The sequence below is a fragment of the Benincasa hispida genome, chromosome 2 (genome assembly GCF_027475165.1).
Source record: "Benincasa hispida cultivar pf3 chromosome 2, pf3_genome.v1.1, whole genome shotgun sequence".
Classification (NCBI taxonomy): domain Eukaryota; kingdom Viridiplantae; phylum Streptophyta; class Magnoliopsida; order Cucurbitales; family Cucurbitaceae; genus Benincasa; species Benincasa hispida.
The window spans coordinates 64,370,944-64,443,032 of NC_143479.1; the positions used below are offsets into that span (position 1 = coordinate 64,370,944).

The 72,089-nt window shown below is 33.6% G+C and overlaps 5 protein-coding genes and 1 non-coding gene across 9 annotated transcripts; 3 read left to right on the top strand and 3 right to left on the bottom strand.

The window, feature by feature from the left end:
* Positions 1-24,030: 24,030 nt before the first annotated feature.
* Positions 24,031-24,960, bottom strand: GAMMA-H2AX (gamma histone). Its single transcript, XM_039022693.2, has 2 exons — positions 24,628-24,960; positions 24,031-24,533 (listed from the first exon to the last, which is right to left on the bottom strand). The coding sequence occupies exons 1-2, from the start codon at positions 24,826-24,828 to the stop codon at positions 24,312-24,314; spliced, it is 423 nt and encodes a 140-aa protein (XP_038878621.1). The 5' UTR covers positions 24,829-24,960; the 3' UTR covers positions 24,031-24,311.
* Positions 24,961-33,760: 8,800 nt separating this feature from the next.
* On the top strand, positions 33,761-35,195 carry LOC120072178 (F-box protein At3g07870-like). The gene has a single exon (XM_039024586.2). The coding sequence runs from the start codon at positions 33,895-33,897 to the stop codon at positions 35,047-35,049; it is 1,155 nt and encodes a 384-aa protein (XP_038880514.1). The 5' UTR covers positions 33,761-33,894; the 3' UTR covers positions 35,050-35,195.
* A 2,601-nt stretch (positions 35,196-37,796) lies between these two features.
* LOC120071224 (translation initiation factor 3 subunit I) lies at positions 37,797-43,886 on the bottom strand. Of its 2 annotated transcripts, none has more exons than XM_039023356.2 (8): positions 43,474-43,886; positions 43,235-43,363; positions 43,037-43,123; positions 42,799-42,939; positions 42,176-42,232; positions 38,709-38,735; positions 38,324-38,419; positions 37,797-38,208 (listed from the first exon to the last, which is right to left on the bottom strand). In XM_039023356.2, the coding sequence occupies exons 1-8, from the start codon at positions 43,720-43,722 to the stop codon at positions 38,194-38,196; spliced, it is 801 nt and encodes a 266-aa protein (XP_038879284.1). In that variant the 5' UTR covers positions 43,723-43,886; the 3' UTR covers positions 37,797-38,193. The 2 variants fall into 2 exon arrangements, with proteins under 2 accessions (XP_038879284.1, XP_038879283.1); XM_039023355.2 differs by having other exon boundaries at positions 37,797-38,251.
* A 104-nt stretch (positions 43,887-43,990) lies between these two features.
* Positions 43,991-48,845, top strand: LOC120071223 (stress regulated protein). 2 transcript variants are annotated; one of them, XM_039023353.2, is made up of 7 exons: positions 43,991-44,197; positions 45,341-45,559; positions 46,179-46,265; positions 46,343-46,504; positions 46,587-46,613; positions 47,582-47,677; positions 48,573-48,845. In XM_039023353.2, exons 1-7 carry the CDS (start codon positions 43,991-43,993, stop codon positions 48,777-48,779), a joined length of 1,005 nt encoding a protein of 334 aa, XP_038879281.1. In that variant the 3' UTR covers positions 48,780-48,845. The 2 variants fall into 2 exon arrangements, with proteins under 2 accessions (XP_038879281.1, XP_038879282.1); XM_039023354.2 differs by having other exon boundaries at positions 46,358-46,504.
* A 1,122-nt stretch (positions 48,846-49,967) lies between these two features.
* Positions 49,968-50,039, top strand: TRNAP-UGG (transfer RNA proline (anticodon UGG)). Its single transcript has one exon. It is a non-coding gene; the product is annotated as a tRNA-Pro (tRNA).
* Positions 50,040-50,959: 920 nt separating this feature from the next.
* LOC120070848 (uncharacterized) lies at positions 50,960-57,276 on the bottom strand. Of its 2 annotated transcripts, none has more exons than XM_039022734.2 (3): positions 57,038-57,276; positions 54,474-54,618; positions 50,960-54,346 (listed from the first exon to the last, which is right to left on the bottom strand). In XM_039022734.2, exon 3 carries the CDS (start codon positions 54,226-54,228, stop codon positions 51,676-51,678), a length of 2,553 nt encoding a protein of 850 aa, XP_038878662.1. In that variant the 5' UTR covers positions 54,229-54,346; positions 54,474-54,618; positions 57,038-57,276; the 3' UTR covers positions 50,960-51,675. The 2 variants fall into 2 exon arrangements, with proteins under 2 accessions (XP_038878662.1, XP_038878663.1); XM_039022735.2 differs by having other exon boundaries at positions 56,949-57,276.
* Between the last annotated feature and the right edge of the window lie 14,813 nt (positions 57,277-72,089).

Here is a 72,089-nt window from a genome sequence, read left to right on the forward strand (position 1 = left end):
GCAGGTCATATCAATAATGTTACTAGGACAAGGCACCAAATCTTATCCATATACTACAGACCATTTAGGTTATCACTTAAACATGATCCACTTGTATGTCTCCACATACATGTTTAAGTTACATCATATAACCTTGGATTTTAGGTTAATGAATTATTGCACAAGTAATATAAAACTAATCAACCATTGATTCAACTAACATGAAACTACGAGGCTTTAGGACATATACCCCAACAGTAAAGTGATACAAATGATGGGATTCATGCGGAGAGATACAAGTCAAGGCATCCTATGCAATAAGTTTGCATAAGACCGGATCACGAAATAGTCACTTTTACTTTATAACGTTATTTACTGATGAGACTGATTATTTTAATTCGATGATCTAGGTTACTCGATCTTAATCCTGAGCTAACTATGAACTCATGTTTATTCGGGATTATCCTTTAATCTGTGTGGGTGAGAGTACCTCAACATTGTCGACTCGATAAGCCTTCCATTTTGGAGGTAAGACCGGATAGATAGTTGTGGACATAGTCCTACAAGATAGAATTCACTCCCACCCGATTTTAGAGATAGTAGATAGGTTGTTCTCTTACATGTTGACTCTAGGTCTTTAACAAGGGGCCCCAGCCTCTCATTTTCCCGAGAGGGACTTTGTTTGTTGGTTGCACCATAAACCAATTGTTCATTAGAGAATCAGTGGGACTTAAGGAGCAAGATGTAATTACAGGGGTAAAACAGTAATTTTGACCAACCTGTAATTACGAACAACCTATGAAAGATCGACTTACTAATCATAGTTAAATCAAGTTGACAGAAATATATCTACGGTGAGGAGAGTGCAACTACTGAGCTTTGATGGAGTGTCCCGATAGTTAACGAATGTTGGTTAATTGGGCTAATGAGATTAGTCGGTTATTCTCGGATTGTTGGAGGTCGTGATCTATAGGTCCATTACATCCCCTGTTAGCTCATATTAGACTAAACCTTAGGCCAGTATGATGAGAGAATTTGAAACGTTTAAATTCATTTTAGGAAATTGTCATTAATTGCAATTAATATAATTAACATTTAACTATGAATTATACAAATTGAAGAGTTTGAAGATATTAAAATATGATTTAAATATTACATACATGAATAGTGGAGTTTTATTAATTTAATATTTGGTATTAAATTAATTTAAATTAGTTTAAACATTTAATTAATTATTTGAATTAATTATATTTAAAAATCAAATTTTCAATTTATGAAATTCAAAATTCAAAATTAAATTTCATTTTATTTTTTAAATTTGAGAAATTTCAATTTTAAATGGAATAAATTGGATTAGTAGGAAATTTGGATTTTCCCACTAATTTGTACACTTCAATCCCCACTTAACTAAATGTGGTTTGGTGTCTTTTTGTGATTAGATTCATTTGCATGTAATTCATCTATAAATAGATGGTCTTTAATTTGGTTAAAAACTTCAGGAGAAATTGATATGTTGAGAAAAATTTGTTCTTTCTTTTTTCCATTCAAAAACTCTCCAATCCTCAAAATTTCCTCAAATCTCATTTCAGTTTGGATCCCACAATCTGTTCTATGGTTGTAGAATAGCGAGGAAGACTCTTTTGTTGGTCCACGAACGGTTCGTGATCAAAATTCACCAAGGACTTGGAGCATTTTTTAGCTCTACAAAGGTTGTGTTTCTTAAACCCTGATTTCATTTAATATGTACTTGCATGTTTTTTTATCTAAAATTAATGTAGTTAGAGTGTTTCAGATCCAAACTGCTTCCATGTGTTAAATGTTAACACCTACATGCACGAGAGTGAGAGATATGAGAGGAGAGTAGTCTGATGACAGTTGCATAGTTCTTCCCTCTTTTTGTTTTTTTTTTTTTTAACTTTTATATATATAACTCAAATCCTGAGATAAATCTAATAATATTAATATAGTTATAAATTGTTTATATTAGCCAGAATTTAAAATTAAATGGATATATAGCCAAAATGATTTAAGATAAATAATTCACAATTGCCTGGAACTCAAGATTTCACATAAACCGTATTGATAAGTCGTGTGAAGTATAGTTTTTTGAATGAAATATAGTTACACATATGTTGGACCTCATCAAAACAAAATAAACTAATTTTCAATGATTAGTGTGCCGAGAAGGTTGGGAAAAATGAGCTATTTATGCATTATTATTCAAATTGAATGTATTAGTAAGAATCAGAGAACCAGTAGAGAGTAACAAAATAATGATAAATTGGTATGTTAAAATCAAATTTGATAACGAAAAATAAATTTTAATTTAAATTCAGAGAAAAAATCAAGAATAGTTTGGTTTGCTCCTGCTAACTCACTATTAAAATACATCATATTTCCAGAAGTATTAGACGATACGGTGTCAACAACTACACATAATCATTCTGGGGAGATTTCAAAAAAAACTGACATGGTGACATCCACCACAAAACATCCTTGTCTTCAATCTTTCATATAAGATTTGAATCATTGAAACCATCCCAGTACAATATCAAACTAGATACAAAGAGATTGGAAGGCGAAAAAAGCTTACCGTTAAACATAATCAACAAATTGTTGAAATGATGAATCTGATGGAATATAACCCTCAACAATACGATAATCATGATAGTGTGAACTTTCATCCCATCTACCATCGAAAAGAATCCTTACTCGTTGTTGAGCCAAAGCAAAAACAGAAATATTAAAATAGTGACTACTTACTTGTTTGTAGAAAAGACTGGTTTTTTTTTAGATACTGATAAAACGAAGTGTATATCAAAAATTTTGAAATAATGTAATTATATAATAAGATGATAAGTGATAAACGTGATAAAAAAAACTAAAAAATGAGAAAATTTTAATGAAATATATTGTTTGTTTGATGAATATGTATAAAATAATGAATAAAATCATAGTCGGAATCAAATACATTAATATGAATTTAAAATAATAAAAATTTAATAAGATAACGTAAAGTTTAAATATCTAGTAAAAATTAAAAGTTGTTATATCAAATCAAATATGATATTAAACTGAATTCAAATTTACCAAAAAAATGTGTTATCTTTTTCTCTTGAATCCGATTGGTTGGAATCTCACAATTGATACACGCATAAACAATTACATTGTTTTTCTATTCAATATTGATACACACTTCCCATTCACATTTGTATTTCATTCAAAATTGATACACACTATAGCAATTACACTGTATCTGAAAATGTTGTTATCTATCTATACTAGAAGCAAATTCGATATTACAAAAATAGATGCCACATGAGCGACACATGTTTTGCCAAAATTCTTGTTATTTCTGATTTTTGACATAAATCTAAAGGACCCAAGTACATTTCTCCAATTGCAACTTCTTTTTTTAAAATGGCAAAAGGCTTTTCAATGAGAATATTATGTAAATAACTATCTAATGACGAAAAATATTATGTAAATTAAAAAAAATAATTAAGGGAAAATTAAAGTTTCAAAATGTATAAAAATATTTACTCGCGATTCCGAGAAACTTAGATCTTTTTCTGAAAATGCAAAATCAACTACAAATAATTTATTTTAATCTTTGTTGAATGAGAAATTTTGGACTAATCACAAGTTGTCACGTCATTTACTAAATTAATGACGACATTCTAAATCATTAAATTTGGGTCCAATTAGAAGTTGACATATGTCCCCAATTGAAGTTGAAGACAAATTTTGATGACGCCATGTGGTTTTATCATGACCGTTGAATCAGATAAGATTAATTTGGCCCAATTTGATATTATTATTTAGATCAAAATCCAACTAAGCTCAAAAATAGGTTGAATTTGACCCAAATGGTAAATCAGACCTAAATCCAATTAATTGGGCCCAAAGGTCATGCCCATAGACCAACCAAGCCCAAACCCATGGACTAACCAGGCTCAAGCCCATGAAGCCCATCAAAAGCCCTATAAATACAGGTACTCTTCTCATTTCAGGGGTCAACATTTTCTACATTCAGAGAACCCAGAGATAATTCATCAACAAGCAGAAGACTCCCAAAACTCTTGAAGTTGCAATCCTAGAAGACAGAAGACCCTTGAAAACACAAAGACTCTTCCAAGACTTCTACTTTAAGAACATTCGGTGCTCTTCTTCTTCAAGTCAAGCACAATCATCCAACCGAGAGAGAATCAGAGAATCAAGTATTAGAGATCGAACCACATTGCATCAAATCAACTTCAACATCAACACCAACTCAAGTTCAACTCTACGAACAAGATTCTCCCGAAGCCTCGTGCGGACACTAATCCTCCAAGAAGGTCAACAAGCCCGAAGGTCGATCACCGAACCCAAAGGCCGATCATTCAAGAAGATCAACAAGCTCAAAGGCAAATCTCCAAGAATATCAACAAGCCCAAAGGCCGGTCATCCAAGAAGATTGATGCGTTGTAAATGTAATGTGATTATGATGTGAAGTTGTGGTGATGTGTTATGCATTACACATGCAAGTTTTCCTAATAAGACCCAAGTATAAGCCTCACTAGGTTTCCTGGTAAGTCCAGGGTCGAACATAGAGACTATTGAGTAAATATGCGACAATAAATTTGATTCCTTTGCAGCGGCGAAAACAAATAAGTTGGATGGTGTTTTGATAAAGAATATTTCCTATGCGACAGATTCGAATAAAAAGTTGATGAAATCGAGAATTACAATAAGTATGCGATGAACGGGTTGAGAAGGGGTTTAGCTAATACTTCCTAAGATTGCATTCAAGTTATACGATCATGCTACACACAAACAACAGCATGTCATCTCTCAATGCAAATGCCATAATTCCTATTTCTAGGACGCATGCAATGTATACGATAATATCGATAGAACTTATGTCTAAGCCTCAATTCTTGTCTATGCGATGATGAATGATGCACACATACACAAGATGACCGCATACTATCATATCCTATTTCTAGGGTGCATGTGATGCGTAATAACAAACAGAACTTATGTCTAAGTTTCTATTTCTTGCTTATGCGGTTCTAATCTGACTCTCTCAAGCCTAGATTCTAATCTGACTCTCTCAAGTCTAGATTATATCTTTAGACTACTCTCTCAAGTATCTCTAAAGGGTGAATGACGCATACATAAGACAAGATGATCGCATAAAACGTAGATCTTAGGTCATGCTAGCTAAGTACTTCTCAACCCATTCGGAAATTTAGCTGCTCATGCGAAGTATGGAGAGATTAAACAGAAGTTGAAATGAGATTTCCATTATCTATAAATGAAATGCAGAATTCGGAATAGTAATGGAATGTAGTGATAAGAAGCCGGTAGCAATGTCTTACTTCTCGTGGCCTTTTACATTGTCTTTTTCACTCCAACTCTGTCCGGATGAATGTTCTTGCTTTGTAGCGCTTCCCGGCAGTCTTTCGAATGTTTGAGGAATGATCTCTCAGATTTTTCGCCTCTTAGCTCGTCTTCCGGGGGATGATTCTTTCGCCATCTGAGGCGTTAATTTGTGCTGAGTGAAATCTCTTTTCTGACCTTGACCAGGAATGCCCTATTTGATCTCTTCCTCTCCCATCGAGTTCACCCGCACTAGCACGTCACTCTTCCCAAACCAAAACAGCCTTTCCCAGATCTATGACAGTACTGCTACGTGCTGGCACTCAATTAGTCGCGCTGGCAGGCACGTCACTCGGCTCCTCGGCGAACTTCCACCGAAAGGTGGAGTTGGCGTCCAAAGGGTGGAAGAGTCCCACCCTAGGTTGTGGCAACTTTCTACTCCTCCTGAGCAGGTGACTGAGCTGATCGTAGGAGTGCTCCCCCGTTCCACGGGGGTTATCGAGGCGGGACATGGGAGCCTCAGCTCATGCATCGGTTTACCGAAATCACCTCCGCTATCCCACTTCGACCAGACGAAGGAGATATGAATTCCATTCTGGCTTGGCCCTCCTGTAGGCGCAAAGTTCATCATTCAGTGCTTTCGGACTTAGTCCTTCATCGCGGGTTTCCATGAGATGGGAAATGAAAACTATTAGCCCCACACGAGGTTTTTTTTTGGTATTTCAGCGGTTACTAATCTAGTATACGTATAGTATGCCTCCTTCGCCACTCCATTAGTGGCTCGGCTTCGTCGTAGTGACCAACACTACCTTTTTCTGATCATCATGGCTTTTTTTTCCCTTTGCCCTTTCCGATCTACGGTCCCTCGGAGCGAGGGGTCTCCTCTGCTGAGCCTTTTCTTATCTCCTTTGCAGAAAGCTCTGCAGGCCTCCTTTTCTTTTCAATCATGGAGGGGGCAAGCGGAAGATTGAATATGAATAAAAGAAGAATCTGTAGAAATTCGTATCCTGGACTTAAGGAAGGCAAAAAGTCCCCTATCCGCCTTGTTTTGTAAGTATGAATATGAACAGACTAACGGCTTTCTAACTTGTATATCCTCCCGCGATCTCCTCGTTAACAATGGTGGCCTTCGATATTTATAGAGCTCAAGGTGAAGCAGTCTTACTCTCTAATGATTGCGATGATGTGCGGTCATTAAATCTTCTACTTTGATGCACCAATTAATGGTCACCGAAAGTTGAGTGTACTTGCTACAGTGTGGCGTTAACGGCTTGTCAACTAAATTCGGATTCGACCGTCATCAGCTTTCTGTCCCATCATGATTTATTATGTTGTCACCTTGATGTGCAGTCTTTATGCGGCCACCTTCTTGAGCAACTTCTCAAGATCGCATACGACCGTATGACTTTGTAATCGCAATCTTTCAATGCGTGGACGCTTAATTCCTTGGATTGCAATTTTACTTGCGCCAACGTATTTTTCATGCACAAAATAAGTAAATTAGCTGCTTTTATACGATGGGTGCATGAGATCGCAATTTTCTAAATTTAACGTTTTTGGACATGATATTGTTTATTTTTACCGTCACATTCCCTCATTGTTTTACTTATTTGCGCTGTAATAACATACATTTCTACTAGTTATCAAAGATCAACAAGCCCAAAGGCCGATCATCCAAGAAGATCAACAAGCCTGAATGCCAAACATTCAAGAAGATCAACAACCCAAAGGCAGATCTCCAAGAAGATCAACAAGCCCAATGGCCGACCATCCAAGAAGATCAACAAGCCCAAAGGCTGATCATCCAAGAAGATCATCAAGCTCAAAATTCGATCATCCAAGAAGATCAATAAGCCCGAAGTCCGATCATCCAAGAAGACCAACAAACCCAAAGATCGATCATCCAAGAAGATCAACAAGCTCGAAGGTCGATCATCCAAGAAGATCAACAAGCCCGAAGATCGATCATCCAAGAAGATCAACAAGCCCGAATGCAGATCTCCAAGAAGATCAATAAGCCCAAAGGCCGATCATCCAAGAAGATCATCAAGCCCAAAAGTCGATCATCCAAAAATATCAACAAGCCCAAAGGTCGATCATCCAAAAAGATCAACAAGCCCAAAGGTCGATCGTTCAAGAAGATCAACTAGTTTAAAGATTATAGTTTATTTTGAGAGCATCAGAATACTATATATTAGAGATTGTATTCGCTTTCCACAAAATTAATACAAATACAAAGTTCAAGTTCCACAAAATAAATTTCTATTAAAATCTCGTGCGAACAAATTGGCACGCTCGATAGGACCTCTCTACCTCTCATCTCTCTCTCGTCATCCAAATCAACAAATCTACATATGGCACTAAAGAAAGTTTCTTCCAAAGCTACCATCGCAAGTGACACTTACATAATCTCTGTCATAATCTGGGAACAGTTGATGGATCTCCTAAAGGCGGGATCTTCATCAAAGAAAATCCCTTATTCGAAAACTATGCTTATTCTACTGATCCATCAGATAAAGAATCAAAACTTGATGTAGTGTCTGTCATGGTGACTGACCTATGATTGAGTTGGCCATGGCAGAGATGGAGAGAAAGATAAATCTCCTCATGAAAGTTGTAAAAGAGCAAGATCATGAAATCTCTACTTCAAAAGATCAAATACAAGCTCAAGAAACTGCTGAGTCAAGTCAATCTCCAACAACAAAAGCAAATGACAAAGGAAAGACTGTCTTGCAGGAAGACCAGCAGCAATAATCTACCTTTGTTGCCACCCTGTCAGTTCAACAACTGTAGGATATAAAGGGAGATTTCCTAGTCCCTGAAGGAGAAAATACAAGAATGAAGCCATGGGCACTGAAAATATCGTGGACAGTGCCACAATAGAATCTATGATCGTTCAGATGACCCCGCTGAAACTTTCCTCCAAAAAAAAAAGAAACAAATTCTGAAAGAAAGCATGATGGCGGCCAGAAGCGTCGCCCAACTCTCAAAGAAAGACATGACAAGGTTTATCCATTCCTTGACTCACATATTGCCGACATGTTGGAGCAATTAGTAGAGAAACAACTTATCAACTGTCAAAATGCAAGCGACCGGAACAAGCAAGAAAAGTAGATAATCCAAACAACTGCAAGTATGATCGGGTCGTTAATCACCCAGTTGAAAAGTGCTTCGTGCTGAAGGAACGAATTTTGAAGTTGGCTCGTGAAAAGAAGATTGAGCTAGATTTGGATGAAGTAGCTCAGAAAAATCACGCTACAGTAGCAGCGACTTCAAGTGTTCCAACACTGTCTATATCTCATGCTCAAAGACAAATCCTGATCCAGTTTGGAACCTTCGAGCCTATAGTTGTTCGGTTTCAACAAGAGATTCAAATAGAAAATTCCAAAAAGAAAGATGAGCTCATTGAAGATGACAACGAAGGGTGGATAGTTGTGACTCGTCAAAAAAAAAACAGCCAAATTCCACTCAAAAAGAGTCGCGTTCCTATCGAAGTAATAGAAGAAGGAACAAGACTCATAGAAATAAAGGCAAAAAGATGACATGGAAGCCTAAGCCTGCTGAGAAAGAAGACAAAGATTTTCCTCAATTCCGACAGCTGGCAACTTTGGCAGAATTTCTCCCAAGAAACTTTCTCAATAAGCATCCAGAAAAAGTATCAAAAGTTATTGCATGTCACACTGTCGGCATAGTGGAAGTCGACAACAATCATATAACTACTGAAGAAGTCAATGACTCAGAAGAAATGAAGCAAAGAACTTCTGTCTTCGATCATATTAAGCCTTCAAATGCTCGATCTTCAGTCTTTCAAAGAATGAGTATGGCCACGGTAGGAGAAGAAGACCAATGTCCAATGATTACTTATACTCGAACTTCAGCCTTCAAAAGGCAAAATATATCCACATCAAAAAAAGATTGACCTTCAACAACTGCTTTTGATCGTCCCAAGACAACAAGCGATCAACATAAAGGAAGGATGAAAATCTTGAAGGCAACGTTATATCATGAAGAAAACAACGACGAAAAGATTCACAGTTGTATCCCTTCACACATGAAGTGGAAATTTTCTGTTGACATAAGTACAGAACGTTCCTCAATAGTGAAGCCAAAACTCATCATATTGACAAATCTAACAAATGAAGAGGGTGATCAAAATCATGATGAAATAAGAGCTTCTAAAGTTTAAATGAAAAAACTCCTTATCGCAAGAGCCTAAACTGCATGGTGCTCCTGGCCCGCATGAGCTTAAATGGTGAACGGCCTAAAAAAAATCTCTTCATTGAACTACGTTATGACTTGATCCTTGTCATTGTAAAGGGTACGTAGGCAGCTTGAAAGAAACTTCAAGTTCAGTCCAGCAAAAAAAAAAATATTTGAACTGCATCATGACTTGATCCCTTTCTTCAAGGGTACAAAGGCAACTTAAAGAAATTTAAGTTCAATCCATAAAAAACGGTACCATAGTCACCCTACGTATGGTGCTACACAACAGATTGAAGATGTTCATCCCTATTGGGGCCAACACAACAAATTGAAGATGTTCATCTCTTTAAAGAGCTAATACAGTAAATCAAAAGCACACACTTTGAATGGCACTTCAATTCCTCTTTGGAGTCAAGTTCGGAGGCTTCACCGCTTCCTCTTTGAAGTCAAATTTGGATGTTTCATTTCTTCCTCTTTGAAGTTCAAGTTTGGTGCGACTTCCCTGCTTCCCTAAAAAAATGTTATTCCCTGCAGCTTCGCTTCTTCTCTAAAAGTTGTTGCAGTTCTGACTCCTCTACAAAGATGTTGGTGCTGCTATTTCTTTATCTCTAAGTTCGAGGATCAGACTGCTGCTTTGATGGTTACATCGCTGCTTCTCCATATCCGAATTTGATATTCGCATTGCTGCTTCCCTATCTCCAAGTTCGAGGGTTGCATTATTGCTTCTGCAACTCTAACTTTAGTGGTTGCATAAATGCCTCTCCATCTCATAATTCGATGGTTGCACTGTTGCTTATGTCTTCAAGTCCAAGGGCTAGATTGCATGCCCCTCCATCTTCAAGTTCAGAGGTTTCGTCAATATTCCTCCATTTTTCAGTTTAGAAGCTTCGTCGATTTCCTTCCATCTTCAAGTTCAAAGGCTTCTTCGATGCCCATCTACAAATTCAAGGGCTTCATTGATGCTCCTCTATCTTCAAATTCAGAGACTCCATCGATGCTTCCCCATCTTCAAGTTCAAAGGTTTCATCGATGCTCCATCTTCATGCTTAAGTTTAGAGGCTTTGCAATGCCATCTTCATACTCAAAGTCGCAAAGTCAAGCCTATTGCCAAAGATTCATCGATGCTTTATCGAACTCAATGTTTCGTCAAACTTAAATGCGGAGCATTTGCTGATGCTTTGTTAAACTCAAGCGCGAAGGCCTTGTTGATGTTTCTCCATCTTTAAGTTCAGAGGCTCTGTCGATGTTTCTCCTTCTTTAAGTTCAAGATCGATGTGCATGGCTCCGCTTCCATCTTCAAGTTCAAGATCAGTGTGTGTGGCTCCGCTCCATCTTCAATTCAAGGTTGATGTGCATGGCTCTGTTCCATCTTCAAGTTCATGGTCAGTGTGCATGGCTCGGCTCCATCTACAAAGTCATGATGCAACTTCGCTTCATCTCCAAAGTCCGGTGGGGCTCGCTTCATCTCCATAGTCTGGCGTAGCTCCGCTTCATCTCCAAAGTCTGGTGTGGCTCTCTTCATCTCCAAATTTTGGCGTGGCTCGCTTCATCCCTCAAAGTCTGGTGTGGCTCGCTTCATCTTCACAAGTCTGGCGTGGCTCGCTTCATCTTCACAAGTCTAGCATGGCTCGCTTCATCTTCACAAGTCTGGTGTGGCTGGCTTCATCTTCACAAGTTTGGTGTGGCTTCGCTTCATCTTTACAAGTTTGGCGTGGCTTCGCTTCATCTTCACAAGTCTGGCGTGGCTTCGCTTCATCTCTACAAGTCTGGTGTGGCTTCGCTTCATCTCCATAAGTTTGGCGCAGTTTCACTTCATCTCCACAATTCAAGTGCGGCTTCGCATCATCTCCACAAGTCAAGTACGGCTTCGCTTCATCTCCAAAAGTCAAGTGCGGCTTCGCATCATCTCCAAAATTTAAATGCGGCATCGCTTCATCTCCAAAATTCAAGTGCGGCTTTCGCTTGGAAGAAAAAAAGAAAGTTAAAAAAAAAAAAAAGTAGAAAAAATCAAAAGAAAGAAAAAGAAAAGGAAAAGAAAGAAAAAAAGAAAGGAAGTAAAAGGAAAGAAAGGGAAAAAAAAAGAAACAAATTTGAAAGGAAAAAAAAAAAAGAAGAAAGAAAGAAGAGATTAAAAAAAAACAAAGAAAAAAAACGTTAGAAGAAGAAAAGAAAAAGGAGACAAAGGAGAGTGTAAAAGAAGAAGAGGGGATGAGGATAATGGAGGGGTTTAGAGTCCTATTTATAGAGGTTCCTAGGTTCAGTAACAAATTAAGAAATCCAAATCAAATAAATATTTGATTTAAAATATTAGATTTCCAAATTTGATTCTATCCTAATCTCAAATTAAATTTTAAAAAATTAAATTAAACAAATTTCCTATTTAATTTAATTTTATTAGATCTTGTACTCAAATTTATCTTCAAAAGATTTAATTTGTTCGTCCGAGATTTCAATAGAAATTTATTTCATAGAACTTGAACTTTGTATTTGTATTAATTTTGTAGAAAGTAAGTACAATATTTTGATGCTTTCAAAATAAACTATAATCTTTAAGTTGATTGATCTTCTTGAACGATCGACCTTTGGGCTTGTTGATCTTCTTGGGTGATCGACCTTTGGGCTTGTTGATCTTGTTGGATGATTGGCCTTTGGGCTTGATGATCTTCTTGGATGATCGTCCTTGGGCTTGTTGATCTTCTTGGATGATCGACCTTTGGGATTGTTAATCTTCTTGGATGATCGACTTTTGCGCTTGATGATCTTCTGGGATGATCGGCCTTTAGGCTTGTTGATCTTCTTGGATGATCGGCCGTTGGACTTGTTGATCTTCTTGGATGATCAGCCTTTGGGCTTGTTAATCTTTTTGGATGATCGGCCTTCTGGCTTGTCGATCTTCTTGGAGGATTAGTGTTCTCACGAGGCTTCCAGAGAAACTTGTTTTGTGGAGTTGAACTTGAGTTGGTGTTGATGTTGATGTTGATTTGATGTGATATGGTTTGATCTCTAGTACTTGATCCTCTGATTAGCTCTCAGTCGAATGCGTACGCTTGATTTGAGGAAGCGAAGCGCGTAATGATTTTGGAGTTGAAGTCTTGGAAAAATGCTTGTATCTACAAAAGACTTCAGTCTTCAAGCGTGTTCAGAATGTTTGTATCTTCAAATGACTTCAGCCTTCAGAACACTTGTATCTTCAAAGAACTTTGGTCTTCAGAACTTTGATATGTCTTCTGATCTTCAGAGCTTTAGTGTCTTCTGATCTTCAGAGCTTTGATATGTCTTCTGATCTTCAGAGCTTTGATATGTCTTCTGATCTTCAGAACTTTAGTGTCTTCTGATCTTCAGAGCTTTGGGAGTTATGTTCTTCAGATCCTTGGAGCTTCAGACTTCAGATCTTCAGAGAGATTTAGCCTTGAATTTCCACCAACCCTCCTCTAAATGAATAGATGATGCCTCTATTTATAGAGGTTTTTCATGGGCCTTACATGGATTTGGGTCTAATTATTTTATTGGGCCAAAATTGGGTTTGGGCTAAAGGTGGGCTTGGGCCCATTTTTTGTTGGACCAAAATACTGGGTTTAAGCTTAATATTTAATTTAGCCCAAAATTTTACCATGGGTTTGAATTGGGTTGGCCCGAGTGACTTTAATTACTCGGTCCAACCCAACTTATAATTTTTTCAATAGGCTCAAGCTTTCATTGATGATGTGGCAACTCGTGATTCGCCAAAATTTCTCATTCAACAAATGCCCCTTTTCGAGATTTATGCACGTCTATATGATGTGAATCTCAAAAAAATAATTTGGAATCAAAGTATGATTTTGACTCTTCTAATTTAATGCATCATCATGATCAAGATATGAGAATTTAACTCAAAATTTTGATTTGAAATTTTGTTTGCTTGACACACTTTCGTCAAGTAAATAAAAGATGAATTTTAGTCCTTGACTCTCTTGCTCCCAAGTAAACTTTAATTTGAACTAAAGTAGAATTTATGTTTCACTTTAATTTCAAATTTAATTTAATATACCAAATTCTAATAATCTTTTTTTTTTTTTTTTAGATTTAGAATATACTCAATTCTTAAAGAGAATCTGAAGTAGAATTTGTGCTTTTGTCTTTCTCTTTCCTTCAACTTTGATTTGGTGGATGCTTAGAGTGTGCCTATATTTTGATTTGAGACAACACTTAGGTTATGCCAAGGTCTTGACATTGAGATGAAATTTTATTTGTACCCAAATCTTAGCTTGAATTTGGAATAGAATTTGCGGTGAAATCTAATATCAATCAATTTTGGTTTGAGATAAAAATTTGGAATATGCCCAAATTTTAATAAGAGACCAATTGAGACATTTTTTTAATCCATAATTTATTTTGATTGAAGATAAAAACTCAAGGTTGGATGATTTGAATTTGAAATAAAATTTGGAATATGATCAAATTTCAATTTTGGATAAATTTTAGATCTTCCCCGCAATTTGATTTGAAAATAGGGATGAGAGAACCTAAATTTAGATGAATTTGATATAAAATTTGGAAGATACCCAAATTTGGGATTTTATCCACTATTTAATCTTAAAGTTGAATAATTTGATTTTAAATAAAATTTGGAATATGGCTAAATTTTAATTTGAGAGAAGTTTTAGATCTTACCACAATTTGATTTAGATCTAAGGATATTAATTTAGATGAAATTGAAATAAAATTTGGAATATGCCTAAATTTGAATTTTAACAAAAATTGAAATCCAAAATTTGATTAGATAAAATTAAAATCTTAAACTAATTTTGACTTGAAGCTTGGATAATCTAGGACTTTGAACTTGATATTTGGATAAATACGGATTCGAATCTTATTCCGATCTAAATTATTATTATTATTATTATTATTATTTAGTGAAGTTGAATTTGGGCCTCGACAATAAAACCAACTTCTTTTTGTTAAATTGGATAAATCCAAAAAAAAAAATCAATTTAACCCAAAATTTATTAGATCTTCTCAAATGCTATGTGTTTAGTCCAATCTAAAATCTAAACTTCTTCTCCAAATTTGACTTTTAAAGCTTAACCACCTTTGATTATTCATCTATCAATTGAGTGAATCACCTCCATTGCATCTCTGAAAACTTCTTCAAGAGCATTTTATTATTTCTATTTTTTTTTTTATGTTTCTATTTTTGCTTTGCCGAGTTGATGGAAACAGAGCACTCTCTCATGATCGATCTTCTCTTTTTTTTTCTTTTTTTTTTTTCTACTCTCTCGTGATCGATCTTCTCTTTTTTTCTTTTTTCTTTTTTCTAATTTCTTCAGCATGCTTTCAACCTTTCTTTTTCCTCATCTTTTTTTAAGGCTTTTATGGTTGATCATCTCCTTCGGGACCCATCAGCATTACGTTGGACTTGATGTGTGGTCACCGACAACATCAGCTTTTACTTCTACTGGATTTTTTTTGTCGCCAGTTTCTCATGGTGCTGAGATGATGTGTGAGAGAGGAAGAGAACGAAGTCTTCTTTTTTTTCCTTTTTAATTTCTCCCTTTTACGAAAACCCTTTTTCTTTTCTTAATCTTTCATTCATTCTTCTTCCTTGTTTTCCTTTGCTTTCAACATTTTTTTCCTAAAAATTCTTTTACCACCATTGTTGACGTCACTGTTCTCTAGCACCGTGGAGATCGAAGCCACCCGTCACGGATGGTGACGGTGTGGATTCTGTTAGAAACGGTAGGACCCTCAGAACGACGAACAGTAAACCGTCAAGGCACGACGGTCAAGCGAAGAGCAAAACCTACAAAACAGAAACTCGTTATAGCCTGAGTCGCGGAGCTCGCTATCTTTAAGACGTTTCGCGGCTCTGCCCAAGTATGCAAGCAGGTCTGAAAATTGCCACGTCGTCCCCAGGATAAAACAGCCAAAAGAACCCGATCGAAAATGCACCGTTACTAATCGAAACACACACCCTTTTTAAACTCGTTGCTCAGAAAGCTAAGAGGGAGGAGGAGAGGGAGAGGAAAAGAAGTGATAAATGAAGAAATAATTTATACTTTTTCGAACTGCTGAAGGTCAAACTTTTTATAGGCCTTCCGCGATGAACTGTATGGAGCGAGAAGGGCTCTCCGCCACAGAACGTGTGCAGACGGAACAGAATGGGTGGACGAAAGCGAACATAATGGAACAGACTGCTTCCTCCTCTTTTTGGGTTAAAAAATAAGAAAATAATATAGATAGGATAAGGTTGTCAAATTTATCATGTCATTGCTTAGGAGCTTGTTTTAGTCCATAGAGATATTTGTCTAATTTACACACCTTATTTTCTTGATCATGGACAACAAAACCCTCAGGTTGTTCCATGTAAATCTCTTCTTCAAGTTGTTTTTATATCAATCTGATATACTACGAGGTTATAAAGGGCAGCGAGGGAGAACAGGACACGGATAGAGTTAATTCTAGTGACAGGGGAGAAAGTGTCAAAGAAATCTACGTTTTCTCTCTGTCTAAAGCCCTTCGCTACTAACCTGGCTTTAAATTTATCGACAGTCCCATCAGGTCTAAGTTTCCTCCTCAAGATCCATTTGCACCCTATTGCCTTACATCCTGGGTTAGATCTACTAAGTGCCAAGTCCTATTTGACTCAAGTGAGTCCATCTCATCATTTATGGCTTCTTGCCATAGGTTGGTATCTACTAAGGACAGGGCAGCTCTCAGATCTTTAAAGTCTTCTTCTACATTGTAGGTCAGGAAGTCATTTCCGAAATTTTTGGTGGTTCTAGCTCTTTCGCTTCTTCTAGGTTCTGGGTCAGTTTCCTCTCCATGGTTAGGCTAAGGTTATACTACTTGATCCAGAGCCCCCACTATTCATTAATTTAAAGGGATATCTATCTTCAAAGAAGTCGGCATCATTTGACTCAATGATCATTTGGTTCCCTAGATCATAGAACCTGTAGGCTTTACTATTTAAGGCATAACCTATAAAGACACACTTGTAAGCTCTACTAGCCAAATTTCTCCTTTTTGGGTTAGGAATCCTTACAAAGGCTAGACAACCCCAAGTTCTAAAGTAGGACAAGTTTGATTTCTTATTCTTAAGAATTTCGTAAGGCGAAGTTTTGTTTTTAGATTTTGGGATTCTATTTAGTACATAACACACGGTAAGGATGTTTTCACCCCACCAATAAGACGCGGCTTCTGAACTAAGTAAAATAACAACTATTAGCTCAGCTAAAGTTCTATTTTTCCTTTCGAATTTTCCGTTCATTTCAGGAGAATAAGGTGCGGTCTTTTCGTGTACTATTCCATGTGAGTTAAAAAAACTCGTTAAAACTATCCGAGTCGTACTCGGTTCCCCTATCACTACGAAGTCTTTTAACCTTTCTATTAAATTGATTCTCTATTTCAGAAACAAAAAGTTTGAAGGCATCAAAAGCATCACTTTTGTTTTTCAGCAAGTATACAAAAGTAAAATCAGAGCAGTCGTCAATAAAAAAATGAAATATCTTTTACTATTCCTAGTCAAGATGCCATCAAATTCACAAACATCAGAATAAATCAAATCTAGAGGCTCAGAATTCCTAAGTACAGATTTATGCGAAGTTTTAGTAATTTTAGCCTGACTACAATACTCGCATTTATCAAAATCATTCGTAGATAACTTAGGTATCATTTTCAGCCTAATCGTGTTACTAATTAAATTCTTATTCACATGACAGAGTCTAGCATGCCAAATATTCATAGAACACAATATATACACAGAAGATTTCATTTTATTAAGGTCTAAATTTAATTTGAACATTCCCTCAATTGCATACCTTTTCCCAACAAATACATTATTTTTGGTAAGGGTATATTGGTCTGCCGCTATAGTTTGAATAAACCCAGCTTTGTTAAGGAGATTGCCCGAAACCAAATTCTTTGTTATCTCCAGAGTGTGCAGAACATCCTTCAACATGAGGGTCTTCCCAGAGGTAAATTTCAATTCCACCTCGCTGGTTCTAGTAACTTTCGTGGAGTGGTGATCTCCCAATAGAATATTCTTATCCTTAGTTTCAGTATAAGTTTTAAATAGACTAAGGTTGTGACAGACATGGCGCGTAGCGCCAGTGTCTATCCACCACCCTTCACAACCACCGATCACATTTACTTCTGTGATCATGGCGACTAACGGTTCTTCTGTCAGGTTCGCCTGACCAGCAGGACGACGTTTGTTCCTACAGTTCCTAGCCATGTGCCAAGGTTTATTACAATTAAAGTAGAGGAACTGTACCGTTTCTCCTGAAGGGGGCTTCTATTTTTTTTTGTTGGTTCTGGTTGCTGGAGCACGGTTCTGACCTTTCCTCTTTGTCCCCTTAGATTTTTTGTCAGGTTTTACCACTGCAGAGGTGGATTTCCCAGGTACTACGTTCACCTCCTCCCTCTGGTCCTGCTTTGAACTTCCTCCTAGATTCTTAGCTGGGTTATAAGACTCTCCAATGAGAACTTCTTGGTCTTATGCCTCAAGGTGTTCTTAAAGTCCTTCCATAAAAGGGGTAGTTTATCAATAATAACAGCAACTTGGAATTGTTCGTCTAGAGGCATACCTTCAATAATTATCTCATGGGCTATCTTCTAGAGTTCATGGGATTGGGCCTCCATGGATTTGTCGTCCATCATCTGGAACTTGAGATAACGGCTAACAGCATATTTCTTCGAGCTGGCCTCCTCGGTGTCATACTTCTTTTGCAAGCATCCCAGACCTCCTTCGCTGTCTTTATTGTACTATAGTAGTCATACAGGTCATCATTCAAACCATTTAAAATGAAATTCTTACAGAGAAAGTCTTTCTCCTCCCAATCAGCAACTTCTTTTATCTATTGTTCAGTTGGTTCTTCTAAAGGGACGAGCGGCTTAGCTCTGGTACAGGTTTCGGAAACTTTCTTAATGGTGAGGAAGAACAACATCTTTTTCTTCCACCACTTGAAGTTCGCTCCTTCCAACCGAAATGGATGGTTGAGGTCAAATATCATAACGTCATTGTTGCTACAGAGGGCCATTGATGATGCGGTGGAATCATCTTAAAATTGTTGGAAATGGCAGGATCCTCAGAATGATGAATAGTAAACCGTCAAGGCACAGCGGTCAAGCGAAGAGCAAAACCTGCAAAACAGAAACTCGTTATAGGCTTAGTCGCGGAGCTCTCTATCTTTAAGATATTTCGCGGCTCTGCCCAAGTGTGCAAGTAGGTCTAAAAATTGTCACGTCATCCCCAGGATAAAACAGCCAAAAGAACCCGATCGAAAATGCATCGTTATCGATCGAAACACATACCATTTCTAAACTCACTGCTCGGAAAGCTGAGATGGAGAAGGAGAGGGAAAGGAAAATAAGTGATAGGTGAACAAATAATTTGTACTTTTTCGAACTACTGAAGGTTAGGTCTTTTATTGGCCTTCAGTGATGACCCATAGGGAGCGAGAAGGGCTTTCCGCCACAAAACGTGCGTGGAATGGACGAACGGAACGGAATGGACCGTTTTCTCCTCTTTTTCGGTTAAAAAATAAGAAAAAATAAATAATAATAATATAATAAAATAATATTTTTATTAAAATTAATCATCTTACGCGTGTCACATCGACTGAACGGAACCCACATTGATCTATCTTCTCACTCCCTCCAAAACATGAGTACCCCTTAGGACCCAAACCTAAAACTCAAGATTGGAGTACATAAAGAAGACTTCCAGCATCAAATTTTCTAATGTGGGATTCTTCAACCATTGTTTGGTTCCCTCCCTGTTTTGAAAGTTAAATTTTCACCCAACAATCCCCCACTTGGAAATTTAAACAAAAATAAAAAGAGAGAGGCAGATCTCCAAAAAGATCAACAAGCTAAAGGCCGATTGTCCAAGAAGATCAACAAGCCCGAAGGCCGATCATCCAAGAAGACCAACAAGCCTAAAAAACGATCATCCAAGAAGATCAACCAACCCGAGCGTCGATCATCCAATAAGATCAACAAGTCCAAAGGCAGATTTCCAAGAAGATCAACAAGCCCAAAGGTCGATCATCATCCAAGAAGATCAACAAGCGCAAAGGCCAATCATTCAAGAAGATCAACTAGCTTAAAAATTATAGTTTATTTTGAAAGCATCAAAATATTATGTATTAGAGATTGTACTCACATTCCACAAAATTAATACAAATACAAAGTTCAAGTTCCACGAAATAAATATCTATTGAAATCTCGCGCGAACAATCTTCAAGCCATCCTAAAATATAAATTGCAAATAATACATTGCAATTATACCTGACTCTTTTTTTTTTTTTTTTTTTTTTTTTTTTTTTTAGAATAGGAGAAACAAGTTAAGGAGAGTGGAAATGCTTTAAAATAAGGTAAGTATTGATTCATGTGGTGGATTGGGCAACCATAATTGCCGGAGAAAGATTTGAAGATCCAATTAAAAATGTAGTTCCAAGGGAATTTTTGGGGGCAGAGATTGGGTAGGCACCACAAGCACAAGCGAAGATTTTAGGGCATCCGACGATGGGAGGGTTGCAACGTATCAAGATCAAGAGTCGCTACGATTGTTTTCAAGATTATGCTATAATACTTGCCAAATTTGGCCATAAAAACAATAAGAAAGCAAAACTTTCCTTTTTTTTTTTAATCTTTATCAATTACCACCTTGAATAGAGAACCTCTTGAAAAACAAAACTTTCAAGACGAAATATAATTTCATTGTATCTGTAATGAGTGATAGACATTTTGGAATTAATCAAATTTCATTTCACATGGGTGAGAGTGCATTTGTTATTTTTCTAATCAAACTTCATCTTTGCTATTCTCCCAAATGTAACCTCAAACTTCCTATCAGCCACAATTTCTTAATAATCATGAGCAACCACAAAACGTGTCAAATTTTAAAATGGATCCTATAAGCGAATAATCTATCACTGATAGATTTCAAAAAGTAAATCTAAACTTTACTATATCTATTAACATTGTACCATTGTTATATTTTCAATTGCACCCAACAAATTCTAATAACTAAAGTAATCAAATCACATTTAAGAGAGAGGAAAAGAAAATAAATTAGGATAGAGTTTAAATCTAACCTCGTAAATAATCTAAATGAAAAAATAAAATAAAATAAATAGTTTTTTCAACTCGAGAAAAAAAATTAAATTTTTAGGACTTTTTTCAAATAAAGAAAAATGAACCAATTTATTTATAAATATAGCAAAATGTGGTCTATGAGTAATAGACGGTGATAAACATCTATCAATGACACTAATAGATTTCTATCACGGTCTATTACTAATAGATAATGACATTTTGCTATTCTTAATTATTCTTTTTTTTTATTAAATTGAAAATTAAATGATAAATAGTGTCTTCAAAACTAAAATTTAATAGATGGTATTTAAATTATGTGATTTGTTGTTGCACCCAGAAAAAGAACGATGTAGCGGTTCGACTCTATGTCGTGGAAAGAGTCAAAGACTTCTAGTGAAGTATCTAAGAGGAGAGCTTGAAAAGTGTTGACAAGATTAGATTTCTTAAATTTGATGTTGATGAGAAAAATAATCTTTTACATATGCTTAAAGAGAAAGAATTGATAACTAATAAAGATGTTGAAATTGTAAAAGAGTCCATAAAGAAATTGCACAAAAACTGGATAAATTTGTTAAATTGGGTAAACCTGGGCTATATGAATAAAATTTGTTCATCTACTTCTAAAAGCATTACTTTTGTTAAAGGAACCCTTGTATGTCTCAAGATGTTTGGCCTAATATGCCTAATTTTGTTGAATCTAAATTTGTGCCAAAAATACGAAAAGTTAAACATAGTCATGGGAATTCAAAATTGGTGCATAAATATATTCGTATTAGATCAAAATGTGTTCATGATGTGAAATTTATGAATAAGCATGAAAAAGCTAAAGCCTATGTTTGAAAAATCAAAATTTGTGTCTGCTTGTCCTTTTTGTGGAGTTAAAGATTATATTAGGTCAAATTGTTTCAAATTTCTTAAATAATGTTGTTTGTTATTCTTGTGCCAAAATTGATCATAAATTTTATACTTATTATTTTCCAAAAATGAATTGATAATAATTTGAAATGGGTTCCAAAATCCTTGCTTACTAATAATGAAGGACCCAAGAAATGGATAACAGAATTTTTAGTTGAGTTTTCTTTGTAGGTATATTATTCAAGAAGCATCTGATTGTTTGGACTTCAAATTGGAGAATTAATTCAAATTGAACCAACTTAAAATTTTGCTTGAATCCAATAAAAGAAATGACTTATTTTCTTACCCAACAAATTCTAAGAATTAAAGCAATCAAATCACATTTTTAAAAAATTAAACTAAATTAGGATAGAGCTTAAATCTGACCTCAAAATAAAATGAATTCATTTTTTCATATCCAAAGGAAAAAATTAAATTTTTAGGACTCTTTTTAAATAAAAAATGAGATAAATTATTTACAAATATAATAAAATGTCGCTGTCTATTAGTACTAGACCGAGATAAACATCTATCGGTGTCATTGATCGCAATCTATCACTGATAGATAGTGATATTTTGATATAATTATACTTTATTTATTCAATTGAAAATTAAACGATAAATAGTATTTCCAAAATTGCAATTCAAAAGATGGTGTTTAAATCATTGAACTAATCCGACTTTTTCCATTGCCATAACTTTATCCGGAATAAACTTGTAAACAACGATATATAAAATGAGATGCCCTCAACAAAACGATATAGGCCATCAGAGATAATTTCAGCTAAATTATAAGTTAGATTAAATGATTTAAAAAATATATTATGAAACTTTTAAAATTGGCTTTTAAGAATATTCAAACAACCAAATCTAGAGTCAAATGTATCAATTGTTGAACATCAAGCCCCTCATTTTAAAATTTTAACCAAATTTTTGTGATCACTAATATTTTCTTATAAAGATTTCATTTATTTCCTTTCATATTCCTAATTGAAAATCATTTTTTTCATTAAAATCTTAAATATAAATATATTTAGAAACATAAATATGCATCACATATACTCAAAGTATAGTTTTAAAAAAAAAATGTTTAAATATATGTTGCATCTATTATTTGGTATATAAGACAAATACATTACAAATATCATCTAATAACATAAACTTATCAAATAACTTGTTTTATTTCTAACAAATTCAAATATACATCGAATATATTTTTTTGACCTTATTTTACCAATTCTTGCTTTCTTGCTTTCATTTATAAGAACAATTTTCCAATTTTAAAAAAATAAATAAATAAATAATCTTTACTAACATCAATTTTAAAAAGATGCCACTTTTAGAAATTCACAAACGTAAAAAAACTTCCCTAAAATGTATTTTTTACATTAATATTATTATGTACATTTATATTTAAAAGAATGATAAGGGGTAATAAAGTAAATTAAACTTTGTCCCCAAAAAAATTTTTTAAAAAAATGAGGCTTGTGCATAAAATAATTTGTGTAAAAAAAAAAAAGCTTAGCCAATTGTGTAATACTGTGATTCACCTTATTGATTTAAGGCTATATGTATAAAATATACACACACTACCAACTTTCCATTCAAAATTTTGGAAAAATAACCTTTTCCTGTTTTTGTTTAGCAAAGATTGACCTAAATTGACTTTTACTATTGCCATCGTATACGCAACTTCAATCAGAAAAATATTAAAAATGACATTTAAATTCACTTCACAAACTAATACACTTTTTTTAAAACTCGTATAAATAATTTTTTTTATCCATCTTAGATTAATTGGCCACCAAGATTTGATTTAAAAAAAAAAAATTAAATCTTTTTTCTAAAATTAACAATTGTTTTAGGCATTTCTTCTCAAATTCTTATATCTTTTCAAATTTTCAAATTTTCTCTAAATTTAATTATCTTTACTAAATATTATATCAAATTATTAACTAATTTTTCAAATATTTTAGAGTAATTTCTGATTTTGACAATTATATGATTTTCCAAATTTTTAAATTAATTCAATATTTTAAATTTTGAGAATACCAAATTTTACAAAAATTTGAATAAGATTTGAGATATCTAAATAATTTAGACTTAACCATTTGACTTTCAACTCTTGTTTTTAAAAATTAAACATATTTCATCATCATTTTTTACCATGATGGCAAAATATAAACAAGAAAAATTTAAAAACAAAAGTAATGTCCATAATCTTAGTTTTAAAAACAAAAATAAAAAATAAAATAATTACTAAACAAAATCTTAATAATTAACTTTTCAAATTTCTCCTTGAAATGAGAAGAAAAAAGGAAACCATGTTTACCTCAAAAACAAGGTATAAGATCCTGTTATTAATTCTTCAATCTATAGGACTACCAAGAGTCTGGGTCATGATTCATAGTATCTTCTTCCAGCTTAATTATGTAAATGGAGAAATGATTTTAAACCATTGAAATTGTGCAACCAAATTCAAGAACCATAGATTGAAGATACATAGGAGGATTTCAAACAAAATTTGCATTCTTTCAACTAGAAACAGCCATTCCATTTAACTTCTAACTGTAAAAGGGAGTTGGTCATCATCATTCTTGAATCAAATCCACCAACAACCTCACATGGATATAAAATATATGCATCGAAACAAAGTCAAGATGACAAAGTACAGTAAGAGGAAGCAAATGCCACAGAAGCAAAACCCCATCTATTTCACAGATCACAAGAACTGTCATCTCGAGTAATGAAACAAACCCCAAAAAAGAAAACCAAAAGAAACCCTAAAATCTCTAAAATTCTTGTGATGCAGAACCAATATCACCCTTATCTTTACCAACCTTTTTGGGCAAAAGAGTCTGGTGAATGTTGGGCAAAACACCTCCATTAGCAATGGTTACAGATCCCAAAAGCTTACTCAATTCCTCATCGTTTCTCACTGCAAGCTGAATATGCCTCGGTACAATACGATTCTTTTTGTTGTCTCTAGCAGCATTACCAGCAAGCTCCAAAACCTAATTCCAAATGAAATCAAAATTAATAAAAATTAAAAATAAATCGAAGAGAATCGAAACAAAATTCCATCAGAATCACTGAGGATGTTGTTACCTCAGCGGCGAGATACTCGAGGACGGCAGATAAGTAGACCGGAGCTCCAGCGCCGACACGTTCGGCATACTTCCCGGCCTTGAGAAACCTAGCGATTCTACCGACGGGGAACTGGAGGCCGGCTTTGTGAGATCGGGAGACGGATTTGGTGGCTTTGGGTTTTCCTCTGCCGCCCTTGGTGGAACTGCCGGTGGAACTCATCGTTGAATCGGAGAAAAGTGATGGAATTTGAGAGAAAAGAGAGGAAAATCAGGAACCCTAATTTGGGATTTTCGAGAGAATTGGAACTTTAGCTATGAGTTTGATAGTGAGGGAGTAAGGGAAGAGTGAGGGCTTTGATATATATATATAAGAAGGGAGGAAGAGTTGTGATTGGCTGAGGGTGGGATCACGCGGATCGCCAGCGTGGTGATCTTTTTGAGACTCGCGGGAAAATTTTTTTGGAATTTTAATGAAAGAAAGTGACGCGGAAAAGTGGGATTTTGGGAGTGGGTCATTCTATTCATTTCGCGGTTTTTTTTTTCATGTCTTTTTTTTGTTTTTTAGATGTGAATGCTGACTTCAATTTGGTACTAATTTTAGGTAATGGTTAGAAATAGTAAAAAAAATTGCAACACTTCACATTAAGCACTCTTTTTTATTAATTGTTTTTTTTTAACATTTCTCGACGTCCACTCGATTGGATCGAGATTGAGTGATGTGAAGAGGATGTCCTCGTGTTACTTTTAGGACCAGTTACACATTTAAGGGTTGTTTAAGGTGCTGAGATGATATAGGATGTGGGGAGTTCTGATGTCTAAAGAGTTCTAATCGATATGAACGATTAAGTATGTTTAAGCACTGAGATGATATACGATATACGAAAAGAAAATGACAGTGATATACGAAACACGTTCTAAAAATAGACCCAAAAACAATTAAAATCCGTAAAATATGATAATGGGCCTCCAAATACTGAGATGATATAGGATGTGGGGATATATCATCTCATGTTGGGCCCCCAAACAGCGGTTAGGAAGCAATTGTTAGATTTCAATTCCCACATACAAATAAAGATGAACTCAATTAAGAAGATTAAATAAATAAAATCTAACCAATAAATTTTATAATTGGTTTCATATGGCACTACAAAGGGAATTTGGGTCATTGACGTGAGTTGAGTTGTTTGACCCACCAATTTGTGAAAGTTGTGTAAAATAACTCAACTTCACCTACTTCTACAAGGTTATTGAAGATTGCACCTTTATCAAGGAACTTCAACTTCTCCTACTTCTCTCTCTATCTCTCCAATGTATACAATAACTCCACCCAACATCCACCGTACATGACCAAATCTACAACAACCACCATCGTCGACTACTGTCAACTCACTCCAACGTTATGCTTCGACAGTCACCTCTAACAACTACCTTCAACGAAGACCACCTCCAGCAATCATCTCTAGTGACTACCTGCAATGTTCTATTCTATGGATTACCACCTCCCGTGGCCAACCACATGTTGATACTGCCATGAGTGCATCATATAAGGCTTTCAACTTTTTTGTTCGGCACCAAGGGTTCTACCAACTTGGCCAAGTCAGGGTCTAGTGCTGCTTTGATATAACTTGTTAAGGACAACATATCTCCAGATATCTACATAAATGTGTTGGGATGTATGACCTAAAGTCTCGTAGTTAATATGTTAATTGAAATAATGGTTTATTATTTTATATGCTATTATCCATTAAAGAAATATTCATTGTTATTTTATGAATTTTGAACAGCATGTGGTACACATACAGGTGGATCATGCTCAAGTAGTAACCTAAATGGTTTGTAGTATATGGATAAGGTTGGATGCATTATCCTGGTAACACTACGGATATGACCCACTTTGTAATTGTTTCAAAAGTTATAAAGTGTTACAAACGATTTGATCCTAATCGTTCTTGCGGAGACATATAAATGGAGGTATCCTATACAAATAGCTTGTATAAGACCTGACCCGCGAAATGATTAATCTCTCTTTATAACACTGTTGACTGAAGAAATTAACATTCCATAGGATGACCATAGGTAACTCGACCTCAATCCTAAGTGAGTTATGAATTATTGTCCATGAGAGCAGTCTTTTGATTTGTATGGGTGAAAGTGGCCTGATTCGATGATTCAATAAGCCTACCATTTGGAGATTTGTCTGAATAGGGAGCTAGAAACATAACTACACAAGATGAAACCCACTCATTCCCGTCGTTAGGGTAAATAGATGAATTACTCCCTTAAAGGTTGATTCCAGGTCTTGAACATTGAGCCTCATCCTCTCACTAGCCCGATAAGGATTAGTTTATAGTCATACTATAAATTGTTTGTTCATTAGAGGTATCAGTGATACTTAAGAAGTTAGATGTAACTACAAGGGGTAAAACGATAATTTAACCTAACTATAGTTATGAGCGATTCGTGAATGGTCGACTTACTGTTGCTTGGTTATATCCACTGATACATAAATATATATACAGTGCGAAGAGTGCAATCATGAGTCTTTAGTGAAATGACCTGCAGTTAATGAATGTCGATTGATTTAAATAAATAGTTTATTAATTAATCTTGTATCATTCAAGCTTATAATTCGTAGGTCTATAAGATTTTCTTGCTAGCTCACTAAGGACAAAACAATAATCAATTGATTTTGGATTAATTTAAATTTTTCAAAGTAAAAAGAGAATTAATTGTATAAGATGCAATTAATATAATGTATATAGATACACTATGAAATAAAAGTTGATTTTGATTGAGATCCAAAATTATACTTTAAAGTATGTGAGAGATAAATATTTGAATATGATTCATATTAAAAATATAGGTTATGTGAGAGGATGTTATTTTAATATGATTCAGGTTAAATTAAATATATGATATTTAATTAACTAATTAATTAATATTGATTTATTTAATTATATTAAATTTTGATTTAATATATAAATTTATTTAAATTTAAAACAATAACTCTCCAAGTTGGTGGAGGGGAGCTTAACTCCCTCTTCAACCAACTCACTCTCACATAAAAGAAAATGGAAAGATTTGTTTTTTTATTAATTTTTTTTCCAAGCATAGATCATAGACAGGCAAAAAGAAGAGTTATTTATGAGAAAAATTCTCTCTGTATATGTGATCTTCTTCCCCAAACATCTCACACACAAATCTCTCCCTATCAAATTAAGGAGTGTACACATCCTTGATTTTTGTCCGGAGAATAGCAAGGAAATCAAGTGGTGGTGTCTCACATTCGTGACTTGTTTGTTTGTGAGAGGCATTTTCCAGTTCGAAGGAGATCTTGCGTTCGTGTTGTTCCGTTTCGAGGAGAGGAATTACGAGAAGAAAAGTCTGTTGGGATTAGTTATTCTCATCCTTTTCTCCCTATAAACATGTAATTTATAAATATTTATCTTGTTCTTCTATAATTTCTCTATTATTTTCGTGTTTTTCAAATTGAATTGCATTGGCACATGCATTCACACACTTCTGTATGGAATTCCATTCCTTAAAAAATGGTATGATATTGTCCACTTCGGGCGTAAATCCTGATGCCTTTTATTCTTGGTTTCTCCCAAAAGTTCTCTTACAATTGGTGATAGTTATTCTCTCTTATATATCCATGATCATCTCCTTACCTAGCTAATGTGGAACTTTAATCTCATTCCCAACATGAACATGCATGCATAACAAACCATAACCTACAATTTGATATAAGATGTCATAAAAATCCCTAAACCCTTGATGACTTTTTTGTGTGCATATTGCACTCATATGTTCCACTAATGTGAAAGTATATGTAATTTTGTTGTTTATATGAAATAAGAGTATTTTGTCTACCTGAAGTACGATGGTTACATGTAAAAAATTGGAGAAAAAAAAAAAACCTTTTTGGTCATTGAATTTTGAAGAATATGTATATTTAGTCCCTCAAATTTTAAATTGGCCAATTTAGTCGGTGAGTTTTCAAGTATAGATTTAAAAGGTTTCTCTATTAAAAGAAATCATTAAATTTGATCATGTAAGTGATTAAATGTTGATGTGGCAAGATGAACTAGAAAAAATTTGTGTTTTTTAATCTTTCTCTCCCGCTGTTCGTCCTCGCTCTTTCTCTCTCATATTCTCTCTCCTCCCTCTCCCTTACTAAATTTTCATTAAAAGAACTGGAAAAAAAAATCTTTCATTCTCTCCTCCCTCATCTTGTCCGAACCCCCAGAAGAATGGAAAAGGATGGCCGTCTCTCTCTCTCATTCCTAATGGTTTGAATATGATAAAAACCCATTAGTTCCCTTTCCTCTCTACAGTTTCAAATATGGTCGTCTCTCCCAACCGAATACTCGTAGTTCTCAGTTGAATTTGGCATCAATGAGCAACTGGGGTCATGAGAAAATTGGTGGGAGAAAAGCGATCGTTAGAGCAAGTAGTTTGGGTGTTGGACTTTTTAAGGGGCTTTTAGTTTAGGTGCTAAAAATCTCACAGAAATCTTTGAAGGGGGGAAAATCTTCCTTCTGAAAAGCATGTGAAGCATTGGGAGAGTGAAACTTCAGGCAAAGCTAAAGAAAGATTAAGAGTTTCAAGCTTGGGCTTCTTTTTCCAGATTCTCCCTTTCAATCTCATCCTCGACCTCCCGCTTTGATTGGTTTTCCTATGGTGAGAGATGAGAGAGTATATGTAAAACAACAGATGGAAAGATTTTCTTCTTCTTTTCTTTTGAGTTTTATTTTTTTGAAAATTTAGCGAGGGAGAAGAGAGAATAAAGAGAAGAGAATGAGAGAAAGAAAGGGGACGAAGAGGGGGAGAGAGAGATTAAAAAAATAAGTTTTTTCAATCATCTTGCCACATCGACATTTAATCGTTTTTTATTCAAATTTAATGATTTTTCTAATAGATGGATCTTTTAAATCTATTCTTGAAATTTCGTGACTTAAATTGGTCAATTTAAAATTTGAGGGACTAAACGTACCTATTCCTTAAAACTCAATGACCAAAAAGGTATTTTTTTCCAATTAAAAAATATATGTGAAGATTTTAAGTTGATATCTCAATTGAGTGTTAAAAAATTGAGAAAACATGTGCAATTAAAGGGATGAACAAAAAGTTAAGAGAAAAAAAAACCATACCTTTTAAGATTAAAAAAACTGCACCAGATACTCATGATTTCATACACAAACTTTCTAATCCCACATACATATTAACTCCATTCTTCGTAATTCAAGTGAGCGTCCCAAATAGTCCCTACCAGATTAAATAGATTAAATTTTTTTAATAGTTCATTACTATGCAAGTTTTTTTTTTTTTTTTTTTTTTTTTTTTTTTTTATTTACGCTTTGGACTCTTATATGTCTTATTTGGAGTTATCAGGTTTATCAAAGTATTTATGCTTTTTGGCTAAGCATGATGGGTTTTAAAGGTTTAGGGGGAGCACTATACAATTGGTTTTTTGGAATTTTGAATTGGAATGAGTTTTTTCTTGTGGCCAAAACTGATTTTTCAACCTTTTTATAATTTTGAAATCTAGGTGGAGGCCAACAATAATAATTTTTACTCATGAACTTATCAAACAATATCAATTTTTACTCTTAACTTTCAATTATATCAAAATGTACTTAAAATTTAAATAAGTGTTGCAATATTAACTTGTAACATGAAAAAATGTTGCAATTTTTACCCCTTCGTGAATTTTCATTGATAACCGGTTAAAAAGTGACATTGATTATAAAAACAAAATAGTATAAAATTGATATGATTTCAACAAAAAGTGACATTGAAACTAAGCTTTGGTTGAAATTTCTTAGTGTTGACAATGATATTCAATACCTAATTCATACATTAACCAAACTTAACTTTGTGCCAAAAAGTTGATTTTTTTTTTTTTTATAGAAATAAGTGCTGAATTAAAAAAAGGGAGAAAATGTGTAACGCTTATCTGACTCTGGTGTATCATTTGTTAAATTCAACTTTTGGAGTAAAAAAATTGATACAACTTATTGATGGTAAAATCTGGACAAGGTAAATACACATCTAATCTTTGTGGCAACAAATGTGAATTTGTAATTTAGGAAAAAACGTAACCTACATGATGGAAAGACCTGCACATTGGTCTGGTACTTGCCACACAAGCTCCAATACTTAAGTTAGAAAGTGTATATGTATAGCAAGTAGGGAGTTTGAGTAATAGAATTGTCTTACTTCTACTGGAACTATCATGATGTATTTTTAAGTGTAGTTGACCTAGGACTTTTTCCTTGGGGATTTTGGGGTCATATTTGGCTTATCCTTCGACTAATTGGATTGAGTTGTCCATGGGGCGTGTCCTATTTGGCATTTTGTTAGGATCGGCCTCGGCCAAGTCGAACACCTTCTTTTAGTTCTATTTCAAGCCTAAAATGATCTCTTGGGTTAGGGCATGTGTGAAGCATGCCTATTAGGTAATTGATGAGGCCCAGGCGAGCACTATGGCTTAGGCTAAAGCCCAATCCAAAATCTTTTTATAGGTTCATTTTGGCCTTAAGTTGTCACTTTTTGACCCAAATCATGTTATATTTTTTTACTTTGTTATTTTTCTTTCTTTAGAAGTCAATTATGACCTTTGGTCCAAAGTCACCCATAACACAACTAAACATTGATATAACTTTTAGAGTAAGGATGATTGGTTCTCACCTGAGTGTCTACGAACATTTGGTAAGGAGTTTGTTGTTGGTATTGGTCTTACTGCCCCATCTCCCCTTATTGCCTCTCTTCTTCCTCATTGGTTCTCGCTTGTTGTTTAGCAATTGAAAACTTAATGTTGATGCACCCTAGTCTAATGAGAGAGGAAAGGGTAGTTTGGGATGGATTGCCTGGATCATAATGGAAGCATGACATTGGGTGGTTGTAAGTACATTTTAAATAGATGGAGCGTTAGCATGCTTGAACCTGAAGCATTGGTGGAAGGGTTGGTTGCCATTGAGAATGAGTGATCCAAATCGAACTTACCACTTGATGTCGAATCAGATGTGTTAGATGTTATCAAGCTTCTCAATAGGGAAGAGATGTCTTTTGCTGGAATTAGGGTCCTTGTTGAGGAAATTATTGAATTTTAAAAATGTTGCAAATATTTTGCATTTTTATCATTGTTAAATGAGAAATTTTGGATCAATCATAAATTATCACGCCATTTCTCAAATTAAATAGAAAATTACAAATGATTGAATTTGAGAATGATTAAAAGTTGACATGTGACCCAAATTGAAATAGAAGATATAAGTTGAAAAATCCTTATAATTTCATATGATTTCATCGTGACCGATTGGATCACATAGAATGATTTGATAATAATATTTAGGGCTAAAGTCCAATCGAATAAAAAAAAAACCTTAATTTGGTTCAATGGTCAACTTAAACCCGAATTCATTTAGTTGAGCCCAACGGAACTCAAGTCCATAAATGAGTTATCAGATGCTGAAATTTAAGATTGTAGAATTTAGAGAGAATTCTCCCAACAAGTTCTCGGAAGACATGGACATTAGGATTAAGTACTAAAGATTGAATCACATCCACATAAATCAACATAACAAATTCAACTCCACGAAACTCGTTTCTTGAGAAACATCATATGACTAGTCACAATCTAGAGGAGGACAGAGTGGCTTGTGCTAGAACGAATTTGGCATCCTCTTAAGGTTATTTTTTGATTTGGAAATATATTTTCCCTCCCATTTGTAATGAGACTTTAGAGTAGTGGATTTTTTTCTCTTGTCCTCGTGTTCTTGCTTAAAAAAATCATAGGTGTGTAAATTTTTTTTGACCGATTACAAAAACCACCCCTGAAGTAGGTGTGGTAGTTGCAATTACACTTTCAAACCTTCTATCGTAAAAATTGAGGTCTCAAATTTATACAAATATTAAAATTAGGCCTTCAAACTTGCATAATGTAAAATTTGGACTCCCATACATTTTTAATAACAAAATTCGTACCCTCAAACTTAAACATTTGTTAAAATTAGACCCTTAAACTTGTAAGAATAAATAAGGACAAAATGCATTTTTGGTCTATGAGGTATGAAGTTGATGTCTATTTAGTCCCTCAAGTTTTCAAATTAACATTTTAGTCCTTGAGGTTTAAGAAATAGTTCTAAATGGTCATTGAGATTACTTGAACCGTTAGCTGACTAATGATAAAATGATGTGGGTAGTAAAAGAATGAGTTGGCTAGTTGATTCGGTAAACTTTACTAACTTACCATTTTTTTTAAAGATATGGACTGTTTCCTCTTTTCTTCTTCTCCTATCATCTTCTTCAACTTTTTTTTTTGCAAACTTCCATTATATATTGTTGCTTCTTATCTATCTTAAATTAATCATCGACATTTTATGTCAGAGGAATGAACAAATCTGTTTTGGATTTCGGGAGAGTTCAATATGATTAATGATAAATAAAAGAAAAAGGAAAAAAATGGACAAGATTCGAACAAGGGTTCTTGAAAAATTGTGCATACAAAAAAAATGTAGGGACAAAAATGAAATCAACCGAGTTGAGTTCCAAGTTTGGGGCGTGTCAATTTGTAGAACTATAAAGTGGCAGCTTTCGTGGTGCTTCCCCAACCAATCTCAAATCCAAATCCAACCCAATTCAATCTTCAAAACCCGCTCCCATAAAGTTTACATTGTGAGTCTTTAAAATTAACTAAATTTTATCTTGGTCGAATTTTCAATCTTCGACTTATTTATAAAAAAAAACAACAATATTTTCCTAAATAGTTTATAAAATGACAATATCCTTTAAAATTTTCCCATGCAAGTTACCAATAGGCCAAAGTTGCATTTAAATAAATAAAAGAGATAGTATTATATAAAACAGAAACGGAACAAAGAGAAATACTTTTTCTAATTTCTTAAATTTAGTCATGTTTTTAGAAACATTTCTGAAATTTTAAAAACAAGAAATGAGAATAGTTATCAAATAAGTTCGTTTATTAAAAAATAAGAAACAAAAAATGAAAACGTTATCGGTACTAATCACATCATTTTATCATTGATCAATTAATAATCCAAATAGTCTTAGAGACCATTTAGAATAATTTCTAAAACCTCGGGTACTAAAGTGTTTATTTGACGGATAAATAATTTAGTTTCATTCCTAATCTTTTGTAATTTACAACCCCTAACCCAAAAAAAGAAAAAATAAAAAAATGTTGATCTGGCACTGCCCTAGGCAGCGAACAGCCATATATGGTTGAATTGGATTCATCGGCAACGTGTCTCCGTGCTCGGCGATGGAGAAGAAGCCGAAAAGTAAGATTAAGACCACAAATTCAGAGCTTCCACCTGATATCCTTCAGCTAATCTTCTCAAAACTCCCCTTCTTCAATTTGCCCACTTGCAGGCTCGTCTCTGCAACATGGAATAATCTAGTTTTATCTTGTAAGTTCGATCCTTCAATCTCCATTTCCAATCTCTTCTTTGCCCATTTTTATTCCTGTCGTGACCGTAATCTCCATTGTGTGGACTTGGATCCTCAACATTTGGAAGGAATGAGTACTGTTGCCTCATTCACTTTCCACCCTAATGTTTCTTCCGGTTCTTGTAAAATCTCGATTATCAATTCCTGTTCTGGACTCATTTCTCTTCTTATCACCAAAAGAAGAAGACGAGGACATAGACCTGGTGTTGTTTGTGTATTGAATCCCATGACTAATGAATATTTCAAACTTCCCACCTTCAGATCCAAAGGGGATAGCGTTAAAGACTATTTTTATGGATTAGGGTTTAGTCCTAGAACAAAGCAGTACAAATTAGCAAGAACCCATTATGTATGTCATGAATTCATTGTTGAGATTTTTGCATTTGGTACAAGTTGTGAATGGACCCCTGTTGGTTCAGTGCCTTATTTCCTCAATGAATACCACGGTGTTTACTTCAATGGAGGTCTCTATTGGGTTGGAGGTCAGCAGCTACCTAATGCTGGATTAAGTGATGTTATTTACCGTTTGGATTTAGAAGATGACAAATTTAAGCAAATTTCTTTTCCCTTAGATGGGGATGATGAGGGTGATTTTCCTTACATTGGAGTCTATAATGACACTCTTTATCTAACTCTTTGCTGTGGGGATTTCGAGTACCATGTGTGGAAGATGGAAGAAGATTTTTCGTGGATTAAAGAATTTGTTCTTGCTCTACCAGAAAATGTGCATCATTCTCTCCCTCGTCATCATCCTATAGGATATTGTCTCCAGCTTATCAAAGCCTGTGAAGATGGGAACATCTTGTGTCTTTGTGCTGGACTCTATTTGATATTGTATGACCCCAAAACTGAGACGACGGAGTTATTGACTGATCAAGATTTCGAAATTAAGAAACATATGTGGGTTTATCAGATTGACTCCTTCAATTTTAATTCTCTCCATAACATTTTGGCAGGAAAGTGTTGAATGATTTTGTTTTTGGAGAAAATTCATGTAATGAGTATTTATATATGGTACGTGTCCTGTGTAGTTTTGATTCATCAGTATACTGTATAATATATACTTCTACTTTATAATCTAGCAAGGTTTAAACCATGATAAGGTTATTTAAACTTTCCTCTATCTCTACCATGTGTGCATTAATTCATCTTATATTATTTGAGATTTTATTCCAAACTCCATCCGCTCAGATATACACTGCAGATCATTAGAGGGAAGGAGAAATAATGATGGGTTTCTTTTTGGGAATTGAGGAGATGGAGAAGATAGTGTCTTTGTTTAAAATATGAGTTCGATTTGTTTTGGTCACAGGTTTCATAGTTCATTGGGCTTGCTCTCTCTCTCTCTCTCTCTCTCTTTTTTTCCTAGTTCTGTTGCTTACCTTAATTAGAAAACTCAGTAGTTTAGAGTGTTTGAATTCAGTATGTTATTCTTTTAATACAAATAATTGTATCATTGCTAGTCATAAAAACTAGAAATTCTTCTCTGTCATGATTTTGATTAAGTTTCCATCCTCGCTTAAAGCTTTAACTAATCTCAGTATATAGGAGGGAGTGGTGCCACTTGCTCAGGGTGGATAAATAAGCATGGAGGGTAGAGTTTTACTTTTTAGTTTTGTTTCGCTCAAGCGCAATAATCTTATGGAGCTTAAGTGCAAAGCATAAAAAAGAAAAAGAAAAAGCACGGGCTCTTTTTGTGAGGTACACTACATATAACAATAATACACTAAGAACAGACAAAATAGTTGAAGTGCAAATAAGAAAAAAAGGCCTCTAAACGCAAGAAATTCTGCATTTATGCTTAGTAAATTTGATTTTCTAGTTAATAAAGAAGGAAAAATCCAAATTATTGATATTTTTGAGTTTTTCAAGTTACAAATTGTCCCTGGCTTCTCTTTTTTGACATATCATTCTTCTATCTTCTTCAACAGTTCTTCAAATGACTCTCAAAAGGTATTTGTAGATGACTTGGAAGTTGTCTCAAAGGTATAATTCATGGTATCCAGGAGAAGCCATTCTTTTGAATTTCAGAATCATGATGATGTAAGGTCCCAAATTACACAAACATATAGTGAAAGCCTAGAAGGGATAAAAAGAGAGAGGGTTGGTTTTTGTTAAAAGTTTGGCAAAGGTTTTGGGTAGAGAGATTCCCAACTCTCTAGAAATAGTTGGTGGTGTCTTTTTTGCTGTCCGCCATTCTCTTTGTTGTAAATCTAGGGTGTATTTGGAATACATTTTAAAGTGTTTAATTTAAAAAATAAGTTATTTTTAAAAAAATTGAAATGTTTAGTAACTACTCAAAATAGTTTTTTCAAGTGTATTTTAATTAGTTTTTATCAAAAGTGTTTAAAAAAATTGAACTTTTTTTAAAAATATATTTTTTTCTTAAGTCAATCTAAGTGGGTCATTTATAGTTTGCTCTCTAATTATTATCATTGATTGATATAAGAGTATGATAGGATTGCTATTAAGATAGAAATGCTATTATGACTATGATAGTAATTAGTTAAAGTGTTTGTTGGAAAAGTTTGGTTATATGCATCTTTGGTGGTCATTCTTTTCTCGGCGAAAAGAAAGAATTTTTTGTTTGCTTTTAATGGAGTTTACTTTTGGTTTCTTTGGGGCGAAAGGAATGGAAAACTCGAGCTTTTGTATTAGTGTCAACGAATATCACGTTTTTTCTTACTTTTTATATTAGTGATAATTTTAACATATTCGCATTTAAACTATTTCTCTAAGGATTTGACCCTTGAATATTTTTCAAGTATTTCTTACATTCATAGAGTGTATACTTGCATTAGATGATAACTTTCTCTTGTCATAATTATTTAGTCTTAAAAATTAAAGTTATTGGTTAAAATATACGAGATTATTGTGATAATTCGTGATAAAATGAAGAAACTAAGCTGAAATCAAGTCAATAACTTATTAAGATCATGTTGTATGAAAGAGGAGTACATGAGTGTTAAAAAGACATTTTTGTTCGAGTCTTGTAACTTTTGAGATTTTGTGCATAAATTACACAAAAGGCATGTGGATGATTAGGGTTTTTTCCTTTTTTTTTTTTAAAAAAATTCAAATAAAATTAATGATTAAGTAATTAATTTGATATCCCCAATATATTTAATAATATACTTATGTTAAATTACATCAATTTATTTCCTTCAACTTAATTAGGATTCTCATGAATAAAAAAGTAATCAAACATACAAAATATGTGTAAAACATTGTTTATCCAAACATAGATATTTAATATTCCAAACATTTAACTACCAATATTTAATATTCATTCAAACAAAATTCATGTTTAAATTTAGTTCATTTTCCCCCCTCAAACTTTGGTGGGTTACTTCCTCCTCAATAGTCTAGGGGTATAAAAGGGGAAAAGTGATTGACACTGAGTTGAATCAGGAAAAACATGGTAAAAACTATTAACTAATAACAAGATGATATAAAAGGACCTATGACTTTTCTATGCAGTAATAATGCTTGATTTCTTGAATGCTTCAATGATCTTCAAATTGATCGAGGTTAGGCCATGTTTACTAATCCATATTTAAAATTGATATAATCATAAAAAGCTTCTATTGATAGATCAATCATAATGGGTCATATTCGCAAACGTAATTAATATGTTTCTAATCATGTTTATTTAGAATTATGAATTTATCACTTACTCTCATCATTACTATTTGACTCTAACAATAACGATAATTGTAACAATCAATCTCATTTTTTATTACATATTTGTAAATAGACTCCACATGTGGGTAAGCAACAAAGGTAATCAAATGGAACTCATTTTTTAGATTACCTTTCATTATCATTTTGTAAGTTCATCAACAATGCTGGTTTGGCCCACTTTGCGTGCACCACCATCCAAGACAATTGCTTCACTCAACTACATTTGCTTGTTAACAAGATGAGTAGCGACGACATGGTTATTCAAATATCAAGAAAATCAGTTTTCACATCTCCATTCCCTGCAAACAGTTTTCAATTGCATCGATACAGAGCCCGATTGGTTTCCCAAGTGCCATGGCCTCTGCGAGTCTTGATCTTGTTTCACAATGCCGGGACATTATGAATGCCGTGTTCGTTGCAGCCCATTTTAAATGAATATCAGCTTCAGATTTTGAAAAGCCAAGCCATGTAAGAACACTCCCAAGCTGTTGTAAATAACACCATGAAATAGGGTAGTGGAAAATGGAAATGAAAAAGAGGAAGTTGCTTGATTTTACCTTGAGTATATCTGCTAGATGGCCATCAGAATTTCCAGCAACTAGAAGCTCAGCCACTAAACCTCCTAATGTTACACATGAAAACTGGTTCAATGTCTGAAACAATTGAGCAAAACAAAATCATCTTCAAAAATAATTCTTTTCCATCGTCATTGATGAATGAATATTTTTCTTTGAGTTACAGGCTGTAATGCAGTTTTTAGAAATTGCTTTCAGCAATATGTAAGCTTAAGATCATTAAAACTCATGAATTTTCAATGTTATATCTTTCTCAAAAGGTTGGATGAGTTAAAAGAACCTATTCCAATGAGTCAAAGCCCACAAAGAGAAAGTCAATGAAGGCTTTACTCAATAGCATGTAAAGTAAGATGTGTGAACTTTTCACCTTTGAGGAAATTCTGCCTTCATTTGCCTGCAATATACAGAACAGATTAAGGTTATATTCATAATGCATTTCGAGAAAAATTGAAGTGTTTGGCAACAGACTCAAAATAGTTTTTAAAGTATATTTTCAATATTTTTTTTTTGTCAAAAATGTTTAAATAAAAATGAATTTTTTAAAAAACAAATTTTTCTTAAACCAATCCAAACGGACCCTAAAACTTTTAAAATCAGGGTTGATATATTAAAAATAAACCACATCCCAATAAATTTATTACACGAGTTTTGAAAACATGAGATTCAATGGAAGCATATTTATATTTTATGTTTTCAGATATGTGCTTGTTAGCAAATTCAGAAATTGAATTTTAATTTAAACAATTGTTTAAAATGTGTTGGATACTATATATTTATAGATCATAAAACTAGTTGTAGTTACCAACTACTATTTAGTTGACAATAAAGATTTATCTTAAAAAATTTATATAATTATTATTCTGAAATATTATATAATTCATAATATATTACATAATATATATTATATTTTTTAAAAAGATAAGTTGGACTTATAACATGATATATTGTATTTCTAAAATGTTTTATCTTTATTTTTATGCATTTTGAAATTTAAAATTCAAAATTTGGATAAAATGAAAATATAAAAATTTATAATGTTCTTATCGGCTTTGAGAATTTCCATGCCATTAGAGAAAGGAAAAGAGGAAAGCAAAGGTGAATAGCTTTGAAAACTGACATTAGCAAAACTTATGAGAGAGTTGAATGGAGATATCTTAGGGAAGTAATGAGGACCTTGGATTTCACCCATTGTTGGATTTCTCGTCATGAAATGTGTCGAGTCAATCAACTTTGAGGTGCTTCTTAATGGAGTCCCTAGAAGGAGGTTTGGGCTTCTAGAGGCCTGAGACAAGGGGATCTCTCTCCCCATATCTTTTTCTTTTGTGTGCTGAAGGGCTCTGTGTGCGTCTTGACGGGGAAGTTGCTAACTCTTTCATTTCTGGTATTTAATTAAATAAAAGTTGTCCTATTGTATCTCATATGTCCTTTGCCGATGATAGTGTTTTTTTTTTCAAAGACTCGATGCAAGAGTGTTTTGCTATAAAGAAAATTTTGCAAGATTACAAACATTAATAGGAACAAATCAACATTCATTGCCAGTAGAAACGTCAGCCAAAATAGACTTCAAGAGATTAACTCCTGTCTCGAAATTAATTATGTGGAGTCCTTTGGGCTTTATCTTGGGCTTCCTTCCCTCAACAGACGAAACAAGAGTCAGATGTTCGGTGAGGTCAAGAACAAAGTGTGATGGGCGGTTTAGAACTGGAAAAGTAAAATGTCCTCGACAAGGGGAAAAGAAGTTTTGATCAAAGCTGTAGTCCAAGCTATTCCTAGTTATTACATGAGCTGTTTTAGGCTTCCTGAATGTTTGTGCGATAAGCTCAATGCTTTGTGTAGCTGGTTTTGGTGGGGTTCATCCGAGGAGAAGAAAATCCATTGGACAAGCTGACATCGCCTTGGTCAGAGCAAACAAGATGGTAGTATGGGATTCAGATATTTTAGCATCTTTAACCAAGCTATGTTGGCGAAGCATAGTTATAATATTGTGAGAAACCCAAACAGCTTATTATCGAGAATTTTAAAGGGTCATTACTATCCTAGTAATGACATTCTTAAGGCGGGGTTAGGTGCTAACCCAACCTTCACTTGGAGAAGCATTCACTGGGGGAGAGATTTGTTTCGCAGAGAGGTTACAGATGGAGAAAGGGAAACGACATATATTTTTATTACTTACGATCCTTGGATCCCAAACTCAAGTTCTTGTAGGGCGTGTGTCGTTAAAGAAGATTTCAGGCTGAAACGAGTGGTCGATCTTATTACTCCGGAAGGAGATTGGAATGTTGACCTGGTTAATGAGGTTTTTCTTCCCTATGATGCAAAGGACATCCTTAATATTCCTATGGGGTTTGTTCGTGTGAGGATAAGATCATTTGGAATTTGGATAAGAAAGGAAAGTTCACTTCAAAAGCACATATCATTTGGGAATTCAATTATTTGAGTCCATATCGGCCTCCTAATCATCCAAAGATAAGCTCGAAAATTTCTGGAAGGCGGTGTGGGACTTTGATGCTTTGCCAAAGATCAAGATCACCAGATAGAAAATTATTAACAATATCATTCCTACGTCTTGTAATCTTTCTAGAAAAGGAATTGTCACTAACATTTCTTATTCGTTTTGCAGGGCTTACAAGTAAACAACTTGCCACCTGTTTTTGGGAATTTAAGGTTTCTAAGAAGATTTGGAATATTTTCTTCCCCTCTAATGTTCGTCTGTTTTTTATGGGCAAGACTTTCTGAAATACTTGTGACTACTGGGAGTGCCTAAAGGAGATTAATCCTAAAGAGTAGATGGAAAAAATCCTGACTTTGTTATGGTGCATCTGGAACCAAAGGAATGTTATTCGCTTCAACCATGAATCTTTTGAAGATAGAGACATTATCTTGACTGTCGAAGCGTCTTTTGAAGCTTACTCGGGTAAGTCTCTCCCTGTTTCTCTTCCCACTCTGATCCCAATCAAGGGAATGGCGGTTGGAAAGCCCCTGAGGAGGGTTGCTGGAAGTTGAATGTTAATGCGACGTGGTCGGACTCTTTGCAATGTGGTGATTTAGGCTAGATTGTGCGTGATTATCTTGGAACTCCTATTTGGGTGGATTCAAGCATATCAATCATAATTGGGGGATCAAGGTGCTTGAGGTGAAAACAATGGTGGAAGGCTTGATCGAGGTCTACAGGCATTGGAAGGGGCAAAATCCTCTGATGGTGGTCGAATTAGTTTCTCTTGAGGTGGTAAATTATTGAACTGTCTGGACTCTCATTTGCCGAAAGTTGATATTTTTGTGAGGGAGGCCCTTAGCCTTGCAAAGTTTGTTAATATCTATAATTTTTGTAAGGTTCCTAGAGAGGAGAACAAAGTTGCTCACAATCTTGCTCCTTTGGCCTCCTCTTCTGGTTCCTCTTTGGTCTGGAAAGACACCTTTCCAGCATCTGTTCATCCCCTTACCCTGAAGAGGTGTGATTTGTTTGGGATTGGTTTGTATTGTTTGTTTCAAAAAAATAAAAGAATAAAAATTTGTTTTTAGAATTTGTACTATTTGGATCAGAAACAAAATTTAAGTTATCTACCAAAACATATTTACTGAACTAGTGAATTTGAAAACATAAAACAAAATCCAGATTTTCTACCAAACAAGTCCTTAAATGTTGGGCTTCACCTCAATCCGTCATTTGAAAAAAAATGTTGTGACATTTTTTTTTTAAAAAAATTGATATTTAATTATTTTATTTTATCTTCTTGTGTAAAGGAAAGGGAAACATGGGACTAGACTGCACCTATTCATTGCTCAAACAATTATTTGGTATTGTTTCTATGACCAGAAAACCATTAGAAATCTCACCCTGTTATGAAAATTTCTGATATCAGCATTTTCCCCCAAAATCTTAACTGAATCAATCTGCATGGAGGGATAAAAGTAAAGCCATAAGAATTTCTATAGTTGTTGATTAGAATGAACATTAGTTTGCTTCAAACTTTTTTAATAAACCTTCATGGGATTGTATTGAATTATAAAATCCCACATGCTAAATCAATCAGGTAGAAAGAGCATAACAAATTGCAAAAATCAGCTCTTAACAGGCATTCATAATGTATCATATTTCTTTGAAACAGTAAAGCAAAAACCAAAAATTGTCTTAAGAAGATTTTCTAAGAAGCCTTATAGATCAAATATAGAAAGAAAGATCCAAGAACTCCATGGAGAAACCCAGTTTCAATCTTGATGAAAACAGCTGATATAGACAGAGTGAAAAGGATCTTACTTCCCCAAGAAATTCAAAGCCAACAAATGAAACTTTTCCTTGAAACAGTAAGGCAAAAACCAAAAGGTGTCTTAAGCAGATTTTCTAAAGAAGCCTTATAGATCAATCAAATGTATAAAGACAAACCCAGGGACTCCATGAAGAAACCCAGTTTGAATCTTGATGAAAACAGCTGATATAGGCAGAGTGAAGAGTATCTTACTTCCCCAAGAAATTCAAAACCAACAAATGAAACTTTTCCTTCAGCAAATCTGTTTTGGTTCAGAGCTTGAATGCTTGGCACCTCATATTCTTTTGGAAGAACACCCATCAAATAGCCAACAAGAAAGTGGCCAGCTTCATGCTGCAAGCATAATGCCAACTTCCAATTACATATATACAAACTCGGTGACAATAGTAAAAACATCTATGAAAGAATCAGAAAATTTAGCTCACTTTACTTGTGCACAAATGAAGTGTTCTTCTTCTTCACAACGAGAAGAATGTCTACCATCAGCAACTAAACTCTGTAGCTTTTCAGCAGAGATCTGTAAAAGAACAAACAGAGAGTGTAGTTCTTGAAGCAGAAATGAAGAGTCATCAATAACACCAAAATCTTCAGAAACGAAAACTCGCATAACAAGAAGCAAGGAATGTACCTTCTCAAGTAAAGATATCTGAAGACATTGTTGAATTGAATCCAGAATCGAAACCACCAATGGTTGAAGGGCTAAAATGTCCTTCCTATTGAGCTCCGGTTCGTCCATTTCTGAACGTCTCTTGATTATCTACGCCATTTTCAATCAGATTTCGAAGATAAGAATTACTAATCAATGGATGTTTTGACAGAAGAATCTCTCAAACTCGAGATACACAGAGAGAGAGAGAAAAGGATGACCTGTTTGGCGGCACCGAAAGCACGAAGGCCATAGGGTTTCCCTTGCAATTGCTTAACTAACGAAAGAGCGGATTTGTATTGACGCTTCGAGAGTGCTCGATCCACAAGCTTCAGAGCACGACGCCGTTTCACTGCACCATCACCAGATTCTCCTCGTTTCACCGATGAAATGACTTCTCCGGTCACCGGAATCCTCCGATGAAACTCTAAGTTGAAAGTGAAATCGTAAACAGCAGCAGTGAAGAACATATTACATAACTCTCCCGTTTGGCGTTTCCCGAGAAAGAAAGGAAAAAGAAGTTAATCCACAACCACAAGACAATTTTGGAGAATATACGACGTCGTTGTCAATTCAGCTTCTTGAATTTCCAAATTATTCACAAATTATCCATAGCCGTGAGTGTGAGGTCGAAAACGATCGCAAACTTGAGAAAAATAACATAACAAAACAAAATGTCTTGAAATTTCTTACAATAAATTCTCCTCCCGTGAGATCTCTTCGGATCAGAAAAGTTCAATGCAGTATGCAGGTTTACGTTACCGTCCATGTTTTCGAGCGGCCGGAATCTGGAACTGTTCATCGGAGGTCGGACTCCGGCGGCGGCAAGTGCTAGAGCAGATGGACAGAGAGTTGGCCAAAGGCGATGATCGAGCGGCTCTCTTCCTCCTCAAGGAATCGCAGGGGAAGGCCGAGGGCGTTCGATGCTTCGGCGCTGCTCGTCAGGTCAGTAATTGCTTAGATTTTCATCGGAATCTCGTAATTACTTTGCTGACGGTGTGATTTTCAGATAGAATCGTTAGCAGTTTCATTCTCGTTTTTCCGATTGCCTTCAAACTGTTTGTTAAAATGCTTTAACCAGATTGTACTTTCAAAATTGCGATGAAATAAAGCATAATCTTCTTTGCAAGTAATATATTTAAGAAAATTATAAAAGTTATTTAGATTATCAATTAAATTGTTTTACTTCCAAAAACGAACTATACAAATATTTGATTGTTTTATGTTTTACGAACATTTAAAAAAAAAGATAGGTATTTAATCTTTTTTGTCAAATATTTATGGATATATCAAGAAGTCGATAAGATATTTTAGTCCTTTGTTATGTTTTAGCATGTATAAAACATATATCTAATATGAAATTAACAAAACTTCATAGAAAAATTATACTTTTAGCACTTTTCGTATTAACTAACGTTCTATTTGGTAATTATTTCGTTTTTTATTTTTTGTTTTTGAAAATTAAGTCTATAGATATTACTTCTACTTCTAAATCTCTTTATTTGTCATCTATTTTTTTATTAATAGTTTAAAAAACCAAGACAAAATATGAAAATTAAAAACAATAGATTTTAAAATTTTATTTTTGTTTTTGAAATTTGACTAAGGATTCAACCATTGTACTCAAGAAAGATGCAATATTGAAAGAAATGGAGGAAGTAGACTTAATTTACAAAAACCAAAAACCAAAACGAAATAGTTATCAAAGAGGATCTAAGTTACTATAAATTTAAAAAATAAATATTAAAAGCTCCAGTTGAGTTTAATAAATATTTTGTTTGAAGTTATTTTGTTTTTTTGTTTTTTTTTTTTGAAATTTATGTTAAATTACAAATTTGCTCTCTTTGATTAAGAGAATGTTAAGTTAAAATTTGGTGTTTGATAAAATTTAAACCTAGATTTTATCAAACTATACGGTTAAACTTAACTTGATTTTTAAAAAAATATATAAAAAGTTGATAACAAAAGATAGTAACATATGAATTTTTTTTTTTTTTTTTTTTGAATTGACGTTTTAAAAACTAAATGGTTATCAAACCGAACGTGGATTAGTGATGATATTGAAGGCGAGAAGTTGTTATTGTGCAGATTCCACAAAGACTCTATACATTGGAAGAGCTGAAGCTAAATGGAATTGAAACCTCATCTCTTTTATCACCATTGGATACAACTCTTGGTTCCATTGAAAGAAATGTTCAACTTGCTGCTGCTTTGCTTGCTGTTTCTGCTTGGAATCTCTTTGATCTTAGTCCCCAACAAATCTTCTACCTCTCTCTGGGATTCCTGTTGTTTTGGACTCTCGATTTGGTAACTACTTAATGATTGTCATTCTATGTTTCTAGTCTCAATAATGGTATAATATTGTCCCCTTTGAACATAAGCTCTCGTGATTTTGCTTTTGAAATCACCAAATGTCTCACTTGAATGAAGATATTGTCCTTTACTTATGTATCTATGATTTTCCCTTAATTATTTATAATTGTGAGTCGGAGCTTTGTTCTCCCATTACTACAAGGATTTTACTCTCTATCGACGCAGAAAAGCGTTAGTAGATATTGAAACTTGTTTCGGTAGAAACTCTAATCGATGCATTCTTCTAAATAAAGTTTTGTCCACCCAACTTTCTGTTCATGCATTCATATTCGTTGGCACAAAGGCAAATATGGCAATACATAGCAAATGCATGCGTAAGGAGAAATGAGATCTACTGACGTATTTTCCTTTCAAATTCGAAGTCCTTGCCAACGGAGCTGCATATAAGAGTCATTGCTCTTATCTAGTCAAAGCAAAACTTTGGTCGCATTTCCTACAAGTCTTACATGTCATTTTGATACCTTAGAGAAATCTAAGAGAGATTTTTTTCACCTTTTTTTTTTTTTTTGGTGCTCAAATAAGTAATAAACTTTTGATCTTTTGATGCTTTTAGGTGGCTTTGAATGGGGGAGTTGGAAGTTTGGTTCTTGATACAATTGGTCATACTTTTAGTAAGAAGTACCATAACAGAGTTATTCAAGTAACATTTCTCTCTGTGTCTTGCTGCTTATTACATATCTTCAGTCTCTTCTTCATTTGAAGCTAACATGATATTAGTCAATGGAAACACAGCATGAAGCTGGGCATTTCTTGATTGCCTACTTGCTCGGAGTTCTTCCGAAGGGCTACACGACGTCGAGTTTTGAAGCGTTTCGGAACGAAGGCTCTCTCAATCTTCAGGCTGGAACTGCTTTTGTTGATTTTGAATTCCTTGAAGAAGTAAGTATGGTAGTTAATTAATTGTAGTTAAAGTTTGAGACCATTGTATTTTGGTTTATAATTACCTCCCCTGTTTCCACAGATCAATGCAGGGAAAGTTTCGGCCACGGTATGCTTTCTACTTCAAATTTTCATATTCGTTTCTTTCGTTTTTAGGTCATTTTTTAAATTTAAGTTTATGAATGCTATTTGTATTATATTTTTTAGTGTTTTAAAAAATAATGTCAAATTTTGAAAAGTAAAATACGGTAGGTTTTGTTTGATAACTATTTGATTTTTTATTTTTTATATTTTTGAGAATTAATCCTATAAAGTATAAATATTTTTTTATGAGAATTAATCATGGTAAGAAATTGAGAGAAGATAAGAATAATTTTAAAAAACGAAATAGTTATCGAGATCTATTTTCAAAAGATTGTTTTTGTTTTTGAAATTTGACTAAGAATTCACATATTTGTTTAGGAAGGATGGATACCCTTCTAAAGATTTATGTGAAAACAAACACAAATTAAACAAAAAATCAAATGATTATCAAATGTGGTCTTAGTTATTTGTTTTGGAAATTTATGAATTCTGCTTGGATTAATCCTAATCAAATTCTAAAAACAAAAATAAAATTTTAAAAATGATTTTTTATTTTGAGTTTTCAAAACTTAGCTTGATTTTTTAATATTAGTAGAGAGTAAATAAGAAAACATAAAAAAAAAATTATAGGTGAAAATTGTATTTATAATCCTAATTTACGAAAAACCAAAAACTAATTAGTTATCAAACTGACCGTAATAATCGTTGTCGTTAATTTTGCATGAAATATATTGGTAATTGGTTTAATGTCGAGTTTCAAAGCATATTTAGATTTTCTTGACAATTGTCCATATTGATAAATACGACATCAATCGTTAAGGTTTAGTAGAGTAGATACCAAAAATGTCTTAATTACGAGGACTAAATTACAATATTTTAATAGTTTAAAGGTAAAATTGAATAAATCCAAAAAGTTTAAGAACCAAAATGAGATTATTATTATTATTATTTAATTATGGAAATTTTACTTGGTATTATTTATTTGTTTATCAGATGTTGAACAGATTTTCATGCATAGCACTTGCTGGTGTAGCTACTGAGTATCTTCTATATGGATGTGCTGAGGGAGGTCTTGCTGATATTAACAAGGTTTATTTTCATCTCTAAATCAAATTATCTTAAAATTTAATATCATATAACCTTTTATATATAAAAAAAAAAAAAAAAAAAAAAAAAAAAAAAAAAAAGGGTTTAGAAAGAAACGATAAAAAACTGTTTGATAATGTTCTTGTTTCTTATGTCATGATTTCTAATTTATAAGACAGTAACAAAATATACTTGATAATCACAGAGATTATATATACTTAAGAATTTCAATTTTTGTATGATCTCTATACTTGAAACTTTTATGTTTAATAGTTTTTTTTTTTTAAAAAAAAAAAAAAGCAATATTAGTATCTACGGAAGAAAGTTAGAATTTAGTCCTCATTATTTTTTTTTTCTTTAATTAGAATTTAATCTTTATTGTTTGATAAAACTCTCATAATTATAAAATCGTAGGGTTATTTATGAGAAATTTATCAAACTATACTCTAATTTTTAAAATTACAAGGACTAAATTTCAATTTTCTTCAAATCATAGTGCCAAATTTGTAAGTTAGCATTTTTAAAAGATCAAGATTCTATTGAAAACAAAATTAATATAAATCTGGTTTCCGAAAGATAATGTTAAAAAAATGTCATCAAATGGTTAAGTAAGCGACATAAATCTCAAATAATTCAAAAGGTCTATTACATGATAAAAAAAACGAAGTTTTCATTAGATAGACACTCGATTTGAAATTAAAGTTCATAAACTAAACTATACTTCAACCAAACGAAAAACAAAAACATTAGTTAACTTACAAACCGAATCTAATTCGAAAATCTTTCTTATTTGGTACTCTGAGGAAATAACAACTCGGAAAACTAAGTATAAAATCGAACCGAATCGAATCGAATTGAACCAAATTTTTTGATTTGGCATTAATTTTATTGGATGCAGTTGGATATGTTGTTGAAAGGGCTGGGGTTTACACAAAAGAAGGCAGATTCTCAAGTAAGATGGGCAGTTTTGAACACTGTTTTGATATTGCGCCGCCATGAAAGTGCAAGAGCTAAGCTTGCAGATGCTATGTCTTCTGGAAAATCTGTAGGGAATTGTATTGACATTATAGAGAATAATATTCATCTTCCTGACCTTTTGACCTAATTTACGACATATTTGTGCGACTCATTTTTTAAACGAATAAATCACTCTGAAACACATTATTTTTAATTTCTCGAACTCAATTCAATGTTTGATTTTACTCTTTTAAATTCAATACATTTTTCATACTCTCAAAATTGATTTTTGAATGATTAAAATAAAGTGTTTTTCTCAAGCATAATCAATGTTTAACATAGTGTTAAATTAAGTTAAAATATTATTTTAAGTCCTTGTGATTTAAGTTTTATTTCATTCTAGTCCTTTTATTTTCAATAAATATTTAAATATTGTATTTATTATTGATATTTTTTAAAAAAAGAAAAATTAAGTCTCTACTAGCATTTTCTTTATAAATTTTGGAAATATATTCAATGGTGTATTTTCTTACCAAAAAAGTAATTATTATTACAACCAATCTCGATAAAAATTGACTTTAAATAACTAAATTTAAAATTTATTGAAATCATAAACTAAATTTAAGATTTCTTAAAAGTACATGTACATGGATTAAAATATGGACAATTGAGAGTATAAGAACGACTAAAAATTTAATGGAAGGAACCAAAGTGATATCTTAACCTTTCAATTATTTTATGCAGTACAATATAGATTGAATTATTGGTTTGGTACGAACAGAGAAATTTTCAAAATCTTATCGAAAGCTTACGACAGCTTGCCAAACAAAAGCTAATAGAAAAAAGAATAGAGGTATTACTGGCATAACATCTACTATTGGATTCAAAAAAATATAGGCCTCGGGCAATTTGGCGACTGAAAAACTATTTGAATAAAGGAAAGACCGAAGAACTACCTGGGATGCTTTACAAGCAAGAGAATTTTGGACTAAAGGATTGGAACTCACGGATAGAAATGAGAGAAAAACAAAGTAAGGGCAAGAATTCTATCAATCTATTGTTTATTGATAGATGAAACTCTCTTTTTATCATCCCGTATTAGACTAGTTATAAAATTTAAAGTATAGAGATCAAGCTATAATAAATTAAAGTTCAAGGATTAAAATGTTACATCAAAAAGTGTTTTTTTAACAAAATATATATATATTATTATTATTATTTTGTTTAAACTAGCTACAGTATAGAGATCAAGCTATATTATTTTTATTATATATATATATTATTTTTTTATAAAAGGTAACTATTAAAATTACAAAATTAATCTCTCTAAGCATATGGGCATTTGGTCTAGTGGTATGATTCTCGCTTTGGGTGCGAGAGGTCCCGAGTTCGATTCTCGGAATGCCCCATTTTTACTAATGTTTTCATCTATTCTTCTGGTTATTAATTGGGACTAATAGTAAATTGTTCAACTTTTTAGCCTTGTTCAAATGGAGCAAAAAATTTTATTTAAGAAAGATGAAAATTATTAAGAGAAAATAAGACCTCTCTTTTGAAAGATGAGATTCTAGAAGGTGTATGAATTCAACTTGTGAGTGTTTTGAAGAGAAGGGCACCACCGAACATGACTACCAAGACTCTTCAATGGCAAGTAATAGACATTTAAGATATATTTTTCTCAGACTCTTCAATACCACTAGACATCAATCTTTGGATCTAAACATCGAATACCTTTTCTCTCTCACAATAATTAAAATTTGTTACTTGTTATCTATTTGATTCTTGCATATCTCACTAATGTACGTTAATCCTTTCATTTAAAGAAATCTTATACACATAAAATTGATGCATTAAAAGATTTGAAAACAAAATTCTAAAGGAAGAAATAAACTAATTCATTTATGACAATGTAAGATATAAAATTGATACAATTATTAATTTGATAATTTAATTGATACAACCTCCACAATTAAAGAACATAAATTGAATTTTTCCATCAATATTAATAACCTTTCGAGAGGGCTATATGTTCCAAAACCATACTAATCCGCAAAAAGTGTTAGTCTAAGTACAAAGTATTAAATATCCGACAATGAATATAATCTTCTTCAAAGACGAGGCAGTTGAATACCACCACGACCTACTCTCACAAAGCTCTTAAACGTGGAGGGGAAAATTCTACCTAAAAAATCCTCTTTTCACATCAAAGAACCCTAAAACGATGTCAAAGATATAGTGGCATGAACAAAGTCAAAGATCCTGAGAGAACGCCGAAGCTACAATGACATGAAGAGATTCGTTCACCTCTAATGGATTTGACAAAAATGCTAAATATAATCAATAGTTGGTCTTTAGAAAGTTTTACTGAAGAAAATCCAAACTGAAAGCAACTTTACAAACATCGTTACCAAAAGAAAAGAAATTAGAACAGACATGAATAAACATGGGAAGATCAGAAGTGAGATGAATTTAGCGGTTACATATAAAAAGGGTTCCCTATCTTCTCCCTACATGAGCATTTTCATCCAAAATCCAGTAACATAGACAGTAACCCTTTTCCAAGTGCCAACATGGCAGATGAAATCCTCTCTCCATGACTCTACTCCTATACTAAAATGTTGGGAAATCAAATGTACAATTCCTGCTTTTGCAGATCAATCTTCAAATTAGAACCAACATATTAAGCTCCCAAACAGCCCCAGTCAACTTCTTGCTTCCCATTTGATCATAGCATTTAATCTAAATAGGAGATGCCTACCCACCTCCTCTCTTCTACCTTCCAATGTTAGAGGTCTGAGCAAAATCAAAGTTTTCCTTCAGCAAGAGACTTAGAACGAAACTTGAACTCGTCGATAGATGGCTTCCTGAAAAAGAGCATGGAACAGCGCTCCAGAGTTTTCTAGAACAAGGTAAAAAAAGAAAGATAAGAAATCAACTGGGACTGTTCTCATTTAACATGGAGATGAATACTTCCCATTCTCTAGAGCAAAATTTGATTTCAACTTCCACGATTCAGATTGCCTGCTCTCCCTATCTTCCATACGTTAACCTGCATTTTTCTTGCTCAAATCTCTAGGTGATCTTCTAAGTCTAAGCATCTCCTGAGCGCTATTCTCACCATGTTTCTTCGGAGTGTTCGTTCCTCCATTTTGATGAATTGTGCTGCCTTCCTTGTGTGTTGATAGGCCATTTTGACTTTCACCTTTACTTCTATTATCTTCAGGGACGAACTTATCTGTGTTTACCTGAGTGTTGTTTTCAGTCGGGTTTAACTTTCTTGGAGATTTACGTACAATAGTTGGGGCCTCACTTTTTGGATGACTCTTCTTTGGGTTACTCTTCTTCTGAATGTTTGCAGCCTCATTATTATCAAGAACAATCACTTCCACTTTCACTTTTGGGGATTTACAACCACGAGACGGATCAGTTCTTCCAGAAGTAGCAGGAGCATCATTAGTCTCCCCCTTGACATTATTCAGATCAACGTGATCATTAATATTAGGGGGAAGAGCCGCAGGATCTAATTCAAATGATCCTTTCTGAACACCTTCCCTTTCCTTTCCGGTCATTCTAACTGAAGGAATTTGATGAGAAAATCTGTACAACTCATTAGGTGGAATCTTAAAGGAGTTTTGTCTATGCTTCTCAGTAGTCTGAAACAAGCAGACAAAACCTTTGACCTTGTCCATGAAAGCAACCGAGATGCCAACGTCTTCGACATAATCTGACAGGATCTCAACAAACTCATATTCGAAAGCTACATGTTTTTCAGGTTCAGAGTTCCATCTAATATCCCAGTCCTTGAAAAGAGCCCAAGTTTCTCCTTTTCTCGGATATATAAAGTAAGTATTCCTTGATGCCCCCTGCTTGGGGCAATGTACCAAATGAGAGAACATGGGAAGATCAACAGTTAGGTCAGTTCCTCCTATTCTATACTTGCCACAGGCTACCGGCAATTCTTCATCGCTCCATTTGATTTCATCTTCGTCGTCAGGATATGGTTCGAACCAGGAAATCTGGAGCTTGAATTCAGGAGAGAACACCTTTCTAATGCGGGCATAAAATCTTGGCATGCCATCAGTGGTATCATAAATAGCCCATACCTGATTGACCACAAAACAATCTTTTGCTTTATCCTTATCAAAATCGCTAAACTCAGGATCAGCACACACCAAAACATGTACTCCTTTCAAGTCATTTTCCTCTGTATCATCATCCTCAGTTTCGGATTTTTTATCATTTTTATCTGACCTATTTTTCCCTTCTCTCACTACTTCCTCACATTTGGGTTTTCTGTTGGCCAAGATTTCTGGATGGGAAGGAGGTAAATCATCTCTGATGCCCTTGGCAGATGCTGCAACATCTGCAGTTGCATCTTTCATCTCCTCTTTCAAGTCCGTGGACGCACTGCCCCTTGACTTTTTTCGAGCCTGTAAATTATCCTTATCTTCACTTAAATTCGTGTATGAAACATGTTTTTTGTTCCTTGAAGATCTTCTTTGACAATCATCTCTGCTCGCGCCAGGATCCTTTTCAGATACATTGTCATCTTCAACTTGGTCATTTTCAGAATTGTTACCACGTGCCGCAGCAGATTTCCTTTGTCTCTTCCTATTTTGGTTCTTGGTAGCTCCCTTTTCCGTGCTTGTTCCTGCATCAGACCTGGACCTTTCTTTCCCAGTCATTTCTGCATCTGATTTGGGCTTAACATTACCTCCCTGTCTTTCCACATCCACATGCCGTGCCTTCTGTTTTTTCCCTGCTTTAGCTTTCGAATCAACTCCAGCAGATCTGTGATGAGATTTCTTATCAGAACCATGATTATTTTGTGCATCAGGTTTTGAGGGTCCCGACTCGGGAGGTACTTTTTTCTGAGGAACGTGAGTTTGGTGGTATGTTGGAGGCATAGTTTGATTATTCAAATCATGCGAGATGAACCCTCTGCCACAATTCTGGCAACGCAACATCTTATTAAGATAACATTTGAGATACTGATACCTCACATTACAAAATGGGCAGCAAGTCCAAAAAGCCTGCTGTGGCGGTGGTTGTGGTGGTTTAAAAGAATTCCCTCCAGGGAAATGTGAGAAAGGAACACTTGAGTAACCATTTGCAGTTCCCTTCTCTTGCTTGTTGACGGCTGTGTATCCATTCTGCTGATCATGAGATGGCTTGGAAGGTGCAATATTTCTTCTGGCAGCTCCATACTTCATGTCATATAACTTGCGTTTTGACTGATCAGAGAGCAGCCTGTTGGCTTCACCAACAAGTTTGAAAGCAGATTCTGCACCAGAAAACTTGTTTTTATCTGGGTGGAGTAACAGTGCGAGCTTCCTGTACTGTTTTTTGATAACTGTTTCATCTGATGATTGTTCGATTTGAAGAATCCCATACCAATCATTTTCAGTTCCATATATTCTATTCTGTGCTGAACAGTGAATCTCACATACCGTTAGCAATTGAGTAATGTTTTCAAGCGTAGGAAAGAGTCTATGTGCGGTCTGAGCCATCTTCCTTGCCCCAGTAAAATCATTGGTTTCCAGCTTCTTCTCAGCAATTTTCATAGCCTTGATGGCCTCTTCCTTGTTGCACTCCATTACTACTACCCTCAAGGATTAACCACTTAAATTGTCAAACACAGAAGACGCTGGAAGAATGGATTTTTCTACTCATGCTGCTGACTGTCCATCAGGACCAAAAGTCGATAGTTTCAATCTGCATTAATGTAAGCAAGTACACTTGTAATATCATTCTTCAAGACTTTCTAAGAACAAGGTGTATATCTATCTTCATGATTTGAAGTGCAGACATAAAATCAAGCTTCAAACAGAAAAAATCTTACCAACATAATATTTGGACAGCCTGAAATAAACTTGAAGCAAGTCAGTTAAATAAGCAAATGGAGCATGATCGTGGCATCTCATAAACAAAGGTTTGGAGCTACGACATCCAGAAGTGCAAAGAATCCTAATACCTGAAATTAATATCTGCAAGTACAATTCAAATATTAAGAAACGGAAAAAGGAAATCAGAACGAGCAGGTGAATGGAAAATAAAAGAGCAAAAAGGAGAAATAAAAGCAAAAATGAGATTTGGAACTCACAAACAATCACAAACATTAACTTTTTTTAATTTTCATTTTTTATAAGGATATCTTTTTCATATTTGTTCTTCAATATTTTATTGGCTAGGATTAGATGCTCCTCAACAGACCATAGGCATAAGTTTATAATATCGAATCTCATTCCTTCAAAATAACACATTTCCATTAGAAAATAACTTTTATTTAAAAAACAATTGTAACTCGAGAACAATCCACACAAATAGTCAACCCTACACTACAGTACACAGCCCACGAATGTTCCAGACCCAACTTTCTACAATCATCATTCATAATGACACCACAATTCTGAAAAGTGAAAACTACAGCAAAATAAATAAATAAATTGTCTTTAGAGGGCTTGCAAGATCTTGGAGTGACATTCTGGGCTCTCATTAGGTCCAACTACCCGCTAGGTCTTGTTTTACTTGATTGGAGGCTCTTCTTTAGTTTACCTCCTGCTGTGAGACCCTTTCTTTTGTGGGCTCTTTTTTGTATGCCCTTCTACTAATTTTTTTTCCCAAAAATAAATAACAACACACAACATTACCAAATTCAGAATTAGAGAGAATTAAGTGAGGATGTTCTAGCTATAACTAAGATAAGAAATCGGTGAATCCATAGATTACTAGCAGAGTTTTTAAAGAAGAAGGAATAATGGCCCTCTGAGGACAATGAGCCAAAGAAAAACAAAATCAAAAGTGAGTACTTAAGTGAGATGAAGCATGCAAGAGAAAATAAAGGATAAATTCAAGGCTTAGGTGTTTCTTCCCTAAGAAATTAACAAAATTTGTTTTTTTATAAAAAAATCTCGCTTGACCTCAAGGAAACTCTTATTCATAAAACCTTTCATTAACCGTAATTGGAAATACTATATTTCTTTCATATTAAAAAGAATTATCTACATGTTTCCATTATACACTCAAACAAGAAGAACTTCACATTTTTTGCACCTTCATACTAAAGCCCCAAAGGGCTGTTGCACTTCAATGTGCCTTGTGCTTTGAAAAAAGTACTTTCAACGACAATGAGTGTGCCAAATTATTTTAAATACCTGATTGTCTCATAAGTAACCGAGTTTTGATGAAGAAAAATATGTACAAGGCCATATATATATATATATATATATAGCCCAACAAAAGTAAAGTAATCAAACTACAAAAGGGACTCAAAATGTGAAGCTATCATCCTTTTTCTTTTAATGAGAAACATTCATGAAGCTATCATCATTAAATAGCACTTCACTCCAATTTTTCTCACTATTAGCCTTATTTTCCTGCTCAAATACATTCATCGAATAGGTGAACTTTTTTCTTTCTTTGATTTGAATTCAAACCCCTAGTTTCGTTTGAAGGACGTTGCACCTAGTTGAAGGTGTTTTGAAAATGCATTTTAGATTCTGAAAAGAATGAACACAACAGAGAAAAACTGTTCCTTAAACTCTCGCCAACTCACCTCAAAATCGTACCGTGCAATTATTTGTAAACAAGTATGAGAAAAATAGAGGAAGAAGAGAAGACATGAAACCACTCATATTAATGAAAACAGCTATTACCAAATTGATTTTGACAATTTTCTCTAACATTTTGTTAACCCCTACATTTAAAGAAGCCTTATATACGAAATATGCCCTAAAGATTTACAAAATGAAATTCCAATAAAAGATCTAAATTGATTAACTCTCGCAACTTTAGGATTTTAATTGATTCAATCTACAAAGTTTAGGAGTTACAATCGATTTTTTTCCACTTTTGGTAGCCAGAGAATTTGCCAGCTTAGAAACCAAACAGCTTCCTTTACGATGAAGTAACTCTCTACAGACTAGATCAATTATGCAAGATGATAACCATCAGACTATTGATGTACTTTCTAGCTTTCCACTCAGAATTAAAAGAACAAAAAATGCACAAAAGCATCCTCAACATTCCAAAATTGTTAAATAACACGCCAACTGATCTGTGTCTGTAAGTGCAAGAGGGGAGAGAGATAGTTTAGTCATATGATAGTCATTCTATGGTAACGCGAGACACGATCTGAGAACAAGCAAAACATTCAACATCCAAAGTTAGGGAAAAAAAGCAGTAATGAAAACAAGTGAATAGCACAACAAATTATATAAATCAGCATGAAGAAACACATAAATGGCTAAGATATTAAACAAAAAGGCAAAAACAGAAGGTGCAGAAACAGATTAAAAGAAGAAGAAAAGGGGTTTACTCAGAAATGAGAGGAAAACCCTAGAATTGAAAGGAGAGGCAAAAGAAGAGAGAGAGAGAGATAAAGAAGAAGGGAAGCGAGGGATATACCAAGAGTTCAAAATTGGAAAAGGAAGTGAAGAGAGAGAGAGAGAAGAGAGGGAAAGTGCCGCGGGAAAAGTGAAAATTTTTGAGAGAAGAAGGAAGGGGGGAAGTTAAATAGCGTCGTCCCACACTCTCTCCAGTTTTTCTCTGTGAAATTCGGCTCTCTCTGCTTGTGCGTGTGTCTTCCCTTCCTGTCTTCGACCTCAAAAACTGCTTCTTCTTCTTCTTTTTTTTTCTTTTTTTTTTTTGTGTCCTTTTTATATCATTTTTTCTTTTTTTTCTTTTTTTCTTTTTGGTAAGCCCAACCCAAGTCCAACCCAATTTTCATCTCTTGCCTAAATAAAATAATGAAAATTTCGAGTAAATACCACGTTTTCAAGTTTTATTTAGGAGAATAGCAAAAACGCAGTTTAAAATTAGTGATTTAGAATTTCAGTATTCCCAAAATGTCCTTACACTGTATACAAATTCTCTCTCTTCTTGGCTGATTTAGATCTGGAAATCAACATCTTTATTAAATTTTTGGGCCATCTTCAAGTTTGAAATCACCTTATCCTATTTTCTTTCTTTTTTGGTTTTCAATTTTTTTTTATGTGATTTTGATTTATGTTTTCTTTTTTAGATATCGTTTTTTAAAAAATCTAATCTCATTTTTTTCATTTAATGATTAAGAATAGAAGATGATTAAATTTTTATACTAGACCAATCTCGTATTAGTTTCTATATCTGGCACCTAAAATAAGATATAAAAGGAATAGAAAGATTTTCAAATCAATCATAATTAGACTCGTATTTAATGGAAGATAGGGTTGGATTTGTCGCATTATAGTAACCAATAAGGCAAGAGAGAGCGTTGATAAGTTTGTAATTGATTTTAAGAAGATTCTCTATTCAATGTGTAACCGACAGAGATACGAAAATGAATGAAAGCTTAGCATTGATGTTGTTGTTATGGTTAAATTTGGCAAGTATTATAGCGAAATCTCTAACCATTGTGAGCTGATGGATATTTTGTTATTATGATTTGGTTTGATGGTCAATACTTTACAATCCCCATAGCATGCCCTAAGATCTTTAAGTGCGGTGCTCATCCAATCACCATCTCAATCTCTATTATCTGATCCAAAAACCCCTAACAACTTTAATTAGATCCTCAAATTTCCTTTTGGCGATGATGGTTGTCGAAGCTACCACACGAATCAGTATCTAATTTGTTCTAAAGCATTTGTAATCTTCTTACCTTATTCCCGATTGAAGCTCCCTCAATTCCCAAAACATAGGAATACCAAATCGATTTAGATAGTTGTTGGTTCAGTCATTTCAAAAATCTTTAATCTCTCACTCGATTCACCATAGTCATCATTGTTGTGAGTTTAAACTTAAAATTGGTCGAACAACATACACTAGTGGAAACTACGAAGTTTTCTATATAGTACAGAGTAAACAATTGTTCTAGTAATAAAATTATCAAATTAACATATATTAATATATCAAGATTGTAATATAGATAATGCACCAAAGTTTATTTTAATGTTTTTCATCTATCTACCATCAAAGTCACTCTCATACAAGATAAATTTTATTTTAAATTCTCTTAATGGACGTTTGGAACCATTGCAACTGTCGAAGATAATAAATAAAAAATTAAAAGAAAAATAAGGGGATAAAGATCTTCTTCCACTCTATTTGATGTTTGAAAGCTATGTTTAAAGAATGTTATATGTAGCGTTAGACCATTAAAAGGTCAAAGGTAATGACCGAATCAAGAAAGTTATGTAACCCTAAAAATGAATATGAGACCGACAAGGAGCAAGCCCATAAGAATCCCAACAAATAGAGTAAGAAGGAATTTGACTCAAAAGAGCCCACTTGGCCCACCTCGCCCTTGGAGGCTGAAGCAAAGGCCGATGAACCTCTTTAAATGAGGCCAACCCAAATTGATCCTCTTCATTGGAACATCCTCAACGGCCCTGCATAAGTCCCACGTGTCTGATTTCGAAATAGGAGAAGGAAATAGATCTCTTTCTCTAGAAGAGATAAGGACGAACTCTAGAACCCAACTATAAATAGGACATGAGAGCCCTATGGAAGGTAAACTCAACTCCTTCCTAAAAACTACTTATCCTGACTTTTATACAAAATACTAACTTAAGCATCATAGTGTCTGTGAAAAGCATCACATTGGCATGTTACTTTATTCGTTTTGCAGGTAATATTTTCTCTAAATTATAAATTTACCGTTGGCGTCACGTGAAAGTCAGGTAAGTTTTCTTGGTCGGAATTCACCATCAACAATTGGTGTCGTCTGCGAGGAACATGTGTAATCTACAAAGAATATGCAATACATCGATGAATAAGAGAAGAATGAGCCAATAAAGAAGTAGCAATTTTGACAAAGAGAGGCAACCTCCGAAAAGTTACAAACCAATCAGAGAATAATCAATTTATTGTTCGTAGTCAGGTTTAATAGATACGCTGTCGCATATAATCTTTGACTAAACAAAAGAAATATGTTCACCGAACCTAAAACTTATACCAAAAGCGCAATAAAAGTAGTAAGAAGGGGTCGAATCCACAAGGAAACAATGAACTAGTAAGGTTGATTAAAGAATTCCATATAACAAGGGGGATTTGTTTTGGTTTGTAAAGAATTGAATTAAAAATAAACATGCAAAGAATCAAAGTTTGAACGAGATTAAACATAAAATTGGGTTGAAATGAATCAATAAAGGGGTCTTGAGAATAGTTTGTATGCCCAATTTCAATCATTAGATGTTAATAAATAACACCAAATCCATGAACTCCACAACCTATTAGTGATACTAATAGCCCAATTCGAGATTAATCAAATTGACTCTAAATTAATTTTAGACTCTTATTTCTCAGCGAAATCCAAGCAAAAACTAATTCCATTAAGATTAGGCTTCGTGCGTTATGACATATTACAAGCTGAAAAGCCTATACTCATTGCATGGTTCATTGGGCAAGATTAAACTAGGGCAAACATACATGAGATTATAACAGTCTTAGCCGACCCATACAATCCTAATTCGTGCAACGTAATCAACAATTATGCACAACGCCATGAAGATTTTGCAACAAGAATCTAATAAAAACGATTTGTCATATAAATTCTATCAAATTCCATTAAAAATAATCCAAATCAAACCCAAGAGTTCACATAATTCAGTATTATTAATTATAAATCTTCAAACAATTGAACAAACAACTAAACCCAGGAAGGAAATTGTCTAGCCTTGCATACTCCTTAAATCAACAATAAAATTTGAGAAGTTGAAAGACATAAATGGAAAATATTGAAAGAATAAGAAGAAAGAATGGTGAAATCAGGGTAGAAACTCCTAAAAAACCGTCCTAATCGTGGCCTGAATCATTATCCTTTCGTAACTTTTTTTTCACACCTTCAGCTGGAACCAAGATCCTCTATTTGTAAAACAATCGTAGTGTCGCAACGCTGGCAAGAGCGATGCGATGCCTTTGTCGAAACGAACCTCAATCTTCGAAGGAGGGGCGCAACGCTGATGTGACGATGCGTTGTGTGTGCCTGAAAGCTACTTATCCGTTGGAATTCATAGCATTGCAACGCTGCCCTGTTCGCATGTTTCTATTAAATAGCGTCAAGTTGGAGCGTTAGCATGGCACTGCGACGCTAGCTGCTTGTCCCGAAATTGATGCTTACTGTCTCTCAGCGTCATGCGAGGGTCAAGGGAAGGTTGCAACACTACCCTCAAGGGCAGCTTGGTAATTTTAATGTCTTCTTTCAATATGGTGCATCCAACTCCCGTTCTTGCTTCTTTTTTTGCTCAGTTTTCATTCAAGCGACTCGTTTTCTCTTTAGAATCTATTTACCTACAAATGAGACAATTTAGGCATAAGAATTATTCAATAACGTAGGATTAAGGGCATATTATTAGCTCTTTTTGAGAGTTAACATTTATTTAGAACCCCCTCGCCCTTAGACTCCAAAGGAAGAGGAAGAGGAGAAAATCACAGATCTGGAAAAGATTTGGGCCTCATTGGTAAAACAATCAAGGCTGAGCTAAGATGGAAATGAGTAAAGTAGAACGAAAAATCGAATAACTTTGTGGACTGACCTGAGAAAATAATGACAAAGAAACAATGTATAAGGGAAGAGGCTGAGATGGAATCCAAGGATCACCCATCAAAAGACGAGCCTTTGAAGGTTCATGAAGAAATTTGTGCCTTCGTTGGCATTGGTGGCCGAGGAAGAGGTTAAACTAAAAATTAAAGAAGTTTATGCCCTCCTTGGCCTTGGTGGTCGAGGGAGAAGTCAAATTAAAACTAAAGAAATTTGTGCCCTTCTTAACCTTGGTAGCTAATGAAGAGATCAAACTAGAATTGAAGATACTTGTGCCCTCCTTGGTGGTCGAGGATAAAGCTAAATTGCAGGTGAGAAAATTTGTGCCTTCTTTGTCCTTGGTAGTCGAGGAAGATGCCAAATTAAAATTCCAAGAAATTTGTGCCCTCCTTGGTCTTGGTGGCCAAGGAAGAGACCAAATTGAAATTAACGAAAGTTAGACCCTTTTTGGCCTTAGTGGTCCAAGAAGAGGCCAAACTAAAACTGATGAGATTTATGCTCTCCTTGACCATGGTGGCTGAGGATGAGGCAAAAATGAAATTGAAGAAATTTATGCCCTCCTTAGCTTTGTTGGCCGAGGAACATGCCAAAATAAAATTAAAGAGATTTGTGCTCTTTGACCTTGGTGGCCGAGGATGAGGCTAAATTGGAATTGGAGAAATTTATATGTTCCTTAGCCTTGATGACTGAGGAAGAGGCCAAATTAAAATAAAAATAAATTTGTGCCCTCCTTGGCCTTAGTGGTCGAGGAAGAGGCAAAATTAAAATTAAAAGAAAACTGTGCCCTCCTTAACCTTGGTGGTTGAGGAAGAGGCCAACAAAAAATTAAAGAGATTTGTGTCCGCCTTAACCTTGGTAGCCGAGGAAGAGGTCAAATTGAAACTGAAGAGTGCCCTCCCTGGCCTTGGGGGCCAAAGGAAGAAACCAAACTAGAACTCAATAGATTTTGTGCCCTCCTTGGCTTTGGTGGCCGATGATGAGGCCAAATTGAAATTGATGAAATTTATGTCCTTCTTGGACTTGGTGGCTAAGGAAGAGACTAACTTGAAACTAAAGAAATTTGTACCATTCTTAACCTTAAAAAATAAGAATGAGGCCAAAATTTAGGTTAACGTTTTACTTTTCTAAATTTCATTTACTGCTTATGCATGATAAAAACAATGTAGATGGAGAGAATATGCCCTTATTGATCCAAAGAAATTGTGGTCGAAGCTAAGGTAAGCTTCTTATTTTTTTTATATTATTAAATATGTGAATAACATAGAAGAGGAAACTATGTCTTCCTTTACCCAAGGAATTGGTGGTCAAGGCCAAGGAGTTTTTTCTATCTCTTTTATATTATTAATTTTGTAATCAATATAAAGGGGAAGCTTTGCCCTTCTCGGACCAAAGAAATTTGTAGTCGAGGCCGAGGCGAGATTCTTATTTTTTTTACATTATTTTCATACATAAATAATGTAAAGGGGAAACATGCCCTCTTGGCCCAAGAAATATGTGGCTAGGGCCAAGACTCTATATTTCTTTTTAGCAATCTCAGCCAAAGCACTTGAGAAAATGTAAAAAGTTAGACAAAATAAAAAGGAAATGTTTCATTAATAGAAGGAAATAAGCCTTATTGCCTTACAAAGTCCAGAAAACAAAAGTTACATAGGCAATATAAAAAACAAAGAAAGAAAGAATTGCTAGAAAAGGTAGCAATCATGTCCGAAGACGGTCTTCATGTCACCATCTCCGCCACCATCAGAGGGGGAAAGATCAGGATTATCTCGATGTCTGATGTAAGCATCGCATCATCTTTTTTGCAAGATTATGGTTATCCTACCCTTGTCAGATTCAAGATTTTTCTTGTTAGTTTATTTTATGTGATTTTGATTTATGCTTTCTTATTTAGATATCTTTTTTAAGAAAAAAAAACTAATCTTATTTATTTATTTTTTCAATTTTATTTATTGATTAAGAATGGAAGATAATTAAATCTTTATATTACATAAATCCCGCATTAGTTTCCGTATCTGGCATTTAACATAAGATATAAAAAGAATAAAAAGATTTTAAAATCAACCATAATTAGACTAATATTTAAATGGAAACTGGGGTTGGATTTTTAGCATTATAGTTATCAATAAGGTAAGAGAGAATGTTGATCTTTTTTAATCAAAAGATGATAATTTTGTGGTCGATTTTAAGAAGATTCTCTATTCAAGGTGTAATTAACATAGAGAAAAAAATGAATGAAAGCTTCGCATTCATGTTATTTATGGTCAAATTTGGCAAGTATTATAGCAGAATCTTTAACCATTATGAACTAATGGGATATTATTATGATTTGGTTTGATTGTCGATACTTTACAAATCTCGTAAGATGTCTTAAAATCTCTGCTTGCAATGCTCATCCAATCACCCTCTCAATCTATTTTATCTGATCCAAAATCCCCTATAGAACTAACTTTGACTAGATCCTCAAATTTTCCTTCGACAACAATGGTTGTTGAAGAGACCACATGAATCAGTATCCACTTCGCTCTAAAGTATTTGCAATCTCCTTAACTTGTTCCCGATTAAAGCTTCCCCAATTCCCAAAACAAAAGAATACCAAATCGATTCAATGGTTGTTGGTTCAGCCATTTCAAAATCTTCAATCTATTACTCAATTCAACGGAGCCCTCACTCGAGCCATTGTTGTTGTAACAACATACACTAGTGGAAAGTACAAAATTTTCTATATAGTACAAAGTAAAAAAAAATGTTTTAGTAATCAAATTATCAAATGGATATTTATTAATATTTTGGTGTTGTAAATGGTAATATAGATAATGCACCAAATTTTATTTTTAATATTTTTATCTATCTACCATCAAAGTCACTCTCATACATAAAAGTAAAAATTTTATTTTAAATTCTCTCAACGGACATCTATAACCATTACTGTTCGAAGATAATGAAAAAAATAGGTTTTTATAAAAAAAAAATTAAAAGAAAAATAAGGAGACAAAGATCTTTCTCAGCCCTATTTGAGTATTTGAAAGCCATGTTTAGAGGGGGGGAAAAAGCATACATATGAAATTTGAAATTTTAATTCAAAGATACTAAAAAGTGTTTAGCTTTTGTGTAAAATTTATTCATGTAATAAATAAATATTTTGTAGAGAAATTATTATAAATAGAAAAATCTAAAAAATATTTAGATTTTCTGCTCGGTACTTTTGAAAATTTTTCAGAAACTTCTTACTATAAAATATGAATATTTTTAAATATTTTTAAATATTTAAAAAGATGTTTTTTTTCATGGACTTTGTTTATTTGAAATTGTAAAATATATATTTTTTATTTATAAGTTATTTAATATAGAAATACATTAAACTTATTTTCCTCGGTATATTATATAAAATCCAGAATTTATAATTTGTATTGTAATTTTTTGTTTAAAAAAACTTATTCTTATCCTTATTTTTTTTTAATGATTATCGTTTTTATTTTATATAAAAACCAATTTTAGTTATATTTAAAAATATTTAAACAAAATTTATTTGAATTTTTTTCTCAAAATGAAATAGCAAAATAAGTAAGATCTTATTCGGTAACCATTTCAATTTTTGTTTTTAGTTTTTGAAAATTAAGCTTATTTTCTCTCCACTTTTTACAATGATTTGTACAATGGTTGAATTCTTAGGTAAATTTCAAAAACAAAAACAAGTTTTTAAAAAACATTTTTTTAGTTTTCAAAATTTGATTTGGTTTTTCAAATCATTGATAAAAAATAGATAACTAAGACCCAATTTGATAACCATTTTGTTTTTTGTTTTAGTTTTTGAAAGTTAAGCATATTTCTTTCTCATTTCTTATAATGATTTACATATTTTTTTTAATTACAATAGTTGAATTATTAGCCAAATTCTAAAATAAAAAATAACTTTTTTTAATTTTCAAATTTTGGTTTGGTTTTAAATAATTAGTTTTTAAAAAAATAACAAATGAAGTAATTTGGAGGCGAAAACCATGTCTATAGGTTTAATTTTAAAAAACAAAAAACAAAATGGTTACATAACCAAGCCTAATAAAGAAACTCGGCGGTGGAAATAATGTCTACAGACTTAATTTTAAAAAACAAATATGTTACCAAACGGGATCTAAGGGTTCATCTAGTAACCATTCGGTTTTTTATTTTAGATTTAATACTATTGTCCTATATCAAGTTGCACAAAGACCTAAAGAAAAATTGAATATAATATAATTGAATCAAAATGAGTTTTAGAAATTAAAATTAGGAAGATTATATTGTCAATTCCTCTCTCAATATCTATTTCTTTCCTAATTTTATCCAATCTTTCCTCTATATCTCTTCCTCTCCTCCATTCTCACGTTGTTCACTCACTTCAACCAACCTTGTCTTCCTTCTATTCTTCAACATTATGCTTTCATTGATTTAATGAAAAAACTCTAATTAATGTATACGACCAAAAAATCACTTGAATTTTCTTGTAATGTTTTTCTTTAAGATGCTGTTTTGTTGGAGAAAATGAGACAAATAAACAAAATTATTGTAAAAATAAAGGAAAAAAAGACTCACGCATGAAAAATAGAGGAGAATTAATATAATATTAAACTAACAACGAGATTATGAAAAATGAGAGAGACTAAATTTAAAATGAAGAAGATTAAAATTGTTATGAATATTATAATAATAAATAGATGTCCATTGTTTAATGTTTCAAAGCCATATGTCACAATTCATGTTGTCCATGTGCCTTGTAATTATTCATGCTTGATGTCTATGTAAGTCCACATCTTACTTGTCACTTTGCTTATAAATAGTGACATTTGGTGGATCTTAAAATTATATATACATTGGTGAGAATTCAATTTCAATTTACATATTATCCAATTTTATAATTTTATAATTTTAGTTATTTTATTTATTTATTATTATTATATTATGTTTTCTCCATATTCGTATTCTCGTTGTGTTCCTCAATTTCACAACACGTTATCAGCACGAGCTTCTATCGTTTTTTTTTTTTTGCTAAAGGTAGGTCGTAAAGGTATGTCGATTTTTCCTCTTTGATGTTATTTGAATATTCAATATTTATTAAATTTCTAACACAAGTACAATATTTTATGATAATGCTGCCACGACAAATCTCACAAAATTAGAATTTGTCATTCTTGATATTAACGACAATAATTATTTGTCATGGGTACTTGATGCCGAAATTCATCTGGATGCTAGAATCTTGAGGAGATGATTAAAGAAGAAAATATGACATCCAGTCAGAACAAAACAAAAGCTATGATTTTCCTTCGTCATCATCTCTACGAGGGATTGAAAATGGAGTATCTTAAAATAAAAGATCCCCGTATCTTGTGGAAAAATTCAAAAGAGAGGTGTGATTATAAAAAAAACAGTTATTCTTCCTAAAGTTCATTATGAGTGGATGCACCTGAGGCTATAAGATTTTAAATTAGTAAGTGATTACAACTCTGCATTATGTAAAACCAGTTCGAAATTGTTATTATGCGGAGAGAAAATTACTGATGCTGATATGTTAGAGAACACATTTTCTACATTCATGTATCAAATATGCTCCTATAACAACAATATTGAAAGAAAGATTTTAAACAATATTTTGAATTAATTTCATGTCTTCTCGTGGTCGAACAAAATAACGAGTTATTGATGAAAAATCATGAATCTCGACTAACTGAAATGACACCATTCCCTGAGTGAATTTTAATAATAATTGGGGTCAAGGTCGTGACCGTTTCAGAGGAAGAAATAATTATTATTTTCGTGGTGATCGTTTTAATCATTCAAATTTCAAAAGAACCACACAAAATGGTGATCACAAAAGAGAAGTTCCACAAGATGAGAGTTCAAAAAATGTTAAAAATAAATGCTTCCGATCCGGAATGACTGGGCATTGATCACGTACTTGTCGTACGTCAAAATACTTAGTTGACCTCTATCAAGCCTTCCTGAAGGAAAAAGAGAAAAATGTCGAAGCAAATTTTACATACTAGGACAATGACATATTTGACTCATCCCATATGACAAATTTGGATGTGACGGACTTCTTTAAATCTCCTAAAGAGAAGATTGACGCAGTTGATGGAACATCAAGTGTTTCTTTTGATTTTGAGAATACCTAGACTTAATGTTATTGTTTCATTTTATCTATCTTCATGTTTTTTTAGTAACTTTTGTATATTTTAAGTGTTGTTTTTCTTATTGTAATTATTTTCTTTTAATGAAGAAACATGGATCATTTTCATATGTTGGGTGTTTAAAAAATGAGCAATGAAAATTCATGTCTAGTAGACAATGCAACTACACACAAAATACTTACAAATAAAAAATACTTTTCCAAATTGACAATGCTGAAAGCAAAAGTATATACAATATCAAGTTCTGCAAACTCGATTGAAGGTTTTGGAAAAGCAAATATTATTTTTTCTAGAGAAACAAAATTTACAATTGACAATGTATTGTTCTCTATCAATCAAAGAGAAATCTTCTAAGTTTTAAAGATGCGTTGCAATGGTTATCATATTGAAGCTGATTGTAAGAATTGGTATATCTATATATCATATCCACTGTCTCAAATTAAAAATGTATATTGGAAGAGTTACCTGCTTTATCTTCTAGATTATATTATACTTATATACGAGTAATTGAAACATATGCAACAATGAACCTGAAGTTCATGAATCCAGACATATTTACAATTTGGCATGACCGATTGGGTCATCTAGGATCTATAATGATGAGGAGAATCATTGGGAATTCGGATGGATACCCATTGAAGAACCAGAAGATTCTTCAATCTAATGAATTATTATGTGATGCTTGCTCTCAAGGAAAATTGATAATTAGACCATCAAGCTAAAGTGGGAACTGAATCACCTGCATTTTTAGAACGAATTCATGGTGATATATGTGGACCCATTAACCCATCAAATGGACCATTTAGTTATTTTATGGTATTAATGGATACATCCAGCAGATGGTCACACGTGTGCTTTTTATCAAGTCGAAATCTTGCATTTGCAAGATTACTTGCTAAATAATTAAGTTAAGAGCACAATTTCCTGATTATACAGTTAAAACCATTCGTCTTGATAATGCTGGTGAATTTACATCCCAAGCTTTTGATAATTATTGTATGTCCATTGGGATAAGTGTTGAACATCATGTAGCTCGTGTTCATACACAAAATGGTTTAACAGAATCATTTATAAAACGTTTGCAATTAATTGCAAGACCATTACTTATGAGAGCTAAGCTTCTTTCATTTGTATGGGAACATGATATTTTACATGCAGCGTCACTTGTACACATTAGGCCAATAGCTTATCATAAGTACTCGCCATTATAATTAGCTTATGGTCATGAGCCAAATATTTCCCATATGAGAATTTTTGGATGTGCAGTATATGTTCCAATTGCTTCATCACAACGTACTAAGATGGGTCCTCAAAGGAGGTTAGGAATATATATTGGATACGATTTCCCATCAATTATTAAATATCTTGAGCCCCTGACGGGTGATGTATTTACTGCACAATTTGCTGATTGTCATTTTAATGAGACAAAATTCTCAATATTAAGGAGAGGAATTAAGAAGTTGGAAAAAGAAATTACATGGAATGTATCGTTATTGTCTCATTTAGATCCCCATTAAATGTGAACTTGAAGTATAGAAAATAATTCTTTTGCAAGATATAGCCAATCAAATACCAGATGCATTTATAGATGCAAAAAAAGTAACTAAGTCACATATGCCAGCTACAAATGTTCCATTAAAAATTGATATCCCAACACAACAAGTTATCATTAATGAGTCTGGAACACGCCAAAAGTGTGGTAGACTAGTGGGTTCCAAAGATAAAAATCCTCGAAAATGAAAAATAATTAATAGTGAAATAGACTTGGTTGAGGATGTAAATACCCATAAAGAAATCCTCGACATGACTAGTGAGAAAGGTGAAATACCTAAAAATAATAATGAGATTTCAATAAACTATGGCATGACAGGAAAAACATGAAATCAAACTAATGTAATTATTGACAACATTTTTGCATATAATGTTGCTCTTGATATTATATCTGAAAATGAGGATCTTGAACCAAAATCTGTTGAAGAATGTCGACATAGAAAAGATTGGCTTCAATGGAAAGAAGCAATCGAGGCAGAATTAAACTCACTTTCAAAACGTTCGGTTTTTGGACCAGTAGTCTGAACACCAGAAGGTGTTAAACCTGTGGGATACAAATAAGTATTTGTGAGGAAAAAAAAATAATGAGGTCACAAGATATAAAGCAAGACTAGTTGCACAAGTTTTTCACAAAGACCTAGTATTGATTATGAGGAGACATATTCTTTAGTGGTGGATGCAATTACATTAAGATATTTAATTGGTTTGACTGTGTATAAAATTCTGGATATGCATCTTATAGATGTAGTCACAACATATTTATATGGATCTCTTGATAATGATATTTATATGAAAATCCCAGAAGGATTTAAGGTACCTGAAACATATACATCAAATTCCCATGAACGGTGTTCAATAAAGTTACAAAGATCACTATATGGATTGAAATACTAAGGACGGATGTGGTACAATCGCCTGAGTGGATATTTATTGAAAAAAAGATGTTAAAATAATCTAATATGTCCATGTGTTTTTATAAAGAAATCACGATCAGGATTTGCTATTATAACTGTATATGTTGATGATTTGAATATAATTGAAACTCCTGGAAAGCTTTCAAAGGCAATAGAATATCTTAAGAAAGAATTTGAGACGAAAGATCTCAAAAAAACAAAATTTTTCCTTGGTTTATAATGGAGCATTTTGTAGATGAAATATTTATTCATCGGTTAACTTATACAGGAAAAATTTTGAAAAGATTTTATATGGACAAAGCACATCCATTAAATATTCCAATGGAAGTCCATTCATTGGATATAAAGAAAGATATATTTTGACCTCGAGAAGATAATGAAGAACTTCTTGGTCCCGAAGTACCATATCTTAGTGCAATTGGTGCACTTATGTATCTTGCTAATAATACAAGACAAGATATTACATTTTCAATAAATTTATTAGCTAGATATAATTCTTCTCCTACAAACAGATATAAGAACAAAATTAAGCATATGTTGGGTTTTATTCCTAAAACTCGTGGTTTGTAAACATTAAAACATATTCTGAAAATTCAATAAGTTGTTATTGAAAATATGTATTGCTTATTTCGTTTTTGAAATAAATCCAATAAACTAAAAGACCCATGACTATTATATGAGTACTTGAACTTTATGTGGAGACATAAAAGTGGATTAGGTTCGAGTAAATAGTCAAAATGATCTATAGTATATGAATGAGGTTGGGTGCCTTATTCTGGTAACACTATTGGATGTGGCTCACTCTATAGTTGTTACAAAAAGTTGTAAAGTGCTACAAACAATGTGACCTAATTCGTACATGTTATGACATGAAGAGTGGGGCCGTCTTGTGCAATGGGTTTGTACAAGATCGGACCATGAAATCAGTCACTCTTACTTTATAACGTTATTTATTGTATAAGACTGACTATTTCAAAGTGATGACCTACGTAACTTGACCTTAATCCTGAGCTAACTATGAACTCCTGTTTATTCGGGATTATCCTTAGATTTTCATAGGTGAGGGTTGGCTCAACAGGCCGGCTCAATAAACCTTCATTCAAGGGTAAGACCGAGTAGATAGCTGGGGACATAGGGTGCAAGATGGAATTCACTCCTGTCCACTTTCAAGGATAGTAGAGAGGTTGTTCCCTTAAGTGCTAACTCCGGTCTTGAACAAGGGGCTCCACCCTCTCATTGGCTCGAGAGGGACTCGGTTTGTTGATCGGATCATAAACCAATTGTTCATTAGAGGATTAGTGGGACTTAAGGAACAAAAGGTAATCTTAGGGGTAAAGCAGACATTTGACCTAGCCATTATTACGAACAACCTGTGAAGGGTTAACTTACTAATCATGGTTATATCGAGTGAAAATAATATATCTACAGTGAGGGGAGTGCAACTATGAGCTTTAGTGGAATGACCTATTAGTTAACGAATGAAGGTTAATTCGGTGTAAAGAGTTTAGTCAATTAACCTCTGATCGTTGGAGCCTATGATCTGAAGGTCCACAAGATCCCTCTATTAGCTTGTAAATGGATTAACCAGTGCGATAAGTTAATTTGAAACGTTTAAATTAGAATTAAGGGAATTAGTAATTATGAGATATAATTACGCATTTAATTTTGGAATTAAATGGAATTGAATAATTTAATTAATATTTAAATATGATTTAAATATTAAATTCATGAAGGTAGAATTTGTGTAAAATTAATTTAATAATTGATGTTAAATTAATTAGAATTAATTAAACTATTTAATTAATTATTTATTATTACTTTTATTTGAAAATTAATTTTGTAAAATTAATAAAGTTTTAATTTTGAAAACTAAATTAATTTTGGAAATAAATTTATAAAAACAAAATTGAAAAAAAAAAAAAAAACACAAAATGGAAAATGTTGGATTTCTCTACTCACATAACCAAGGAGCTCACAACAATTCCACTTGAGTTTGCTTCAATTCTCCAAGCATGAGCTGCACCTCATATAGGCTTCTCCCTTGCATGATAGTCCTGCAATATATAGAGAAGATTGAAGTGGAATTCAAGCATGCATCACTTGAGTTTTTGCTGAAAAATTCGAGTTGAAGAAGGCGTTCTTCAAGTGGGTGCAACAATGCGTTCTTCTCCGAATTCCCTTCATTCAAGCATGTTTTGAGTCCCACAACTCAATCTAAAGCTCTAAGAGAATAGTAGGGAAGAACTTGAGGTGGTTCACAAGAAGAATTGGAGAAGATTTGCAGCTGAATTCAAGATTAAAGAGGATCTACA

Coding starts and splice junctions, on each gene's coding strand:
- GAMMA-H2AX (XM_039022693.2), bottom strand. CDS start 24,828: ATGAGTTCCACCGGCAGTTCCACCAAGGGCGGCAGAGGAAAACCCAAA. Junction 24,534..24,627: donor TCGAGTATCTCGCCGCTGAG/GTAACAACATCC, acceptor ATTTGGAATTAG/GTTTTGGAGCTTGCTGGTAA.
- LOC120072178 (XM_039024586.2), top strand. CDS start 33,895: ATGGAGAAGAAGCCGAAAAGTAAGATTAAGACCACAAATTCAGAGCTT.
- LOC120071224 (XM_039023355.2), bottom strand. CDS start 43,722: ATGTTCTTCACTGCTGCTGTTTACGATTTCACTTTCAACTTAGAGTTT. Junction 43,124..43,234: donor AGATATCTTTACTTGAGAAG/GTACATTCCTTG, acceptor GTTCTTTTACAG/ATCTCTGCTGAAAAGCTACA. Junction 38,420..38,708: donor AAGGCAGAATTTCCTCAAAG/GTGAAAAGTTCA, acceptor CAATTGTTTCAG/ACATTGAACCAGTTTTCATG.
- LOC120071223 (XM_039023353.2), top strand. CDS start 43,991: ATGCAGTATGCAGGTTTACGTTACCGTCCATGTTTTCGAGCGGCCGGA. Junction 44,198..45,340: donor GCTTCGGCGCTGCTCGTCAG/GTCAGTAATTGC, acceptor GTTATTGTGCAG/ATTCCACAAAGACTCTATAC. Junction 46,266..46,342: donor ACCATAACAGAGTTATTCAA/GTAACATTTCTC, acceptor ACATGATATTAG/TCAATGGAAACACAGCATGA.
- LOC120070848 (XM_039022734.2), bottom strand. CDS start 54,228: ATGGAGTGCAACAAGGAAGAGGCCATCAAGGCTATGAAAATTGCTGAG.